General features: G+C 38.2%; 1 long non-coding RNA gene across 1 annotated transcript; it reads left to right on the top strand.

The window, feature by feature from the left end:
- The first annotated feature begins 28249 nt into the window (after positions 1-28249).
- LOC123866889 lies at positions 28250-47124 on the top strand. Its single transcript, XR_006796275.1, has 3 exons — positions 28250-28259; positions 36964-36967; positions 47022-47124. It is a non-coding gene; the product is annotated as an uncharacterized LOC123866889 (long non-coding RNA).
- Positions 47125-72089: the final 24965 nt, after the last annotated feature.

Genomic DNA, 72089 nt, shown 5'->3' with positions numbered 1-72089 from the left:
TGTGTGCTAAACGCAGTATTTTGATAGTTTTGGGAATCGTTCGTGCGGCGGACAATTATCGCCTTCGTTGCTAATTGCTAAGCGCCGTGAGTTATGGGCTATTACGTTTTTTGAGAATCTCCCTCTCTAAGGTCACCGATAATGCTTTCCGTATTCCGGCCTGAACTAAAGAGGACACTACAATATAAAACAATAAATATTAGTAAAAGAAATTAAAAGATTTTGCTATACAAAGCTCAAATGAAACTTTTTGTTAGGGTTCCGTACCCGAAGGGTGCCGATGGGATTCTATTACTAAGCCTGCTGTCCGTCCGTCCATCAGTCAGTCCGTTTGTCTGTCTGTCAGCGGGCTATATTTCGTGAACCGTAATGAGTAGAGAGTTGAAAAGTTTACTGAACATATAAGTATTTCTATACCACAACAAATATTAAAAACTCCAAAATAGCCACCATTAAAATTTAAAAAAAAGAAGTGTCATATCTTATACGATGGTACGGAATCCCTTATGTGCGAGTCCAACTCGCACTTGTTTGATTTTTTTTATGACTTATTAGTATAGAATAGGATCGCTTCATGTTCAGTTTCGCTTTTAGGTCTAGTAAGAAGTTTGGAGGGCTCGCACATCACTGGTAGAAAAGAAGCCTAATGGATCGTCAGGCAATTTGAATAAATCACAGTTTGAATCCACTTTACGGCTGGCATATGCCTCTCGCACCGTTTAACCTTTAGCACGCATAGATTTCCACTCTTTATTATAATTCCGCAATAAAACAGATACAACAGATAATAAAATGGCGACACACGTAAATTATTGGTCCATTTAATTTTACGCACGCACATTTTGGCGTTTTTACGATGGACAAAATACACATTTATACCTACGACACTAGGTGGTGCCCGCAACTTCGTCCGCTTGGATTTAGGTGCATAATGCATATGTATTTTAAAAACTTTCGGAATAAAAAATATCTTTTATCCCTTTCCAAGATGTAAGCTATCCTTTTTTAAGTTACTTTAGCGGTTGAACCATAAATAGGTAACAAACAGGCAGACAGGGAGACAATGCAATTTTTTCATAAAATACTAAGTTAATAGTAAATACGCGAGGAATTTTTGAAAATCGATGCAGCCGCCGGGGTGGAATTTCCAAAAATCTTAAAACAAGCATTTTTCATTTTAAAAACTGAAATCCCAAATACCAATTATTTTCCTCGATTCATGCAAACTTTAGTCCCTTACTTAACCTTTTTAGATTCCAAAAACCCTTGGTTAGAAAATACTTATGTCATGAGGCAACCTGCCGTCGCGTCGCGCGTCGGCTCGCTTGTTTCTAACCCTAGTCAGTCAGGACATTTTTTGTATGTATAGATAGATGGATATGATAAACAAGGTATAATGTATGCTTCTGATATTATAATTAAGTATATAGACAGGTGTTGGTCGACCTCGACCTGTTTTTTTTAAATCGGCCTATTTAAATTCACTATTTATTATCTTGACCAAAAAAGACATACCTATGATCTATAAGTCACTAATCTTTACCTATTAAAAAAATCTTGTAAAGTTATTATTATATTAAGCTGTTATTCGAAAACAAAACCTTTTTAGCGATCTATTCACGTTTATTTGTTATGACGTCGGGTACAATTTCAAAGGTCGGGGTTCGATCTTCGAAATTGATCCTAGATAGATATAATTCTAGAGAACAGATCTCTAATTTTTCAGATTATGTGCCTTTTAAGCAATTAATCATTATTCGCTTTAACGCATTGGCAGACATCACATACCTTTTCATGCAGGTTTCCCCACGATGTTTCCTTCACCGTTAAGATAAGTGATATTTTAATTGCTTAAAACGCACTTAACTTAGAAGTTCGTACCCAGGATTGAATCCATGATCTCCTAAATAGGCCGGCGTTTTAACCACTAGGCTATCATCGCTTCACACAGTAAAGTAAGCTCCAAACATTAAAAAAATAAGTGTTCGTTGCAGTGAGTAAGCCTGCATTTTACCGGTCGATAAATCAATGGACCTCATGTGGTTAGGCACTTTGTTTTCCTCGGGTAATGTGATTAGGATTACGGAAATGTCTTTTTTTTTAAAGAATATTGCCATGCTAATCATGACAAATACTCCCTTTTCCCGTCCAATTAACCGTATAGCTTGTGCCAGGAGTGGATAGGACAACAGTGCAACGGGTTGGGTTTGATCTGCCGACCTTTCGGAATTCAGTCCGCTCCTCAACTGTTGAGCTATCGAGGCTCTGATTTAGGGACGGCGCGGCGTAGGTTTATTTTAGGTAAATATTATGGCCAAGCAATTTTACGGTGATTGTGTTTACAAGGGTTTATTGGAAACTAATCGTAAATATCTACTGAGTTACTATGTTGTTTACTTTAAGGCATGCCACGCCTTTAACTTGTAGGCAGCTGTTGAAGTCTGTTGTTTTAAATGTAGTATAGAAGCAGGCGTTATTTCGCGGAAGTCTATGACATACAAGAAACCAAAAGCTCAATTTGCTATAATCCGCCAAACCAAAGAAATCTGTATGATGCAACGTGCAGCATGCGACATGCACCGCCCGCCCTCCCACTGATAAACATGCAGGAAAAGCCAGCCACCAAGCAAGCCACACGCACCACCACCACGCAGCACCACATAAATCTCAACACCACCACTCTAGCACGTTTCGCCACGACACCGGAGCATCCTCAGGAGATGTAGACCTTACAATGGCTAATTGCAAAGACAATTTGCAATTGCATTGTAATTTTGGAGTCATCATTCCAGCACCTAGGGACCCAACTTTTATCGGCTTAGTTTTTGAACTACGTGCCACTTCAGCTTCGAAAGCCGATGAGTTATCTCTGTTGTTATTACCTACTGTATTTTATTTTATTAGTGACTCAGATACCAAAAATTTAGTGCCAACATTGATCACACAACCCAGCAACCTAGAATATACAACAGATCACGATTTCGCCATAACCGATTAGCAAAAATGACACAAAAACTATACGAACTCGCGCGTCGCAGAGATGGGTATTAGGTACTGCTACTTTAAAATCATTTTCATTTTGTGAAATTATTATTTATCATGAGTGCTATTTTTCGATCAAGAAAACAATTAATAATATAGCTGTATTAAAATATGTAATTATGTATAAGTGGGAGGTCCCGGATTCAATTCCTAGCAGGGGCAATTTGGGAATTTATAATTTCTAAATTGTCTCGAGTCAGGTTTGGTGGGAGGCTTCGGCCATGGCTAGTTACAAACAACAACCACCCTACTAACAAATTCGTGTCGACAAGTGATTCAGCGTTCCGGTGCGATGCTGTGTAGACACCGATCAGGGTACGGTTTTAATGAAACTGCCCTACCCCTTCCTAATTAGTCTGCTTCCACCTTAGACTGCAGCATCACTTACCACCAGGTAAGATCGCAGTCAAGAGCTTACCTATCATCAGAATATAAAAAATAAAAATAAAAATTTCGTGTTTTTTCACAGGCTAGTTTAAGTACAAGTGTAAATTAAAAATTTTCAACACCCCGACAAGTGAATGTTACAGTAACTAGAAAAGAGCTGATAACTTTCAAACGGCTGAACCGATTTTCTTGGACTATTCCGCGCCTACGATCCAAAGTATCTGAGTTTTCCAAAACATCATTTTCAAATAAATAATTATGTATATCTAGGCAACGTCCATCGTGACAGCTTGACATTTGTCAATTGACACTTGAATATTATGAACCTAAGGGTTATCTAACCTTCTTTTCTAAAAGAAAACTAGAAAAGAGCTGATAATTTTTAAACGGCTGAACCTATTTTTTTGGATTATAGCTAAGAACACTCTCGATCAAGCCACCTTTCAAACAAAAAAAAGTAAATTAAAATCGGTTCATTCGTTTAGGCGCTACGATGCCACAGACAGATACACAGATACACAATACACAGATACACAGACACACAGATACACAGATACACACGTCAAACTTATAACACCCCTCTTTTTGGGTCGGGGGTTAAAAATAGCAAGTGTTACATATTATGAAAAGCATTTTCATGTGATTTTTCAAATGCAAAATATCACGTTGAGCCATTGCTACATGATTGGAGGACAAACTAATAAACCCACAAACTTTTCACAGCCTAGTTTAAAAAGGTAGTACCTAAGTGTCACATAAGAAAAACATTTTCATGTGATTTTTCACATGCTACCTGTGAAGCGGTCCACCCCTAGCGCGTCGTGACAGGCGGAAGAGATTGGCATCGTGTTATCGAGGCTGGTCACGCGTAGCTACTGCGAACACTTGATGGGTTCCAGATAGGTGTTGAGATAACACTCTATTGTATCTACATTATGGTATGTATTACTTGGACTCACCATTGACTACTGAGTAGTTACTACCAGTCCCAATCCAAAATCCCCTGGAAACCCTTTGATTTTCCGGAATAAAAAATAACCTATATCAATCTTCAGATTTTTAACTGTACCCATGGAAAATATCACGTCGATCCGTTGCTACGTGATTGAAGGACAAAACAATAAACCAACAAAATTTTCACAGCAGCCCCAATTTCTCAAAACATTATACCAAATTCATGAACCTATTTTTTTCCTTCAAGACCAAATTGTAGCACTCTTAGGTCAGATGACTCTTAGGTCAGATGTTCTAATGGTTGTATGGGTGTGTGAGTGTGTGGGTACGCCCCGCACACCTCACACAGCCCCCGTAAGCGGAGAGGAGAGGAGATATTGTGTTCAGTCGATCAATCATATTCATAATAGATGACGTGATAGATACTAGTTACGTTGAATTTAAGCACCAAATGCAATTTTTGATTTAATATTTCCAATGAATGGGTAAAGTTGTCTTTGCCATAAAATCTATGTTAAAAACCTTATTTTCAAATAAATATTTACTCCAGATGAAAAGTAGGTTAGGTCTTTTAACTTAAAACTTAGAAAGCTTATATTAGTCTGCATAAATTAAAATAATTTCGCAATAAATGGTATCAAGAGATCATCTGCGAAATTTTATTTTGGTAATTCCTTGAAAAATTAGCGATAAATTCATATATTATGTTTGATAAAATCATAACTAATCGATAAATTATACTAAACGTAGATAATCCGTATTTATTAAAAAATATTATTAAAACATAATAAATTTGATAAGTACGGTTTCACTACTTAATCATAAACGAATTTTTGACTGTCTTTAAATTACTGATAACTCTTGAGAAAAATGTATTTGTATTAAGTAAGTATACTATTAATAACTCTAAAATATTCATAAAATAATATTTATTTCTAGATATTTTCATCTCAACCAGCCAAGACCTGTACTGACTGTATCTGCAGATTTTTTTTGGTAACATCAGTAAATCAGCTCCTTGCACGTGGTTACATAATATGGTATGGATATTTCCATTAAATCTTATAAATACTGAGAGACTTCAAAATATGGAATTTCGTAAAACATAAGGGTTTGTTTTGACAAAAAATTGCATACACAAGAGTAAATTAAAAAGAGAGTACACAAGAGTAAAAATTTATAACACCCCCGACAAGTGAAGGTTAACTAGAAACGAGCTGATAACTTTTAAACGGCTGAACCGATTTACTTGGATCATAGCTAAGAACACTCTCGATCAAGCCACCTTTCAAACAAAAAAAAACTAAATTAAAATCGGTTCATTAGTTTAGGAGCTAGGATGCCTCAGACAGATACACAGATATACACGTCAAACTTATAACACCCCTCTTTTTGGGTCGGGGGTTTTCCGTTAATTTTTCTACTCAAGATTTTAAACGTTTACTAAGAAATGTAAAAATATTCACTGTTTAATCATATAAACAAACAAATAATAAAGTGACTCGATTAAACTGTAAAGTCAGTTCGAACGGCTGCTTCCGAATTCATGTTATCTCACAGACTAAAGGAAAATATATAGATGGTGCTCTCCAAAACAAATGAGCTTATAAAAGTGGCAAGTATAAAATTTGTGCCAAGTTAGTGTAGAGTTTTTCTAAAGTGAATTTTTAGCAGTATTTTTTTTTCTTTTAGCGTCCTTTTTCCCAAGGCCTGCCTAGAAAAATGTATTTTTACTGTTCTCAGTCACGTTAGTAAAAACTTTCTTCATTAGATCAAAAGTCCGATCAAAAAACTGACTGCACGGAATGGTTCAAACCCACCTGTTGCAGCTCCTGGCATATCAAGCTTATCACTTGGTTGAAAGAGAAAGCGGAATATTAGTCATGGCTATTCCGCCATGACTAATATTGACATGAAATTATTATTTGATATTTTTCTGGAATAGAAATCTCCAGCAGGGCTATTATGTATCTTTGAAAGTTTTCGTTAGACATTGAGTCCAGTTAGAAATCCATGAAATTTAGGTCACGTGTTTTTCTATTCCGTATCGAATGCGTGGCTAACTAATAACGAGTATCTAACACTTGGCAGTTGGCCAACATTAACATAGTAGCGTATTTTATCGACTTTATATGGCCAAATTAAATATCTCTGCCTGACAGGTAGCGTAGTAGAAATGTAAGACTTTTTGAATTGTACGACTTCGACTAGTTTTTAATTATTATCTATGGACATTTGACATTGACATTACATCAGTTTGAACTTTGACTTGAATTGAAACGGTTTTGTGTTTTGCATAGATTAGTGTTTTGTAGTACCTAACTTTGAATTATGACTATAGAATGATAGAATTACAGTATTCTTGAGTGCTTTTATTGTGTACCTACCTAATTATTCCTTCAGCACACAATTTGAACGAAATCATGAAGCATATTTTGTCTATTTAGATGTCTCCAAGAAGAAAAGTCTCTGTGCGCCAATTCGAACTCTTGGTCGAGTTTGCAGAGACCCATCGCGATATTGCGATGGGTCATTTCATTGGATCAAACATGGTTGGGACATCGTATTGAAGATAGATATCCCCATTGGGCGCTGATATGTACCCGTGGCATAAAAATGCAGAGCTGCTAGGATCTGCAATAAATATAAAATCCAATTTTTGTGTTAAATTAATCTCAATATTTTCTTCCTCAATATAAATATTAGAATTTTATTTTTATTTGTTATTTTATTTTGTACCAGAAAGTTGTAACAATTAAGAGACAAAGAAAGTAAAAGTGGACAGGGAAGCACTCTATAAGAGATCTCTACCAGTGACCCTTGGCAGTGCGAGAGGTTGTAAAGGGAGTAGAATAGGTACAAAGATAGAAAATAGGTACTTTAGTACCTACATGAGACTTACCTTAAGTTCAATGCGAACAGCTGTCCTTCGTCGAGCGGCTTGGAGGTGAGGCCCGAGTTCCTCTAACACCTGCTGGTAGCCAGCCTTGCTCAAACGAAAGTTCGCAATGAACTCTGTTTCTGGCAGCTCCATTGGGTTATACATATCGCGCAGCCTGCGCCTGTGGACCCGTAGCGCCTTTTGTTGGCGCTGCTCTTCAGCAAGCCCCATCAATACGGCACGAGCCATATTTTTTTTAAATTATTATCTACAACATTAACATAACCACAAAATATAGTACCTACTTGCTTACAAAATAACAATAATTTAACTCCGACGAACCAACCTTACTTTATACTAGCTGATGCCCGCAGCTTCGCCCGCGTGGATTGGTCAGATCCCCTGCAGCATCAGGATTGAGGAGTTGGACTCCAAATTTTTTATGAAACAATGTCGCAAAGTTCCTCTATCGATTAAAAAAGAAATGACGCAAATCGGTTCAGAAATCTCGGAGATTTCGGTGTACATAGGTAGAAAAACACAACTCCCTTTTTGAAAGTCGGTTAAAAAAGTAGCCTATGTTACTCCCTGGTCAATTCTCTACTTATCTGTGAAAATCCCGTCAAAATCGGTTCAGCCGTTCCCAAGATTAGCCTTTTCAAACAGACAGACAGACAGACAGACAGACAGACAGACAAAAATTTTAAAAACGTGTGATTCGGTTATAGTATCGTTCAAATAACCATATGACCTTAATATGCGGTAGTTATTTCGAAATTACAGACAGACACTCCAATTTTATTTATTAGTATAGATATAGATTACTTAGGTACCTTTTTACAACTAATAGGTAAGTACCTAGGTACTAGGTATCAATTTTTTATTATAATATATTTTTCTGAAAAACCGAGCGGAATTCAGCCGATTTGTAATTAATAAAAATCCTTCGAAATTAAAACATCTCTACATTCGTTGAGATTGCTAAAAAATTATTACCTCTATAAAACGGACGGATTATAGTGGCGAGTCGCAAAACACTGGTCCCGACTAGTTGTTAAAACGATCGTAGCCACCTAATAAAGTTTCTAACTACAAACTGTCATTTTTGCTTAGTGAATAGAGTTTTAAAAACTATCGATACGAAAACATACGTGAAAAAGCATTTCCGGTTTCTATTCCATCCCATTAATGGCTATGATCGAGAGTCATTGTCTATGACGTCATCTTGGTTAAAAACTGACGTTAGCGAATAGAAAATTTGAGTTTGACATTTAATTATTAGAAATTTTCACGAAATTAGTGTGCCACTGAGATACAGCATAACCCTGCTGGTCAATTCTCTACTTATCTGTGAAAATCCCGTCAAAATCGGTTCAGCCGTTCCCAAGATTAGCCTTTTCAAACAGACAGACAGACAGACAGACAGACAAAAATTTTAAAAACGTGTGATTCGGTTATAGTATCGTTCAAATAACCATATGACCTTAATATGCGGTAGTTATTTCGAAATTACAGACAGACACTCCAATTTTATTTATTAGTATAGATATAGATTACTTAGGTACCTTTTTACAACTAATAGGTAAGTACCTAGGTACTAGGTATCAATTTTTTATTATAATATATTTTTCTGAAAAACCGAGCGGAATTCAGCCGATTTGTAATTAATAAAAATCCTTCGAAATTAAAACATCTCTACATTCGTTGAGATTGCTAAAAAATTATTACCTCTATAAAACGGACGGATTATAGTGGCGAGTCGCAAAACACTGGTCCCGACTAGTTGTTAAAACGATCGTAGCCACCTAATAAAGTTTCTAACTACAAACTGTCATTTTTGCTTAGTGAATAGAGTTTTAAAAACTATCGATACGAAAACATACGTGAAAAAGCATTTCCGGTTTCTATTCCATCCCATTAATGGCTATGATCGAGAGTCATTGTCTATGACGTCATCTTGGTTAAAAACTGACGTTAGCGAATAGAAAATTTGAGTTTGACATTTAATTATTAGAAATTTTCACGAAATTAGTGTGCCACTGAGATACAGCATAACCCTGCAGGTCTTTAATAGTATAAATAACCATGCAAAGAACGATGTCGATCCGTTACTCTGTTACGACGTGATTGACAAACCAATAAACCAACAACAAACACACTTTCCCATTTATTATAATATGGATAATAATGGCAATGGCTTCGTATAAAAAGAAACTTGTAGACTATGAAACAGATTTAAATCAAAAAGTGAACCTTACAACATACAAAATATGCCAATATGAAAAACACGAGTAAACAACTTACCATTGAGCAGTTCTAAACTAAAAAAGCAAGCCAATACGGACATTGCGAGTGAACGTTCCCACTTCCCAGTTCGTGTTCTGTCTATCTTTTTCGTCGAGTCTCTGGGTAATGTATGAAAATGTATTCAAAATCAGCCAGTAAAAATTACACGCCGCATTCACCGACGCTTAAATGCATTAACTAAATATTATTATTTGAGCATGCTTTATTCAATAATAGAGACACGTTTTTTCTTTCTGTTTGTATTACTTTGATTCTTGATTCAATTTTTTAGGTCCGTCCGTCTATCTGTTTGTCCATTTCGATAGCGTGTATCGAAATGGACGTCTATTGCCGCTATAATAACAAAAATGATAACAAAACCAAGATGGTGAATTAAAAAAAAATTAAAAACCGTCTTTGACCGGGTTTTCCTTAGACACAAAATATTATGGTTATAATTTAATCTACAACGGAACGCTGCAGCCTGGACAGGTATGCTCCTACACCTAGGTAGGTATCACTAATAACTAGTTATTAAATTGAAACCTACCTACGCACAAATGGCATTTCATATACCTAGGTATATGTACACTAAGTACTTAGTAAACAGGGCATATTGCGCAGTAGATGTGCTATCAAGGTCGCACTTCCTTGCGATCCTGCGTCTTATCTACTAACTTTGTTGTTAAATACCAATAATGTAGGCTACTTATAGCTTTATCATCATTATCTAGTACAAAACAAGTAAGTAGATAATTTAAAAAAAACTATGAAACCTGCTGCGATTTGCTTTGTATCAGATCTGGTGCTTATAAGTCAAAATAATTGAAGAGTTTTTTTTTTTTCAAAACAAAACAAGCAATTTAAGCCAGTGCTAGCCGGGGTTACTTAGCATGATGTTAAAGATTCTAACGATACCCCATAAATCCAAATCTGTTTAGGCATAGGTATAGAAGCTATGATTGACTAAAGAAACTCACATTGCATATTATAGAAACTCACATACATATACATACATTCATTATGACCCCTTCATACCCCGATTACCATGTCAACCTGTCGCGGACTATAATTTGTCAGTTTTCCGTAAAAATGTGTAGTTCCAACCTTACACTCCACCGGCTCAAAGATTAATTGTGTGAAAGTGTGTGTGTATGTTTGTTACTCCTTCACGCAAAAACTACTGGACGAATTTGGCTGAAATTTGGAACGCAGATTAGCACATAGGCTAATTTTATTCCGGAAAATGAAAAAGTTCCCACGGGATTTCGAAAAACCTAAATCCACGCGGACGAAGTCGCGGGCGTCAGCTGGTCCAAACTTATATTAAAAATGTGAAAGTGTGTCTGTCTGTCTGTCTGTGTGTGTGCTACCTTTTCACGGCCCAACAGTTTAACCGATTCTGACGAAATTTGGTACAGGGTCAGTTCATATTCCAGGAACGGACATAGGCTACTTTTTATCCCGGAAAATCAAAGAGCTCCCACGGGATTCCTAAAGACCCACCCGCTTTACCGATTTGTATGAAATTTGTTACCGAGGTAGCTTACGCCCCTGTGATTAAATCAAACAGTTCCCACGGGATCTCTAAATACCCAAAAACCACGCGGACGAAGTCGCGGGCATCCTCTAGAAAGTAGGTAATAATTGTTATACACAAGACGTTAACGAAATAAAAAAGGGTTAAAAGCAAAGGCAACGTTATCTCAGTTGCCAAAATAGATACTTACCTATTTCGTTTGTAAATTGATACCACCTCCTCGTGGAATGCCAATAAAACATTCATTAGTTACCTAATGGCGTACAAATATTTGATTTCTCGTTCTGTAACCATAACACTATTGACAATAAATTACCCAGTGCCTACGTGTCGCCATTCGAGACGATACATAATAAAAATACCTGTTAAAACTGTTCTATAAAGTACTTAATTTAATTGATTTTTTGTGAGTTCGGCTATAAATCGAAGTTTTACGAGGTGTCCCACTAAAACCTCGAAAATAATTCTTTATTTAACTATCTAGACTCTTTATACCTAAGAGCTAAATAAATGCTAATGTTTTTTACCCATCCCAAAAAAATGTAGAGAGACTCCACCTGGTGGAGGTCATTATTTTTCAAACGGCAGTTTTTTTTCAAAAAAAATTGATCAAAAACTTTCGTAAGGGAAGCAACGAAAAGCTGTGCCATTTTATCTACTTGTATAATAGGAGCAATAGTCAGTAGCAAGTAACTCGCCTGATTGCTTGCTTCGATTTGACATCGATCCAAGTAATGTTTTCACTTGCTGTCCATGTCATAAGAGGTTGTCATAAACAAAGTAGAGTTTGAGATTCAAACAAATTTTTCAGTTAGGAAATGTATAAATTCAAATAAAAAAAACAAGACCAAGCGATTATATAGTACGCGTAGTATTCCATTAATTTAGTTTGATTTCAAATTATTTCTATGCTTTATGAACAAGAACGATTTCATACGCCATGTAACATGAACGTAAAAATATGTCTAGGTTAAGAAGAGTTTAAATTATTTGTATCCTCAGAAATTCACATAATATTTAATATATTAAAACTAGTGTAGAAATATTTAAACCCGTGTAACTTTAAAACTTATCATTTTTACAGAAACCTGGTTAACCCAGAGATAGCTATAAGTATAGTTTCAAAAACGTGTCTACAAAATTATATCGAGTTTTATTGGTTGAAATTCAAATGACAACCTAACTATGTTTACATGGAACGAATGACAGAAAGACCGCTGTTAAATGTCATTAAAACAGTATGAAAATGTATGGCATAAGCCGCACGCTTCTGTCAGTAATGCTCAGAAGCGGAACTTAAGAGGGGTCTCTCCGTCACTCGCTCCATACAATCGTAGTTCGTCTCTCATTGAATTACTAACCAATCATACTCAATGGATTTTGTACAAACGTTCCGGGAACTAATATCTATGCCTGTAGTTTTCCAGATTTCCGTTAAAATATTCGGTTTCAAAGTTACGCGGTCTTAAAAATGCACACACAAATCTTTGAGCCCCTGTAATTTTAAAACTACATATTTTTAGAAAAACCTAAAACACCACAGGCACAGCTGATATTAGGTTCTAGAATATGTCTGCAAAATTTCATGGACTTTGGTTGCTTAGTATTCAAATGAAATTGGGACTACGGTTGTATGGAGTAAGTGACGGAGAGAGCCTTGTTAATCGCGCTCGCTTGTGAGTCAGGCGGCAGAGCGCGTATCGTAGCGTAATGGCGTTCGCGATCCCGTGCAGTTTCGCATTCCGCGCACGTTCCGCTCGGAGAAATTACGCGCGTCGATCCCGCAGGAGCGCCCGGTGAGGTCAATCGATGTCCCCCGGGACACGCTGTTTGTGCCCACTCACCACTGCCGCCGAATACGGCATCGCAGCTTCTACGACTAGCTCTTCTGTTGGTTAAATACAGACTAGGCCTACACTCAAAAAAATTAATGCCCCGCGACTTAGTCCGCGGTGAAGTGTGTAGTAGTGAAGCCTCGATAGCTCAACGGTTACAGGAGTGGACTGAAATCCGAAAGGTCGGCGGTTCAAACCCCAGCCGTTGCACTATTGTCGTACCCACTCCTAGCACAAGCTTTACGCTTAATTGGAGGGGAAAGGAGAATGTTAGTCATGGTTAAAATAGCTAATATTCTTTATAAAAAAATAAATTTCGCTTGCAATATTTATAGTAGGTGCGCTCAAAACATTAAGTACTAAGTATTATTTATGAAACAATTAACCATCTTATACCAGTAAAAAAGTGCCCATCTTCAGGATGCAAGATTTCTGTCTACGAAATAGATGATAAGTACCTGCTATTTCGTATACGTGGATTTAAGTTCTTATAAGAATCCCGAGGGACCTCATTGATTTTGCGGGATAAAAAGTAGCCTATGTCTTTCGTTGGGATCTTTATGAAAAATAAAAACAGATATATACTTAGAGAAATAAAAATCAAAGAGTTTCCATTTTCAAAACCTAAATCCATGCGGATGAAGTTGAAGGCATCAGTAGGTAGATTTCTTTAGGTGATAGATTTATTTCGTAGTGTGATACTATGTGATCTAATTATTATTAAAACAAATGTATTTTTTTCTGATGGTAGTGATGATACACAAGCTACCAGATTGCTTCCTTGTGTGATAAATTGATTATCCTGTCAACTTTAATGGACAGCAAGAACTATAAATATAATAATTTACGGAATACTAACTTCTCATCTATGATTGTAAGACATATTTGTGAATAGAAATCTAGGTTATAGATCCATTAATAGATATTTTTGATAGGTTATCGCCTAAATTATGTGACACAATCCGAGGTAACAGTATATACATATAGGTATATTATGTAAATAAGGTGTCGTAAAATAAAATGGCCGTAAAGATCCAGACAGCCTTCAAATGCAAATAATCATAAGGAAGTGTCAATTTAATGGATGCACTTATATTATTTAATCATTGAAATAATAGAAGCCTACAGTTCTTTGATCCAAAAAATATCAGCCAGACTAAATTTATGGAAATAACTTAACTTGTAGGGGCGAGTAGGTATAAACAGATCTACAGCCACAACCCTTACAAGGTCAACGTGAATCCAACTTGTACTGGTTGGTTGGTAGGTACCTACAGAAAAATCAGAGATGGCTGCCCTATGGTAATCTGTACGTTTTATGACTGTTAAGCCTCTCAGCAGTTTACGAGAAGTCATCATCATCATCATCAACCCATAGGTGGCTCACTACTAAGAACGGATTTCCTCTTAGAATAAAAAAGGTTTGGCCGTAGTCTACCACGCTTGCCAAGTGCGGATAGGTCCACTTCACTCACCTTTGAGAACATTATGGAGAACTCTCAGGCATGCAGGTTTCCTCGCAATGTTTTCCGTTACAGTTAAAGCAAGTGATATTTTAATTCATTTTCACACGCTACCTGTGAAATAGTCCATCTCTAGTGATAAATGAATCCGACTGTTGGTTTGCTCTCCGCCTTATTAGAAGAATAGTCGGGGATTTCCGGATGCATGATAGCAGGAAAAGTAAGTGTTAGGTCATTAGACACGTAAGAACCTGGGATCGAATCCCCGACCTTCTCAATGAGAGGCGGCCGTTTTAACCACTACGCTATAGGTAATCACTAGGCACGATCTCGGCATCTCGCCCAGCAACCCCTAAGTAGAGCGATTCGATTTCTCGTCCGCGACTGTACAGTGTACAGCGTGATTGTCACGCACGTACGCTGCAACGCTCTACCCACAGGGTAGCAGGGTGGGGGGTAGGGGTGCTTTACGCACGGACTGACACCCATCCTAGTATATTGTTATTTTTTACTAACATTTTTTTGGATATTTCATACAAGTGCACTTTACATTAATTAGGTTTCATCATCATCTCAACCCATTGCCATGAGTTTAGGCCGTAGTCCACTACGCTTACCAAATTGCGGATTGAAAAAATTCACACACCATTCAGAACATTATAGAGAACTCTCAGACAAGTAGTTTTCCTTATGATAAGATACGATACGAGATATTATTGCTTAAAGTGCAAATAGCTCTGAAAAGTTAGAGGTGCATGCCCAGGATCGAATCCTGGAAACACCAAAACCGAAGTCTTAACCACTAAGCTATCACCACTTCTAATTAATTTATAGGATTATCATAGAAGCCAACTTGACATAGTTCTAAATTAACTTAACTAGAAAGCGAACTCGGAATTTGCATCACTACGCTAAAAGATACCTATCGCAACTTCATAAACATCCGTAATAATTTTCATTTTCATTTTTTTTACGAGTAGTACTTATAGATGTACTACTAGGAAAACAATGTGGGTATTGTAGTATTGTATCATTGTAATTCCTCAATTTTTATTATGATACCATACCGGAAGATATAAAATGCTATTGATTTTACTAATCAGGTCCGCGATAAAAACTGGTGAATCGAGTAGAGATGTAGCGAAACTTTGCATTCGACTCTACAAACGGTCACAAGTCGAATATTCCAGCCTTCTAAGTTGCAGTATTAATAAAATTCGACTCTGATGCCTTATACATTGCACTCAACAGCATTACACAGCTGACTAGCTAGATCAATATAGCTAGTAATTTTATCTAATGATGGATGTTTTGTATAGTATATTTTTGCAATATTGATTAGACTTCATTTTTTGTACATTGAACTCAATAAAGCAGCATTGCAAGTTGCAATGTTGCATTATCATCAACATCATTATCAACCTGTCATTGGCCCATTACTGAGCACAGGTCTTCTCTCAGAATGAGAATTGTTGGCCACTGTCCACTACGCTGGCCCAGTGTGGATTTGTAGGCTTTACACACCTTTGACAACATTATGAAAAACTTTCAGGCATGAAAGTTTTTTCACGATGTTTTTCTTCACCGTCAAAACAAAAAATGCGTGCACTTTAACCTCCCACTCAAAAAGAGGGGTGTTATAAGTTTGACGTGTGTATCTGTGTATCTGTATATGGCATCGTAGCTTCTAAACTAATGAACCGATTTTAATTTAGTTTTTTTTTTTGTTTGAAAGGTGGCTTGATCGACAGTGTTCTTAGCTATAATCCAAGAAAATCGGTTCAGCCGTTTGAAAGTTATCAGCTCTTTTCGAGTCACTGTAACCTTCACTTATCGGGGGTGTTATAAATTTTTAATTTACACTTGTTAAATCACATTCATTCGACTCCGCTGGCCCCCGTGGCCCGTCCCTAGCCGCGACTTCCCGGCGAGGCTGGCGCCCGGTTCGCTCTCGGCTCGCCGTAAACAAAAACCTCGTCATTTCGTCCCCTCCGAGGCACGTACAATCCTCATTCCTATAATTCTTTTTAAATGTGAAACGTTATTTTTTTGACAGCCAACCGCTTTTGGATCCGGCCGTGTCCCCCAAATAATTTCACGTCACTTTATGGCAAGAAAAATAAATTCAAGTATAACAAGTACCAGCGTCGCAACAATCTATGGATTCCCTACAATATTTTGTACCACATACTTGAATAACGACAGGATTTCTTTTATTTTCCAGCTTAGCCTATCCAATAACGCAATCTAAGGCTTGCATTGCACTTGACTTTTTCATTCACATTTTATAATTTCATCATTGTCTTATAGTATAATATAAGTAGATTATACATTATATCTAAGCAAGCTAAACTTAGGTATGTGTACCCTATTATATTATTTAATATTGTATTCACATCTGGTGCTTTGTGAGTGTTATCAACTTGTAAGCAAAGTTGTTAACTTTGCTGAAATGTCCGAAAAAAAGTATGTATTTACTGTCGTCCACCATAATATTTGATTATGGTGATTGTATTATAATATATTTTTATGGTATATTGAATACTTAGGTGGGTTAGTTAGTGGTTAACATATTGGCCTCATATTATTATATACAATATACATATAGAAGTAGTACTGAGGTTCGATCCCAAGCACACACTTTTAACTTTTTGGAGTTAAGTGCGTTTTAAGCAATTAATGCACTATTGTTTTATCAGTGAAGGAAAATTTCGTGAGGAAACCTGCATGGCTTGAATGTTCTCAAAAACTACCAAACCGTACTAAACAAGCGTGGTGGACTACCTAAATCCTTCTCATTCATTTTGAGAGGAGACCTGTCCTCAGTAGTGGGCTGGCAACGGGTTGAAATGCTGATTTAACTCTCTAGACATTTCTAAATGGTAAAAATCGTAACGAAAATCATAATAGTAAGAAATCTATCTTCGATAAAGTAATCTTGAATTATGAATGCGAATCGAGTGCTACCACTGTACTTCCACGAGCCTATTTCTTCAAAACCGATCAAATATGACCCTTATTTCTATACGAATTGAGTTTAAAATATTCTACACTATTTTAAACCTATGATGATTGCTGTATATCTATTTTTACGATACGTCTTTCGATATCAGAGTAGGGTTGATACTTGGCACTTATACTTTATATGTAGTTACTAACTTAATTTTAATGTTTGTACCTTATTATCTTTCTTCTAGCTTATTCGCCTGAGGACCATGAAGTTCTTTTTTTTGTGAGGCAAAAAAGTTGTCGAGGTTTTCTGTTATGAATGTCTCAATCCTACTCCTGATCTCTCTCCGGTCGTGTCGAATTGCCGTCCCATCGCATTATGAGAGTGAGAAAAGTAGAGACCTGTGTTTGCGACACATTTAGGCACTAAATTATCTCTTGCGTATTTAATTGATTAAAAAGAATGTGCGTTTTAACCAATAAATATTATCTTCTAGTGAGATGGGCTTGCGTTTGACGACAATCATGCCTAAGAAGCAAAGATTGCCTAGAAGATGGCTATTCACGCTTGCCTTGAAGGTCTCCGTTAAAGTGGTTAAAATTCAGTCAGGGAAGAAGAATAAAGAGCAGGCAACCCTATCTCGAGCCTTTTTTTATAGCGCCAATACATTTGATGCAGTGGAAAAAATCCGAATGTATCGCTCTGAGCTTCGCGATAACCTAAATAGTGATTTCAGATGTGAGCGCGCGCGCGACCGCGCATAAATACGACTCTTCCTATTTACGACTGTTTTTATTATTGTCATATCCTCCGTAGTGGGACAGTATTTTTTGGGATTTTGTCATTGATTTTGTCATGACCAAGCGTACACTTGTACCCGTGCGTTCACTTGCAGTTCTAACTTTTAGCTATAGGATATTTAATGCATCCTTATTTTGGTTGTCGGTTGTCTTCACAGGATATATTAATGTCTTTATTTTGGTTATCAGGTGTCTTCACATACCTTTTAGAACATTATGGAAAACTCTCAGACACACAGGTTTCCTCACGATGATTTTCTTCACTGATAAAGCAAGTGATATTTAATTGCTTAAAACGCACATAACTATACGAAAAGTTAGAGGACATGCCCGAAATCGAATCCCTAATCCAACAACAGGAGGGCGAGGTATTAACCACAGGCCATCACCGCTTTAGACAGGTATACCTACCTACCTACCGTTGAGTTATCGAAGCAATATTAATACTACTAATTTTATCGCTACCCCGAAAATCTGCCTCGTATAATAACTAATAAGTATATTTAGGGTTTCGCACCTAAAGGGTGCCAGCTGGACCTTATTACTGAGTCTCCGCTGTCATACCGTCCATCCGTCCGTCTGACTGTAACTCGTGAACCGTAATAGTACTACAACTAAGTCTCCGCTGTCCGTTCGTTCATCCGTCAGTCTGTTAGCGGGCTCTCGTGAACCATAATAGGTAGAGAGTGTAAATTTTCACAGAACTCCTACTTCTACCTATTGCCGGTAGGAACAACAAATAGCAAAAATTTCAAAATAGTCGCCATGAAAGTATTATTATAAATTTCTTGCACGATGGTAAGGAACCTTTCGTGTGAGAGTACTACTCACACCTGACTGATTTAGTTGACTCAAACTCCTTCGCACCCCGCGTCATGTATCATTATAATGCTGTTAATAAGACATAAAAGTTTGATGTCTCCAGATAAAGGTTGCGCAACCGAAGTCTCGCAGCGAACCGTTAAAATGCCTCGTGGTCAATAAAAACACGCTCAAGACCACTATACATGTGTTTGTATTATTGGGAGACCACTAGAATAAGTACCACAATAGATGCGCCACTGTGTAGGGTGTGGAAGCATTTCTACAACTGACAGCTTATTAACCCCCGACCCAAAAAGAGGGGTGTTATAAGTTTAACGTGTATATCTGTGTATCTGTCAGTAGCATCGTAGCTCCTAAACTAATGAACCGATTTTAATTGAGTTTTTTTTCGTTTGAAAGGTGCCTTCATCGAGACTGTTCTTAGCTATAATCCAAGAAAATCGGTTCCGCCGTTTGAAAGTTATCAGCTCTTTTCTAGTTACTGTAACCTTCACTTGTCGGGGGTGTTATAAATTTTTAATTTACACTTGTTAAATGTTTATTTTGTTTTAGAAAATAAAAATAAAACCGTGATAGACGTCGGCTTTCTATTTGGCGAGTTTGGAATATCATCATAACTAACCAAACATCTCTGGCTGACTCAGGTCCTCTCTTTCTGAGAGGACCTGAAAAAGGGTTAGCTATAGTCTACCACGCTGACAAGTGCGGATTATTATCAGACTGCACACAACTTTTGAGAATATGGATACTTCTTAAAAGCATGCAGGTTTCCTTACAATGTTTTTAGGGTTCCGTACCTCAAAAGGAAAAATGGAACCCTTATAGTATCACTTTGTTGTTTGTCTGTCTGTCTGTCTGTCAAGAAACCTATAGGGTACTTCCCGTTGACTTAGAATCATGAAATTTGGTAGGTAGGTAGGTCTTATAGCGCAAGTACCTACAGGAATAAATCTAAAAACCGCGAATTTATGGTTACATCATTTAAAAAAAAATGTGTTTCAATTTTCAAAGTAAGATAACTATACCAAGTGGGGTATCATATGAAAGGGCTTTACCTGTACATTCTAAAACAGATTTTTATTTATTTTTATGCATAATAGTTTTTGATTTATCGTGCAAAATGTCGAAAAAATTCCCGAGTACGGAACCCTTGGTGAGCGAGTCCGACTCGCACTTGGCCGGTTTTTCTTCGCCTCTCTAAAGCAAATTATATACCTACCTACTGCTTGAAACGCACATAGCTCCGGTAAATTAGAGGTGCGTGTCCGGATCAAACCTCGAACCACCGTTGTCTAACCAAGTCTAATTGAATAAAAATATTTTGAATTTGAAACAAAACACCGCGCTGTTTGTTTTTGATATCAATAAAATTAATAGGTAGGTAGGTACTTAATTAGAGACTGTATCGTCTGTTTTATATTTAGTTGCTCTATGACATACCCAAAATCGCCAGCGGCGGTTCTGGCGATGTGGGCCGAAATAATTTAATTATCTGGCGTAATTATTGATGAGCAATGCAGCCCGCAGCTGCAGGCGAATATTATGACGCTTAAACTCGTGCTACGAGGCTGAAGGTCTCCAAGAACGACAGCCTTGTGGTTAGAACGTTCGGCTCTTAATCGGAAGTCGGGGTTCGATCCCGGGCACGCACCTCTAACTTATCAGCTATGTGCGTTTTAAGCAATTAAATATCACTTGCTTTACCGGTGAAAGAAAACATCGTGAGGAAACCTGCATACCTGAGAGGTTCTCCATGTTCTAAAAGGTGTGTGAAGTCTGCCAATCCGCATTGGGCCATCGTGGCAGATTATGGCCTAAACCCTTCTCACTCTGAGAAGAGACCCGTGTTTAGTAGTGGGCCGGCAATGGGTTGATCATGAAGTACCTATCTGTTCATTTTAAAAAGGTTGATGTTATGAATGATAAAATACGTACCTACGTACTTATTTGAAATCCCACGGACACGTACGAAGCGATTTGCTTCCTCGTTTCTAATCCGAACCGCTAGGATTTGGAACGCCATTTCGGCATCAGTTTTCCCCTCCACTTTTGATATTATGGGTACCTTAGGCATCTTCTAGGCAAACGCGTTCCATCTTAGGCTGCATCATCACTTGCCAGCAGGCCTGATTACAGCCAAGTCTATATTAAATTAAAAAAAACTAACCCTCGATATAACCTCGTGCAGTGTATTACAACGTTGCATGTTTTTAAACTAGATTTTTCCTCTTATCGCGTCCTCATACCGCATGCACGATAACCGCTAATCAACTTTCAGATAGCTTCTCAATGTGACGAGATGTAGATAAATGACTAGTTTGTGTTTGACACAGACTAATGAAAAAATATAGACGAAAAACGAGTAGACTACGCATTAACAAGTCGTAATTGAAATAAAAAAGACACGACTGCCCTGCGAAGAAACTACTAGAAAGTAAAATTTTTCTTGTTTGCGCCGCTCGCAATTATTATGTAAGGACTATCTGGCGCCCGCAACTTCGTTCACGTGTACTTGGAAGACAAACCAACAAACCAACACACTTTCGCACTTATAATGTAGATAGTGATTCTATCAATATTCGATACATTTAAATCTGTTCAGGCCTTTACAAGTTATAGCAGAATAAATAAACTCACATAAAAAAATACATTTCAAGTTTAAAATATGTCCTCGAAAGCAGTCAAGTTTAAATTTATAGGTTGTAGTTATAATTTCAATTGCATTGCAAATAAGAGCCCATATTAAAACATATATTCTAAATGCCCCATTGACAAGCGATACTGTCAACATGACGTCAAAAGATTTAGCGCGATTAATCGCTAAAGACATGGGCAGACCGGCTTCATTTTTACAAACAAGTTTACCGCTAGGGCTCCATCCACCATTTTCCTTATCTGTGGTATTAGATTATAAGTAGCCCTAGAGAATGTCACCAAGCCTGTTGCTTAAACGAACCTGTCCGGTACCTACCTCAGGTAGGTACCTACGTTCGTAAACTAATGATTTGCAACGCTGCTCACTGATTACACACAAGGCTTTTGATTTTAATACAACATGATGTGGACTGGTACTAGTTTGTTTCAATTAACGTCACTTTTCGTACAAGTATCCACTCGCGGTTGTATCTCACTTTCACATCCGAAAAGCAAAGCGGAATATATCTTAGGGAGACAAATAAAAGCCTCCAAATAATATCCACCTCAAACCAAAGTTTTTAGGGTTCCGTACCTCAAAAGGAAAAACGGAACCCTCATAGCATCACTTTGTTGTCTGTCTGTCCGTCAGGCCATCTGTCGTGTCTGTCAAGAAAATTTGTCTCTATCTTTGGTATGGAATTACTTGACAGAGAGAGCGCTATACTAACTTCTTTCCGCGAATAGGGTACAGTACTTATAGTTAATTTTCTCAAGCAAATTAACATCAGGGTAGCACACCACTGTGATTTATGATTGTACGGATCGAAGTACTCTTATCTATCCATACAAGTCCATAGTAATATTATAAATGCGAAAGTGTGTCTGACTGTCTGTATGTCAGCTAGCTTTTCACGGTCCAAAAGTTGAACTGATTTTGATGAAAGGTACAGAGTTAGCTTACATCCTAGGGTCGGACATAGACTACTTTTTATCCCGGAAAATTAAAGAATTCCCACGGGATTCTTAAAGGCTCATCCGTTTATCCAATTTGTATGAAATTTGGTACAGAGGCAGTTTGCGTCCCGGAAATTGACATAGGTACTTTTTATCCCAGCAAAGCAAAGAGTTCCCACGGGATTTTAAAAACCTAAACCCACGCGGACGAAGTCGTGGGCATCATCTAGTCTAAGAATAAGACAGTACTTAACTGGTACTACCTTACCCTATAATATAGCGTAATAGTATTAGGCGCATCAATACAGATTCCTTGCCCGTAATATTTATAGTTACGACAGTGCGTAATGACCTTAACTGCCGGATTACTATTAACGCAATGGATACGTTTTGTTGGTGCCATTCGTTTTGATTGTGATACGAATATCATATATTTTGGGGATTACTTTTTTTTCTTACAACATTTTTGTATGATCTTTTTGGATTCCGTTGTAAAATGGCTTCCAAATAGGAGGAGTTCCTCAATTCGGGGCGGCTAAAAAAAATTGTATTTGTTGTAAGATAAAAGTATTGTAAAGTTAAGTGTAATAAATAATTGAAAAGTTGATAACTAAAGTTATAAAAACCTATTACCGTTACACAGAGGCTTTAATTTTTGAAAATAAAAATCCTGAACAGGAAAAGCGAGAGCTAATCCTTCAGTGATATGTAGTCAAATTGGTAGGTATTTTTAAATCATTATGAGGTTCCATAATATACTGTTTTTCGAAAAAAGTACTGTAAAGTAACTGTTTTTAGGAAACCAACAGAACTACGGAACCATAACTTACACTTACACTTAACCCTATTTTTTATTATTAAAAAGTAACTAGGTAAGACGTGTCGTCAAAACATACGAATTTCAGTTCAATAATTCGCAGTAGAAATATAATATTCAGTACGTCATATATTTTTATTATGATTTAATATATTATAAGAATATAATATGAGTAACTTAATTATAAAAAATAAAGATTATAGTGACATATTTATGTGAGTTTTATGTGTAGTAAAAATATAAAAATATGAATAACAATACTAGAGCTTTTAATATGATAATTTTATATCTTGTAAGTTTTTTAACATTATTATTACGATCAGAAAATTCTTTAATCTCAATGTATGATTATAAAACCTTATGTTAGATGTAGCTAATATGACTGGACATAGTTTCGATGAATATCTATTTTTTAGAATTAGTAGAAAGATCGCGGACTAGTCAATAGAAATATAAAACCAAATAGAAAAATAATATCGTCAAATCTTATCAAAAACATAATTTTGTAGAAGCGTTGGACCAGCCGCACGTTGGATCGCCAATTTGTAGAAGCGTTGGACCAGCCGCACGTTGGATCGCCAATTTGTAGAGGCGTTGGACCAGCCGCACGTTGGATCGCCAATTTGTAGAGGAGGTTAGGCAGGCGATGAAGAAAACACGAGGTCGAACTAGACGGAAACTATATATATTGCTTCACCACTTAGTTTAGGTACAATCTTATAGTTTGACACTTCGTAGGCTTCCAGAACGCCCTGTTCCAGCAGATGTGGATGCAGGAGTTCGTGCCACCTATGAAGGTTGGTAGGTTTCCGGAACGCCCCGTCCCAGCAGATGTGGATGCAGGGGTTCGTGCCACCTATGTCGTTGGTACTACTGAAACTAGCGTTTAACTCTGTCCCAACAGATGTGGATGCAGAGTTTGTAACTCGTTTGAGTACCGAGCGAAGGAATCCGGAACTGACTCGGAATTCATTAGGAATTGATTGGATTCGATTGGAATTATTTTACCGGTAAGTGAGCTCGCGCGCCCGCAAGGGCGCGGGAGAGGCACGTCCGAGGCAATGGCCTCCTGCATGCGGGATCTTCCGCCTGGCGTGACTACGCCAGGGTCCTTGGGTTGGCCCTGGGCCTACGGGCTTTCTTCCTCAGTGAGGAAGAGAGAGTTGGGAGCGGTCCTCACGCCGTCGTGGTCCGACCTAGCCGGGTGGAACCCGCTTGTGGGAAGCCCAGCTGGGTGGTCGACGTGTGCGGAGGACGCGCTCCAAGGCATCTATGTGGCGCGGTTCTCTACTTCCTCCTGTCTGGCGTCCTTGGTAGGCTGGGCCTCACCGGAAAAGGCGGCGAGTCGTCGCAGTCCCTCCAGGATGCGCAGGAGTGGGTCTTCCCCGCCATTTTTGATGGCGTGGAAAACGTCCTCTAGAGTCTCAAACGCCACGGCCTTGATGGCCGCGACGCTTGGTTCGGCGGTCCTCTTGGGCTGGGGCGGGATCCCCTCGGCAGGTCTAGGTTTCTGCACAGGCGGCGGCGAGGGTGCGCGGGTTGGCGATGTCGCCTTCCTGCGGCGACGACCTCTCCTCTTCCTGGCAGGAGCTTTCTCGGCGGTTTCTCGTGGCTTCGGGTCGTTTGCTGGCGTCCGTACCCTGGAGCCGGTGGTCTCGGTGCGCGGCGGCGGTCTTGAGACTGTGGCCGCGACGGTGCCCGCGCGTCTGTTCCGTGCCTCCTTCCGGAACACGGGACAGCCCACGTGGTTTGCGGGGTGGCTGCCTCCGCAGTTTGCGCAGGTCGCTGGGTCTTCCCGTGGTCTTGGGCAGTCCCGTGCGCTGTGCTCCTGTGAGCAGATCACACAGGCCTGGCGTCTGTGGCAGTTCGTTGAGGCATGGCGGAAGCCCTGGCATCTGTGGCACTGAGCGGGACCCTTCTTCCCTCTCCAGGCCTCGATGCGGACTCCCCCCATGCAGAGCAGCTCGGTCACGTCGTAGACTGCTGGTATCGTGTTGGGAGTGCGGCGGAGCATGGCGAAGAAGAGGCAGCCTGGTCGGCCTTTCCTCGCCTTGATCTGGCGCACGTACTCCGGCTCGAACCCCAGCTGGCGGAGTTCGTCTTCTATCTCTGCCGGCTCGGTGTTGAAAGGAAGGCCGCGGATTGCGACCTTCAGGCTCCTCTCGGCCGGCAGTGAGTAGGAGAACCAGGACACGCCCTCCGTCTTTTCCAGGGCGGTGAGGTACCGCTGGACGAGGCGGAATTCCTGGTCTTCCTGGGGCGTGAATCTAATGCCCTTTCCATAAGGGCGGGCTGCTGGGTTTCTGCCCAACTGGAGCTTAATCTGTTTGATGTGGTGCGTCCAGTTGGGCAGGTTTTCCACGATGAGTGGCGGGTAGCGAAGCTTTCGCTGTTTCGTCGGGGCTGGGCCGCTCGGTGGCGCACCGCCGGAAGGGGCGGCGGCGGCGGGCTTCGGCGGTGGCGTTGCTCTCGCGCGGTCGGCGTAGGAGCGTGGGGCCGGCGTCGGAGCTCGGGTGTCGTCCGACCCAGAAGCTTCGGCTGTGCGTCGGGGCATCTCGTGGCGGGAGGGAGGGGTTGTCTTCGCAACCCGTTTCGCCTCAGCGGGCGCGTCCTCCTCGGAGTCGGTGCGCTGCCTGCGGCTGGGGAGCGCACGGCGATCTGAGCCTTCCAGGGCCAGGATGGCGGCGTAGTAGGCGTCATCCTGCCGAAGTCTAGGCTGGACCGTTGTCTCGCTGTCCGCCACACTGTCGTCGTCGAGCAAGGGCATCGACAGCGGGCGCGGCACGGCGGTTAACGCGGCGGGCGCGGGTGCGGCGCGCGAGACGTGCGGGGCCGGTGGCGCGGCGTACGGCGCGAGAGCGCGCGTGACGGAGCCATACGGGGCTACAACGTCTGGCGCACTCGCGGGTGCGGCGCGTGATGCGGGTGCGGCGCGTGGTGCGGGCGCGGCTGGAGGCGCGGCGTACGGCGCGAGGTCGCGCGTGACGGAGCCGGTCGGGGCTGCGACGTCGAGCGCACTCGCGGGTGCGGCGCGCGATCGCGGGTCGCGAGCATGTCGTTGGTGGCGGCCCTGAAAAGGGCCTTTGGAGGTGGATGGACGGTTGTCCATCCTCGCGCGGCTCTAGCGGCGCGTGGGAGCAGTCGTCACGCCACCCAATCGATCACCGGCTGGTGAGATCGGGCATCTCCGGGGTTCGGGCTTCTCCTCCGCGCAGACAGAGCGCGCGGGCGAAAACTGTTGGAGCTTTTTCTCAAAAAAGTCTTCAGTTTTCTTGCGGAGCGTAGTGGGGTGCGTGCGCAGTGGACGACTGTAGCCAATCCATTATTTTACAAACATATGCTAGCCGATATATACAACTGACCCACGGTTCACGGTAACGCGAACTACCGGGTAACTAGCGCCATCTAGTCTTCGGGTCGAGTACTAAAATCGGTGTTATAATTTTTAATTAAATAGGAAACAAGTTTTTGGAATTTATTTTAGTGAAATTTGAAATTTGTTTTCGTGAAAGTTTAAATTTTTTGAAAAATAACGACTACCAAAAATTTTGAGACGAGTTTATAAAATATTAATAGGTAGATGTTAAAATACTTGAACTTTATAAGCTTACTTTCTAGATCCACTAGAACATATTTTAACTACTTATAAAATGCGGATAAGTAGGTACTAAATACTGCGGGAATTTTGACTTGAGACTTGAGCGTCAAAACTTCTAATCTAGGTAGCTACATATATTATTGTCCTGACTGACTGACTGATCTAACAACGCACAGCCTAAACTTAAAATATTGACAGTAGTTTCTCTATGGCGTAGGCATTCACTAAGAAAGGATTTTTTGAATTTCAAGCCCTAAGAGAGCCGTATAGCCCTGTACGGAATAAAAATTTACATGAAATTCCGTCATTTTTAAGTTATATCCATGAAAATTAGAACCTATTTGGGCTTTTAGCCAAAAATGAAGAAAACGTTTCGAATGAATCAGAATGTTTAGAAATTCCACCTCCAAGGGGGTTAAATAGGAGATCAAATGTTTATTTGAAAGTCCGTTATTTTTCAAATTTATATCTATGAAAATTGATATTGGGGCTAGCGGGTGAAAATGAATAGTGCGTAAGTGTTTCAGGATTTCAGAAAATTTCATCCCCTCACCGATTTTCAAAAATTCCACTCAAGTGAAGGCGCCTGGGTTAGATATAATTTAAACATAAATAGCCCTAATCCGTGAACGGGTTAACTATTATCAGATAAGTTAATAATTCAGCACGTAACCCTAAATCGCTAATTACAGTTGAAATACTGCATCTTGCAGGGGTGGGTCTCTGGGACCGAGCTTGCAGTTAACCCTTTCTTTCTTAATGATCGGGGGTGCATTAAGCCCAAAGGGTGCACTCTATCTAAAGCAGTGTTTCAGGGTTCCTTTAGTAAGGGATAACTTTGTCAGTAATGTGATTAGGTTGGATTTATTACTTAGGTAACTTTTTTTAAAGATGACGGTATTTTAAATACTTGCTAATATTTTCTAAATCAGTTTTGAATAGATTGCAGTCTAAATTAACTTAACTGGGAATCAAATCCAAAAATATACTAGATTTAGGATTAAAATAGGCTGGACGCATAATTGTTTTTTATTGTACCTACTTAATTAGAAGTAGGTAACCCATCACCGGTCCTCTGCTAAGCATGGATTACTTCTCAAAATGAGAAGCATAATATGACATAGTTCACCACGCTGTCCAAGTGCAAACTTCAACTCTAGGTAACTCTTAGGTATGCAGATTTCCTGACGATGTTTTCCTTCATCGTTAAAGGAAGTGATATTTAATTGCTTAACATATTCAAACGAGTAACACTATCATTAGATAATGGAAATGATATAACGATATAAAGTCAGGTTAAATCGTAGCTAGACTATTAAAGACATCGTAACATAATTTCTTTTCAATATAAACCAAGTTTCACTATAGTTTAACTGCCGTAAAACCAACACAATAATTCATGGCAAAATATGCCTTATTATAAAGTGTTTACGATTATGTTGTACCCACCACGCCACTGAGGTCTACAAGCGCATCGTAAACTTCGTATAGGATTCATTTAATAACATTAACAGGCATGTTATAGGTACATGTCTTATGTTCCCCTTTCCCCTCCAGCTAGCAAGGCTTGTGCCATTAAGTATACGCAGTAAGTTGATTCCGGAATACCTGCATCAATCATTATTACAATCGCAATTGTGGTGATTGGCTGAATTAATAGTGTTCTTGTTGCAACAATGCATTGTAGCCAATAGTGAGCGAGCGTCAACCAATCAGAGATAGCGATCGTCACACTGTAGCTATCATTAAACCGCAATCGAGCTGCCGTTCAGAGAAATGAGCTAATATAGGCACGCATGGCAGATAAACAGACATAGGGCAAGTTCACGTTGCAACAATAAATTTGACTTTATACTTTGACGAAAGATTTTATACGTCGTTACTCGTTATCTGTTATCACTATCCACCAAAGCCACCATGACCCAAACTTCATAGTCGCTGATCGTTCCTGCCTGTGTTGTGGACAATGCGCAGAGAAACTTTCAGCTTGTATAAAATAACTAAGGTCTTTCTCTAGAATCTCTCATTATTATTAACAACAATAACTCTAAACGTAGAGAATAAGAGCTAATTGACAAGAATAATAAAGCTTAGCGAAAAATACGACGACGCTGCGCCCGCGTCGCCATAAACTACTAAGTGTGGATAACAAGACACGTCATAAGCTATCCCACGGACAGACGCACAAATCAACACTTGATTATAATATTTATGTGTAGAACTAACTCACTGGCTGAGGGGAAACTTATTTGTGGGTAGTTAGTGTATTCAATTGAGCGTAAATAAACACTGAAAGTACCAATAGCCCAGTGGTTAAGATGTCGGCCTCCTAGTCTGGAAGTCCGGGGTTTAATCCCGCGTACGCACCTCTAACTTTTCGGAGTTATGAACGTTTTAAGTAAAGTATCAGTTGCTAAAGCACTGTTAAAACAGTGAAGGAAAGCATTGTGAGGAAACCTGTATGCGTTAGTGTTTTCCATAATGCCTGCATTAGTGTGGGAGGTTTCGGTTGTGGCTAGTTACCACCCTACCGGTAAACCTGTGCCACCAAGCGACTTAGCGTTCCTGTATAATGCCGTGTAGAAACCAAAAGGGGTATGGGTTTAATAAGAACTGCCATATCCCTTCCAGGTTAGCCAGTTTCCATCTTAGACTCCATCACCATTCATCACTGACCACCAGGTGAGATTGCAGTTAAGGGCTAACTAAACTTGTTTCTAAATAAAAATTTAAAAAAATGCTGAAGTAAGCCAGCGATGGGTTGATATTGATGATGAAACGCTCTTAGTTTTTCCGATGTATTTCCTAGCAAGATAAAAAAAAACATTTACCGATCTTGAATTGTTGATATAACGCGTAGAATCAAATTTACATTATTATGACCGATGAAATTCAATTCTTAGTAATTGTTAACATTGTATCTGCGTCCAATGTGAATATTTATCAATATCCACGGCTTAATCGTGAGCAATAAATATAATTTATCTCACAAAAGTGTCGTTTGGACGGTTCGGACCTGATCGCTCGTAAATCTCCTTACACGGGCAGATTGAGAAAATGTAACAATTTATATGCAAACTATTATGGTAGTTAATGCATTTAATATATTGTATAACTCTAATTGGGTTAAGGTTTCTTGGGTTTTATTGAAGCGCATATTTTTGTACAAATTACTGTTATCAATCTCAATTTTCTATAAGTTGTTTGCATTTTTCCCTTAAATACCTAAACTAGATACATGTCGTCTGTGCACCAAGTGGAGGTTTTTTATTCAGATACAAGTAAGTCCTTGAGTGCAATCTCCCCTGGTGGTAAGTGATGATGCAGTCTAAGATGGAATGGCAGTTTTTATTAAACCTATCTTTGGTTTCTACACGGTATCGTACCGGAACGCTGAAACGCTTGGCGGCACGGCTTTGCCGGTAGGGTGGTAACTAGCCCTAGCCGAAGCCTCCTACCAGACAAGATTAGAAATTTAGAAATTATAAAGATCCAAGCCCTTGCCGGGAATCGAACCCGGGACCTCCCACTAATAAGAACATAGCTCTTACCACTACGCCAGGGAGGTCCTCAAACGCTGGTCCTTCTGCGGGTCATTTTTGATATGACCACTTAGAGAAACTTCAAACGTAGCACTCGACTCCATCGCCCGCTGAGTGACTCTGAACTTTCTTATGAAACCGATAGTTAGCGGTTATCTTTGTATTAAGTACCTAATATAAAATTCATTGTCATTTACAATCTTGCGTTTTGTAAAATTAAAAAAAGAAATAATAATAGATACATGGGTAATAATACAAATCCAAAGATTCAGCAAAGCACTTATGACAGTGGGTAAATTTTTGTCTCTGCTATTAATTTTTTTATTTAGTTTAATTGGAAGGCAAGGAAGCAAAATGCCTAGAGTTCTTTATTTTTATGCAAATTAGTACAATATATCACATGGGAAACATAAATCTGGAATCATTTAATATTTATTGCTTAGTTTCGAGTCTCTAGACGACGCGACGGTACGGTACTTTCTTTTTTACATCAATTATGCAAATAATATTCACTAAGATAGTCTAAATGATCTTTTAATCGTAAATTAAATAAAACCATTCTAAAACCGTTTGACCCCTTAGTTAGTCTAAGAGAAGGTCAACGATTTGTACAAAGTGTTTTAACTTAGATCGAAATACATATTCCTCATATTCCTTTGTAGGTAGGTATGTAGGTACCTAATAATATGTGAAAACACACTTTCATCACTACTCATAATTAAAATTTGTTTATTGGTTTATCCTTCAATCACTCCACAATGAACGGATCAACGTGATTTTTACAAAGATAATAAGTACCTGGAGAGTTACAGAGCCTACTTTTAATTCAGAAAAATCTACGAGCTCCCACGGAATTTTTTAAAACGTGAATCCATGCGGACGAAGTCATGCTTATCAGGCAGTATCATCAAAATCACCCCGTTCTAAAATAAATATTACTTAGACCCTTCAAACTTTGAAATAATTATTTTACTACTGACCGTATTATTTATTAAATACTAGATGATGTATAAAATTTTATCTGCATGGATTTAAGTTTTTAAAATTTTCATTACAGCTCTGACTTTCCGGGATAAAAGTAGATATAAGTATCTCTATTTATCTATCTAAGCTCTCTGTAACCCGTCAAAACTGGTTTAACAGAAAAGATAACAGACACACAGACACACTTTCGCTTTTGTAATTTATTATTACTAATGGATCAATAGCTATATATATGGTTAAAATTAGATACGTGGATATCCAGTTTTTACAATAAGTTTAATGAATTTGTAGAAAAAAAAAATATTAATTGTGTATCAAAGACCCCAAATAAATCGATCACCTGCTCTCACACGTTAGCTCTAATAGTTATTTTATGATAACCTGTGTTTAAAACTAGTCTTCTCTAGATTTACTACATCTTAACACAAGAAATTTCTAAAAACATCAACAAAAAATGTAAATGTGAAAAAAATTGTGGACATCAATTAGAAAACTCATATTATTAAGATGTTTTTTATTTAATTTAATATTTTAGTGTGTAAGTAATTCATATTAAAAATATTCATTTTCTATGTAGTGATCATTAAAAGTTATCATTTTTAATTTGAATCGCGCGTGACTTAGCTAGATAGTAAAAAAGTGACCCACCATGTCACAGATCTATAAATTTTTCTTTTGAGATATGAAAAAAAACCGGCCAAGTGCGAGTCAGACTCGCGCACTGAGGGTTCCGTACTCGGGTGTTTTTTCCAACATTTTGCACGATAAATCAAAAACTATTATACATAAAAATAAATAAAAATCCATTTTAGAATGTACAGGTAAAGCCCTTTCATATGATACCCCACTTTGTATACCTAGTTATCTTACTTTGAAAATTGAAATACATTTTTTTTTTAAATGATGTAACCACAAATTCGCAGTTTTCCGATTTATTCCTAAACTTGTGCTATAAGACCTACCTACCTGCCAAATTTCATGATTCTAGGTCAACGGGAAGTACCCTATACGTTTTCTTGACATACACGACGGACAGACTGACAGACAGACAGATAGACAACAAAGTGATCCTATAAGGGTTCCGTTTTTCCTTTTGAGGTACGGAACCCTAAAACCGATGGATTTATTGTAAATTGGGTCTTAATTGAAGCAGTAAGTATCAGCATAGTGGCACAGAACTAGAGGCTAAGTTATATTACTTGGCTAGCGTGATGGGCTATGGCCAAAACTTCCTCATCCTGACCATCCTGACAGGATACTCATACTTAGTAGTGGGCCAGCGAATGGGTCGATGATAATGCTCGAAACGCACATAACTCCAAAAAAAGTTAGTTAAGTTAAAGAATATTATGCTCACCCTAATCTAAGTTTTTTCCAAGAAAAACACATTCAATCATGGAAGCAACGATGCATACGGGAGAAAAAATTACGTACAATCAATATAAAGCGAGATTTGCTCTAAAATTGGCTCTAAATCTAACCCCCCCTCGTAATTCCGGCGTCTTAGAGCGGGGAAGTTAAAAAATAACCATTTCAAGGGCGGTTGGTTCACCTTGAGGGTCCCATGATTGAACACAAGCTGTTTAAACTCTTGAAGCAAGTTAAAGTTAAAAGATTAGGCAATTACTGGGGAATTGGTTTAGTTTTGTTGAGTTTGTGAATTTAAAAAAATTAATTCGTGAACCTTTACATGCGGTGGTGGGTTTACTTTTTTCTTACTTCTCTCTGGGCTGGTTTCCGCACTTAAACGTTTCCGTCTGGTTGCCCCACCCCGCCTAAGTCTTCACTCCAACCATCATCCAAGCTTGCACCCGAGTAAACCGCCGAGAAAGAGGAACAAACATATACACACATACACACATACACCATAGTGTAATTACATCAATGGAGCATGTATCAGAAAAATATGTGGGGCAATAATTGAGACAATGCATATCAGTCGATAGTGCTGGGTAAGCAACATTAACTGACGTCCTTAGATGGATGGGTAGCCTACTTTATTTATTTAGAAGTTCAACTTTGGCATTTTCATCTCCGTTGTTTCACGGAGGATTATTAATAATTTTTGATAGGCCAATTCAAACAACGGAACGCACAACTCTGACAGTAAGAAAAATTTAATAATTCAACTAGCACAATCCATCATAACTCCTAAATAAATAAATCAGTTACGTTAATCTTCGAGCGCGGCATACAAGTTATTTAAAACCTGCGAGACACCAACATAAAAATCTATCGTACAATCAACCGCATTTCAAACTTCACTAAAACTATGAAAAAGGCACGCAATTTTAAACTTCTTCTCTTTTATGATACAGGTGGTTTTAGTTTGAGGTATTTTCTCATTGCTTCATTGTACGATTGTCTACAATAAATCACTCGGTCTCGAGATATGGGAGTTTGTGGCTCGAGAATGACTTTTATGGCGAAAATCTCTTGGTTTCTACATCGAATTCCCATGATGGGAAATTAGGAAATAAATAATTACATTCTAAAGCGGTATGTTTGTATTGGACTGTATATCTTATTCCAGAAATGTTTGACATCGAAAATTTTAACCTAACGTCTCGATAAAATGGTTTTATAAACGGATGGTTCCAGGTTCGATTTCTTCTAACTCAGTTTAGTAATTTATAATTTCTGGTGGTTTGGTGGGAAGTCTCATGTGGGTATTAATTTTAGCATCCTACCAGCAATACATGTCTGCATCCTTTGACAGATAGGTTCCAAGTACGATTCCTGGATTCTTGGCTGGAGTAGGTGGTCTAACTATCCAACACAAGGTAAATATTTAGGACAAACGGAGTAGTCTCCGTATGTCCTAACTTTTAAAGGACACTTAAACTGATTTAGTTAATGCAGTCACTTTTTGGTAAGCAAAGGCTCTCAGTAAGTATTACAAAATGTAATGAAATCAGTTTAACTATCCTTGTACAAGTGGGCCTGACTATTTCTACAAACTTAAGTTAGCAGAAATTAGTAAAAATAGTAAACTTATGTCGTTTCCTGAAGGTAAGTTATATTAATGCAATCCATAAGTAGAATCTATTAAAACTGTAACTACTACTATTAAACTTGAATTATTGATTTTATTGCATTTTTAGATACACTTTTACACTTGATTACCTAAACTCTATTTCGATGAAGCTTATTTTGAACTTGGTTGATAGAGCTAAGTTTTTTTAAGATAGCTGTGCGTGGAAAATTCTATTAGACATATCTAACCAATAAGATTTATGAACGTTGTTATAAGAACTTTGATAAGACATTAATACTTCTAAAAACATCAGCATAAAAAACGAATGGTAATGATCCAAGGCTATAAAATTTATAATTTTTAAACGGTGACATCGGAATAGATACCTATCGAAAGATTTTTCTGTTAATTTATGATTCCTTAATTGAAATTAGCCTACAAAATATTTAATTAGCCAATTTAAAATCTGTAATTTTTTTTTTGAATAAATCGTCGCCGTTGTGCCGTCTTCGTTGTCGTCAACCGAGAGACGCCCACAGCTGGACATAATATTAAGTCTCTACTCTCTTGTAGCTAGCCTCCTGTATGTAGTGGAGTGCTGTATGTGCCGTGGTCTTGCGCACTTTTTCATGAAAATGATGGATTTCGGTAAGTTTTTTAAAGAATAAATAAATTCTTATAAAATAATAAGTAGTAAAACTGAAATTTCACCCAATTACAATTCTATTTTAAAGTAAAAAAACCTAAATTCTAAAATCCATTTCCTTGCGAGTGCAACGAAAAAAAAACAAATGCAAAAACGTGCAACGTCTTGAATCCGAATACTTTAATTTTATTTCGCTGTGCAAATTAATTTGTGGATAAATTTTCCTTTATGGACATTTCTATTTCGTGGGGTGGTGTTTTTTTGCAGGGGCGGTTATAGTCGGATGGCTGGTGGGACGATTTGAAGACGCACTGGTAAACCTTGAAAGTTTATGTTTTGTGCGTCACCTGAGTATAGACAGAGCAAAACAATCTGTTAGGATTTTTTTTCTCTCTCGTCTGGCTTTACAAAGATTAGCCAATGTCAAGTTTGTAGTTATTTGTAACAAGTTAGATAAACTATACAAGTATGGACCCCGCCTGTGCCGGCGCTCGCCGACATACGGACACGGCACCCCCTTAGAGCGCTTTCCAGTCAGTTTTAACAAAAAAAAACACTCCAAAAAGGCAGAGCACGCCCGCCAGCTAACACCAACACAGAAAAAGTCCTGTTAGGATTTTACCATTTAGAATTATTGAATTGCTTGGTGGATTCAGGATTGCCTTACTTATTCACACATTTTGTCAACGATATCAAATAGGTATACCTACCTGTTAGCTTTTCGAGCCGGTTAAATATGAATTCTAGATTTAAGTATAGAACTTTCTTTCATAAAATAATATGTAATGTTACACATTTACATCGACACATTTTGTTGACATTTTGCTTTTTAAAAAAGAGCAACTGCTGAGTTTGTTTCGGACTCTTCTCAGTAGGCTCTGCTTTCCAAATCGGTGGTAGAGTCTTGACATAATATCATGAGTAGTCAGTCCTTCATGAAATAAATATTTCACAAAAATATGAGAAATTGTGATTCCACCATGGACAGGTTTTAATAATATTTAAAACCCCTATTAGGTATCTACTATCTACTAACTTCTTAATTATTTATTTTTATTGCGAGATAGGCTTGCGCTTGACAATCATGCTCAACAAAAAGCAATGAAGGTCTAGGTTGGTCTAAGGTAGGCGACGTTCCATGAAACCTCCCACCAGCTCTCGGAGCATTAGTTTTTATCGGATGTATTTAAGCCATGGGGTCCGTATGGGGTTAACTTGTAGGACTTTAATACTTCCTTCTTACACGCGTCCAACGTTTATTGGCGCGGGGGATCAGGATGAGCGTGGGATGAGCTGTTTTTTTACGCAATTATGGAAAAATGTTTTTCGGTTAGTGTTTGATGGATCATTTGATGAAAAAAAGGAGACTGTAATCATTTGTATTTTATATATTCTCTAATACTCTCAGGTTTATCATTATTTAGAAACTTCATCATAATCGTGAACGCATCGCAGGCCTATGAGCTAATGCCCGGGTTTCCCCTCAGAATGAGTAGGATTTTAGCTATAGTCTAACCACCCAGGCAAAGTGAGCACTGGCAGACTTCTCACACACCTTTGAGAGTATTATGAGGAAATCTCAAGCATGCAGGTTTCCTTACGATGTTTTCCTTCTCCGCTAAAGCAAGTGATAGGTACCTACTAAAATGTCTACAAGTGTAAATTAAAAATTTATAACACCCATGACAAGTGAAGGTTACATTAAGAGGAAAACCTATGCGAATGACATAGACGATTTCACCTTCAAACTAGCAATTTTGACATGTCATGACCCTCTATTGACAATTAATCAAGCAGACATTTCAATCTGCGAAATTTACGCGGACTTTTAGTATTTTGACGTAGGAGGGTAAAAGATCCAGTACATGAACGAATAAGGACTACCCTGACTTTGACCTAAAATTAAGATATATGAGAATCGTTCTATATATAATTTTTATATTTTTTTTTATCTGTGTCTATACACAGTAGGTATACACGCTTAAATTATTTAAATATCAAAAACGCAAAAAAATGCGTGGTATTAATTATTATAAATTATTTTATTTAACAAAAGGATAAATTGCCAGTAAATGAACTGGGAATTTCAGTGAATGAACGAACTCTATCTAGTGCATAAACTCTCGATTCCTATTAATAAATTCTTAAGTATATTTTCGCCTTGGAATTTTAAAAAAAATGTCAGATTTTCAGTTTTTGACTTATTGTATATTTTTTTCTACATTTTGCGCGATAAATCAAAAACTATTTTACATAATAATAATAAATAAAACCTGTTTTAGAAGACTGCAAGTTACAATAGAGCCGCTTGGAACAATTTTTTTTGCTGTTTCTTCTGGTAATATTCACAATGCAGAAATAATAATCATCATGGTGTTTAGATGGTTTGCGCCAAATTATAAAAATTTTTTTTAGTAAAAGTAGTTAACTATTCTTATTTGCTCATAAACGCAACGAGGAAATACAGCTTCCACATATAAAAATTTGAGTCCAGGCCTTGCTGTTAGCTGCTAATGGGTTCTCAAAGTAGCCCGAGTATGCTTGTTTTACTGGGCACAAAAGGAAAGAATGAAAGGAGCTTACCCAGTACATCTTAAAAGATCCGTTATAGATACATGCATCCTGCCATGCCTTACCTATGCCAGCCAAACATGGGTCCAGACAAAGAATATAAAAAGAAATAGTGACTTGCTAAAGGGCGATGGCAAGGTGCATAAATTAAGCAAAAAATATTCAAAGTGAGAATTGAAGACATAAGAAAAAAGACAAAGCCTACAGCCTTGAGACATGCCCTAAAACTGAAATGCAAATGGTCATATTGTATCGATTTTTACAGATGAAAGAAAGACAGGTAGGTAGACCGAAGACGCGTTGGTCTAATGCTATTGTGCAAATCGCGAGAGAAAATTAGCTTGATAGTACCAAAGACAGAGAGAAATGGGGATACCCAAGAGGGATCCATATCCAAGAAAGCAGAATACCAGAATAAATATAAAAAAAATTCAAAAGAAAAATAAAACCGACTTCAAAATCACAAACACTAAAAAGTAAAAAATAATTTAAGTTATTGTGGTTTTTGAAGTCGGTTTTATTTTTATTTTGAAAATTTTTTATTTCAAAATTTTTAGTGGCCCCACTGTACTATAATAATATGCCATGCCCAGCTAAAACCCTACTGTTTACTAAGCAATTACACTGATCGCGAGCAATTTGCTCTTATCCATTGAGGAGTTCTGTTCTCCATCTCAGAAGATATTCATCAGAACTTCATCAAATTTATATGGGACCACCTGCAAAGTATACCTAGCTTTTCAAAAAAAATAAAAATCCAGATCGGTCCAGGCGTCTTTGAGCAATCGGTGAACATACATTAAAAAAAAAATTGAATTTGCTCTTATCCATTGAGGAGTTCTGTTCTCCATCTTCAAAGATATTCATCAGATCTTTACCAAATTTATATGGGACCACTTGCAAAGTATAAAACAAAAAACACTATCAAACAAAAAAAAAATCCAAATCGGTCCAGGCGTCTTTGAGTAATCGGGGAACATACATAAAAAAAAAGATACCAACGAATTCAGAACCTCTTCCTTTTTTTAAAGTCGGTTAAAAATATACTAAGATTTACTAACATGGTGTTATACCATAGAGTAGCAAACAGAGGCAAAGCTTCTAAGAAGCGAGCAAAATTTATAACTATTTTGGTAGGGCTGGCACTGGAGGATACAATTTAATTAACAATAGTTATTTGTTCAACAAGATGGTAAAGTTTGTTTTTGTTGTGATTGCCTAGTTTAAATATCGATCTTTAAATATCGATCGATAGATCTAAATATCGATTTTGAACGAAATCAGTCAATTTAGAAAGAATTATAAATGGTGCCAACTTTTTTAAATTTTGGTTACAGGTTCCTATTTTGTGATCCCAGGGAGCTCTAAATATCGATTTTGAACAAAATCGGTCAATTAACAAAGAATTTCAAAATGGCGTCGACTTTTTTAAATTTTGGTAACAGTTTCTTATTTCGTGATCCCAGGGAGCTCTAAATATCGATTTTGAACGAAATCGGTCAATTAACAAAGAATTTCAAAATGGCGTCGACTTTTTTAAATTTTGGTAACAGTTTCTTATTTTGTGATCGCAGGGAGCTCTAAATATCGATTTTGAACGAAATCGGTCAATTAACAAAGAATTTCAAAATGGCGTCGACTTTTTTAAATTTTGATAACAGTTTCTTATTTTGTGATCCCAGGGAGCTCTAAATATCGATTTTGAACGAAATCGGTCAATTAACAAAGAATTTCAAAATGGCGTCGACTTTTTTAAATTTTGGTAACAGTTTCTTATTTTGTGATCGCAGGGAGCTCTAAATATCGATTTTGAACGAAATCGGTCAATTAACAAAGAATTTCAAAATGGCGTCGACTTTTTTAAATTTTGGTAACAGTTTCTTATTTCGTGATCCCAGGGAGCTCTAAATATCGATTTTGAACGAAATCGGTCAATTAACAAAGAATTTCAAAATGGCGTCGACTTTTTTAAATTTTGGTAACAGTTTCTTATTTCGTGATCCCAGGGAGCTCTAAATATCGATTTTGAATGAAATCGGTCAATTAACAAAGAATTTCAAAATGGCATCGACTTTTTTAAATTTTGGTAACAGTTTCTTATTTCGTGATCCCAGGGAGCTCTAAATATCGATTTTGAACGAAATCGGTCAATTTACAAAGAATTTCAAAATGGCGTCGACTTTTTTAAATTTTGGTAACAGTTTCTTATTTCGTGATCCCAGGGAGCTCTAAATATCGATTTTGAACGAAATCGGTCAATTAACAAAGAATTTCAAAATGGCGTCGACTTTTTTAAATTTGGTAACAATATCCTGTTTTGTGATCCTAGGGATCCTCAGATATTGATTTTGAACAAAATCTATGACAGTTCAAGAAAATAGATTTTAAACACTATTTAAATTATTATCATTAACATTAAATTAAATGAAAACACGACGCGCGACGTGTACTGCAGCCCCTGAGCTTGAGCACAGGCCGAGCCGATATAAACCGATTTCTCTCCGTACGCGACGTAGCGCCTGTGCTCACGCACACACGCGCCTCAAGCTTGTAGTAGTGTACCTATCGTAGCGCGCTTGTATGAAGCTTTGACTCTGTTCGCTACTCATGTGGTTATACAACGCAATACCACACTAACAAACACTCGTACAAACATACAGACAAGTATATACTCACACACACTCACACACACACATGGACGCACGCACACGCACTTTTGAACGGTTTGAACGGAACACGGTTTTGAAATTGAAATTGAAAAAAGTGTAAGAATTTGTAAGAAAATATTTAAAAAAGGTATATCAGCCGGTTTTTTATTCCAGCTCTTAATACATGTAAAAACGTCCAATCTGTTCATTTACTTGAGCCTTTACCCTAGTACCTAATTATATCGACCGCCCCATATCAAAACAAAGTAAATGTCATTTTTCCGAAAATCGTTTTATGTCATAAGCCTAACTTTCATAGTATGTCCCGTTGTATTGTAAGGACACCCACATTAAAGTAAAATTAAAAGCTAGTAAGTCGCTTTGACCATTTTAAAACATAGTAAGTCTATGTCTACGATTAAAAATAGTTACAGTGTGATATGAGACATATTAGGTGAAAAATTACGTGAAATAATGAAAAGGAAATAAAGTTTTATAAAATTTTTACAAGAAAACCATACAATAACGAAATAAACAGTGCAAAAGTGAATAAGCAAAGTGTTACAAAACTGTCACATTAGTGCCTAAAACAAAATAACACAGATACAAGAACTAAGTAGAAGTAATTTAATACAAATAAAAATAGAAATAAAAGTGGTTATCGCAGATAATTTCAATAAAAATTACAATAACCTTAAAATCTTACAACGGATTTTTTCGGCGTCATGTCGGTAAAGCAGTAATCATAGTCAGAGAACTTAGCCGCGGCCAGCTATTTGTTACCTACGTGCTGTCGAGTTTTTAAGATAAATATTGCATGTTTTTTAGTACTACCTATTTGAAATGGAAGAAATAACTGAAATACTAAAAAATATACAGCTTGAGATGCAAACTCAAAAACAAGAACTACACATTTTTGAAAAAAGTATAACGGAATCCATAAACAACAACATAAACCAAAAATTTTCGGAAATCGAATTAAAATATACTGAATTAAACAATAAAGTCGAAGAACAAGAAAAACGTATAGATCTAATAGAAAAATATATAAGAAGAAAAAATTTGGTAATTTTTGGAATCGAGGAGAAGGAACAGGATTATCATGATTTAACGAAGGAAGTTTTGACACTAATCAATGAAAAAATGTCAGTTGAGTTAAATACTTCAGAAATAGAATCTCTTCACAGAAAAGGCAAGAAGAAGGGCGACAAGATAAGGCCAATAATATTGTCTCTTACCACTGTAAGTAAAAAGATACAAATAATTAAATGCAAGAACGCTTTAAATAATACTCCTTATTATGTAAAAGATGATTATCCACAAAAAATATTAAAAGAAAGGATAACTCTCAATGAAAAAGTAAAGAAATTAAGAAACGAAGGAAAAAACGCTATACTTAAATACAACAAAATAATAATATTAAATGAAGGAATACAACAGTCAAAAAACAAAAGAAATCTGCAGGAATCTCCAGAAAACAGTTTTAATAATCAAAACCAACGCAAATTAAAAATGCCCCTCCCAAAACGTCATTTTAAGAAAAATAAAAATTCAAAAGTAATTACAATTCATTAGCTCCCAGTACAGGTGGTCGCTGCGGGAGTCTCAGACCAAAACCCTCACATCAAAATCATATCCTATACTTACTATACTCCTTACTTGAATGTAAGAGTAGGTACCTATGTAAGATTTAAATGTGTACTGATGGAGGAGGCCTATACCCACGAAAGGGTAACCCAATAAAGGAAAACTGAGGATGTTAAGTTAAGCATAGTATTGTATTATCATACTTATATAAAACATAGTTAAAATTATAAAATGTTAGCTATAATAAAAGCTACAGCAAAATGTTATGGTAAAATAATAAAATATCGAATATTATATAGAATATATATATATACCTAAAGCATTCTTAGTTACTATATTTTCTTTGTAAAGGCGAACGTAGATTATGATTCTAAAAAAAAAGAAAAAAGGTACATTTAGGCCTACTAATCACAAAACTACTTATTACAAAAGTGGTATTAAAATATGATCGTAACTTGACAACAATGTACCTAATAAGTTAAGAATTATAACTAAAAACAGCATAGCTGAATAAAGAATAAATTAGCTTTTTCACTATTTTTTGTTTTAACTGTATAATTTATTGTATTTAAAAAGAAAGTAGTAATTTATTGTTTATTTTATGTATCAATAGTTTCATATACTATGCCAAACAGCTGATGATAAAATACCTAATAAGTTGAGAATTATAATTAAAAACAGCATAGCTGAATAAAGAATAAATTAGCTTTTTCACTATTTTTGGTTTTAACTGTATAATTTATTGTATTTAAAAAGAAAGTAGTAATTTATTGTTTATTTTATGTATAAATAGTTTCATATACTATGCCAAACAGCTGATGATAAAATACTATCACGATTTGAACTTGATTAACAAAACACTTAACTATGTAGGTATTATTTTTTGCCAGTATGTATGGTAACAGAATTCAATGAACTGAACTAATAAAGCATATCTACCTATTGTAATGAAATAAAAGAATCTTATTATATTATTAATCTTAAAATTGTATTATATTATTAATCTTATTGGGAAATAAAGGCTTATTATTATTATTATTATAAGTCTATGAACTGGCTAGGTTTTTTATAGATTAATGCGCCTTACTAAGTTTTTCAAAGGAATTAGATAAAATAAAATAAATATCACCCATTATCTAAATACCATGTCAAAACAGTAAATACTTAATGATGCATTAAAACTTAAAAGTAAGATAGGAAAAGTCAATGACCTCTACATGTCAACTGTTAAATATGGCTTGCAAGGGAAATACTTTGCATACTTACATAATGTTTTTAAGGTTCCATATCTCAAAAGGAAACACGGGACCCTTATAGGATCACTTTGTTGTCTGTCTTTCTGTCCGTCTGTCCGTCTGTCGTGTCTGTCAAGAAAACCGATAGGGTATTTCCCGTTAACCTAGAATTATGGGCAGGTAGATAGGTCTCAACTCTCATAGCCCAAGTAAAGGAATAAATCCGAGAACAAATTTCGTGATTCTAGATCAACGGGAAGTACTGTATAGGTTTTCTTGACGGACGGACGGACAAATGGACAGACAACGAAGTGATCCTTTAAGAGCTCCGTTTTTCATTTTGAGGTACGGAACCCTAAAAAAGAAAGTGATGCACATCTAATGAATAAATGTGTAGGCCAGTCTTCACACTAAAATATTTAAACCCCTTTAATTTAAAAACTGTCATAGCCTAGTGGTTAGAACGTCCGCCTCCTAATCGAAGGTCGGGGGTTCGATCCTGGAATCACGCACTACTAACTTTTCAGTTATGTGCGTTTTAAGCAATTTAATATTGTATATCAAATCTTTGAAAAGAGCAACCGCCGAGTTTCTTGTTGAAGACTACGGCCTAAACTTCTCTTGAATTTAAACCACTTACTAGGTTTTGATCTGAGAAAGAAATTTGACATTAATTGACAAAATTGAGAGACCTAAGCTTGTATAAGAACACAGAAGTGTCATAATTCGTGTTCACTTTGCCTAACGTCTCTCGGAGAGCAGAGAGAGATTTAAACTGTTTCTTATAATCACTGGCCATATTTCAAATGCGAAAGTGTGTTTGTTGGTTTAATATTCAATCACGCTGCAACGGAGCAACCAGTCGACGTGGTTTTTTGCATGGATACATTTAAAGACCTTGAGAGTGACATCTCTCTCCGCATCGTATTCTTTATTGCTGAGGGTTGTGACCTCTTTCCATTATTCCTACATCTAATGGTAGGTTTTCTTGGGATAATAATGCGGTGGGTTCAAAGAGCCTACGGAACTCGACTAGAAAAACGAGATTTTGACTCTTAGTTTTAACGGTTATGAATTAGTTATTATTATCAGTGATAAAATTGATTAGGGCTGCCAGGTAAAATGACATTTATCTCGGAAAATCAAAGAGTTTCCACGAGATTTTTTCCAAGTTTGCGCTACTAAGTACATATATTATGAAGAGGAAAGGTTTGTTTGTTTGTTATCGATAAACTCTGAAACTACTGAACTACTTGCACTAAAGACATAATCATCAACATCAACCGACAGACGTCCACAGTGAACATAGGTCTTTAATAGGGTCTTCCACATGCTACGGGTTTGCGCCGCCTGAATCTTTGCGCTTGCGCTTGACGACAATCATGCTTTAAAGAAAGCAATGATGAGGTCCAAGTTGGAGCACGCTTACCTGGAAGATGCCTATTCACTCTTGGCTTGCAGGTATCTATGGTATATATGGCAGGAAACACGGCCGCCGAAATGGCGTTCCAACCTTTAGGCTCTCCCCATTGCCCGCAGCATGAATCTGAGCTTCCTTATGATGGTTATATTATGTACATATAATATCTCATAAGAAATCTCTAACACACAATCCAGCTAAGTAAGTCCAATTTCGAAAAAAGCTAGCTAGCCGACAAATCTAACTCAGGCAGCCTTCGGGAACCTTCGAGATGTCTCTGTCCAAAATTCCTCAATGCTTGAAGAACAGTCTTTGAATAGTGCATATTGTCAGTGATGAAATATGGATCCGAAATATAGGTCTTTTTTTTGTACACAGGAAATGCCTGACGCATACCCCTCCGTCATGTGGGGCTTGCACCAAACTTGCACTACTACGAAATCCATTTCGGAACACGGCACCCGGAACGAGGCGCGCTATCTCCTAACATAGGTATAATACCTATTTAGAACACTTACTATCTGTCATCATAATCTATGACAACCTCCGAGTATTTACCTGGTAAAACCGTAACTTTAGAATAAAATTTAGTATATAAGCAGGCTTCATTTAGAAATGAAAAAATCCCTATTTTATTTTTCAACGATTATAAACACAACTTTCATTCAAAAATAATAAGCTTATATTCATTTTAAATAATATTTTGCGACGAAATGACGCGCACAGTCCTTCCGCCATGACAGTCCAGTGGACACTGAATTCCATAGAGCGCCTGCAAGAAAATAAATAGCACAGGAAGTTTTTTGGTTAGTTTTAGATTATTTAAGAAACGAAAAACATTTAGTATAAAACTAACAGTTAAAATTGATTGCTAAACCTAAACATATCATTTTCTGGAGGTTGGCTTCAAAGTATCAAGATGTTAAAGAAAACTTTTACAGAACAAGTTGCGAACAGCAATGTTTTCAACTTGGTTTTTTTTTATTATTGGGATAATGTATACTAAATTAAAAAAGGCCCTTATAATCTTCACAAACTGAAGTTTTTAATTGCATGTATTTAATAGCTGTTAATGCTTTAGAAAAATAAACAATTTACTTCAAAGTACAGCATTTTTGCGATTTGTCAAATAGCAATTACCTTAACTAGAAAGAGCTGATAACTTTCAAACGGCTGAACCGATTTTCTTGGATTATAACTAAGAACACTCTCGATCAAGCCACCTTTTAAACAAAAAAAAACTAAATTAAAATCGGTTCATTAGTTTAGGAGCTACGGTGCCACAGACAGATACACAGATACACACGTCAAACTTAAAACATCCATCTTTTTGGGTCGGGGGTTAAAAACGCACGTAACTCCGAATAGTTAGAGATAGTTGCCCGGAAAGTTAGAGGTGGGATTTCCCGACTAGGCTATCACCACTTCTAGCTAGTGAAGAGGTAGGTAGTAGGTATATTTCACATCAACACCGGTAGGTAGGTATTCATAAACGTAGGTGTAGTAGGTACGACACAGCTTATCTCTGAGCTTATATTAATGCCCTTGTTTACTATGGCGACACTAAGTTAAGGAATATCACGATGCCTTTGCATCATACCTTTATATTCACCATTTTTTATACCTTGAGATCATGAAATTGATTTAAATTGAACTTGAAATTTAGAGAAACATAAATTTCCCAAAAATGTAATGGAAACAAAACGGCGGTTTGTAAGAGAGGGAACAACTACCCCACGGGTCCCGACTCACGTAAAATGTAATGGGAAATTACTCTAAAATAAAAACCCCGCACCCCACGGTTACGGCAATTTGGATAAGACTCCCCCGGCACGTACAGAAACGCTACTTGGGAATAGTCTCAATGTGCATGCATACCCGCGTCCTATTACTACAAGCTCATAAAACTTGAACGGTTTTAATCGAAGATTACCCCGAGACTATCCTAGGTCTATCTATTCAGAAATATAACTAACTGTACGAATAACAGACAATAGAGAAAGCCATGTTTGGAGTTTGTCTACGTAATTAAGTCGGAAATAAGGAGATGCGTAGTAAAACTAGAGTAGCCAACAGACTAGAGCTGTCGGTTGCGAAACTGAAGTGCCAATGAGAAGGGCACATAAATCGAAAATCCATGGGAACCCCAATAGATAGACTATGGGGTCCCGAGATGCTAGAATGGAAATCTCGCACTCGAAAGCGCAGGGTTAAAAGAGGAAGAAGGGCTTAGGCCATAGTTTTGCCAGGCGCTGGCGAAGTGTGGATTGGCAGACTTCACAAATCTTTGAGAACGTAATGAAGAACTCTCAGGCATCAGATTTCCTCACGATATTTTCTTTAGAGACGATGGCTGTTGCAGCCGGAAAGTCCTTGAGTATTCCTTATTACTTCACCGCATATAAGCCAGCGTAGTGTGGGACGCCCTCCAGCACGATGCAGCTGGCGGGAAGTAGCTGCATGAGGAAGGCTGAGGACCAGGTGTAGTGGCGCTCTTTAGTGAAGGACTATGTCCAACAGTGGACGTCGACAGGCTGATGATGATTATGATGATAACGATTTTCCTCACCCTTAAATCACGTGACATTTGATTGTTTAAAACGTACATGCCCTCTTAACTCTAGCCACTAGCCTTAGACCACAAGGCTATGACCGCTTTTATGATTATGATTGACTCGTTGATTATATTGGGCTCCTTAGCTGCACTCAGTCCAATATCAAAATATTATAGTTTCCTAATAAATCTTAGTTCCAAATCCGCCATACTCTCCCGTCAACAATCAGACGCGTTTTGTGGGCTTCCCATAGCTCGGCTAATCCAGCACCAAAAAACACAATAAGCCATTCGGCACCGACGCGGCATTATAGCCAAGTCGTTCCAGCCCCACGGTGATCTGTGCGGAGCTTTGATAAAGTGGATCACAAAACGCGCGCCAAAATAACGAAACATAAATAAAAACAGAAACATATAAGTGGCGTATCGGAACACGCGTGAGGTTGGGTTCCGTACACATATAAATAAAGAAAACTTTTAACTTAAAACAATTCCTTGACAGCTGGATCAGGACCTAGACTTCACCTAGATTTTTTGATTCCACGTATTCGAATTAGCGGGAATCATCTTGAGCTGTTTTTAACAAAATAGCTCAAAAATTACAGATGGATAGACAGACAAACAGGATTCGAATAGATTGATGGGATGAAATTAGAATAATTTGAATTTGAATAGGTACGTTCAAGCCTACCTGTCAATAAAAACTTCCACTTTTGACTGTCGTTTATTTACGGAACCCCAAAACCGAGCTCATAAGTGGTCCTCGCGGTAAGTCTTAGCCCCATTGCGATTTGCGAAAGTGGTTTCGACTTCCATAAACCGTGCGAAACGCCTTCCCAGTTGTTATTGTAAAACGTGAATTATGAAAATAATAAAAAGTAAAGCGGCGGGGGTCTAACTCGGGCCACGTGGCCGCACGTGCGGTTACCAAAATATTGAAAACTTTAACCGCGCGATTGTACGGTTTAGAAATGGTTTAGAGTCGAGGCAGCGGCGGCTTTTGATACGGCACGCGGCTATCTTCATTTTTGACGGGAATGGGAGTTACTCAATTACTTCATTAGAACGTACTACTCTAATGCAATACCCACCCACTCCTTGCTTAATTAGAGTAGAATATCTTTCATTTAGTAGGGAAGTATCTAAGGAAGTAGCGAGTATTTACATACTAACGTAATATGACAGAGTCGAGGCCAATCCACGATCTAAAGCCCTTTATTTTATTTTTTCCTTCGTGGGGAAATTCTCATGGATACCAACGTGCTTGAGAAGGCCACGCATCGCCTAGTGACTGGGCTATGGGACCAAACACAGGTCCTGGTCAGCTTTTCTGTCACCAGATTAGGCAATTAACACTAAGGTATTGACCTGCCAGGTAAATAGCTACTGCCTAGACTAACGCTTACACTAGCTTCAGACCCTGTGCACGCCACTGCGATGACTCCAGAGCTTCCACAGCGATTGGAACAAAAATGTAACTCTCGATAAGAGAGGCATACTTGCGCCGCTTACGAGTTTCAGCCATTTCAGCTGCAGCTTTTAAATGACTAAGTAATTAAAGTTTTCCCGAACCGATCAGTACGTCACGCCGGGCACGGGGCACGGGGACAGGCCCATCGGATCCCAATAAGGATTATCTTTGACGCTCGCATCGCATTCATCCAATATTTATTTGCCGCCGACGCTATTGTATTAACTACAAAAATTTAATACTGTTAGCACGGCCGAGTCTGGCGGGAGGATTATTGAGGGTAGTTTTTTTTAAATAGGGTTAGGAGGCATTTTTTCCTCCCGCTCGAACGGAGGGTCGTGATAAATGACACATGCACATTTCGAAATACCCAATTTCGGATTTAAGTCACCCCAAAGTGGCCTGGTGGTGGACAATAGACGCGAGGCGATCTCGCGCGTAATTTACACCGGCTTTGTGCGAGCTCAAAAAGGCTCAAAAAGGGTAAGTTTGCGCACCTCCGTCCTCCATAACGATATCGGGAAGCGGTTATGGGGCTTAATGCATTTTTTTATATCGGATCAACAATATCTTGTTATAAATTGCGCGTAAAATTAAGGTCGTTTGACGTTTTATTGCTGGTTTCAAACATTGACAATGTACCTATATTTACCGCTGAAATGGAAAAGGGAACCATACAAAACAATTATTTTTCTGCCGATTAGAAGCGCTCCACCACAGGCCCCACGGAGCCTAGGTAGGTACCGGGAATTAAAATTGACACTGTCAAAATATGGTCTCTTCGCCCTAACCGGTCCCCAAATAGTAGGCATACGTCTTAACTTTTAATTAATTACTGTGACAATTATATTTGAAACAAAAAGCATAAATAGCTGGGTCAAAAAGTAAAGTTTAAATTTATGACATAATTAAGTTTTATCTACAAGGCGATATGGCAATAAACTAACGGTTAGACAAATAGCGGCACATTTATAGCCATTATATTATTTGATCTTTAACAATTATTAGGACAAAAAAGATGCGCGTACGCATTCCACGAGTGTATTCCTCACATTACTCAAGTTAACCATCAATTAAAGAAAAAAATATGTTAGTGGTATGTATCTAGATTCTAGATAGACTTTCTTATGGTCAGGTTGAAAAACATAACTAATTCTGAGAAACAAGGGATATAACAAGTTCAAGTTCAACGCACAAAGAAAGAAAATAAAAATTACTATTTTGTAGAAAATTGATGCGTTACCTACTACAATGTTAGTCTAATTCAGTCTTTTAATAAGTCTTTTAATATTATTTTTGTTTTTTAGACAGACCATGATATTATGGCCATTTTTGTTGCCAAAGCCTCTGTTAAAAGGCAAAAACTACAACCTGGAAATAGAACAGACGATTTTAAGTACATTGAAAAATCACTTCCCGTAAAATATCACCAGTATAATCTCTGTGCAGAAGAACAATAATTTTACCGAATTATAAAAACCGGTCTTGTGCGAGTCGAACTCCACAGGAAATAACACTTTAATATTTTTGTAATGTGACCACAAAACCACGGTTTTCCGATTTTCCCCTTTAGTAGATACCTACTTGTGCTATAAGTCATCGCTACCTGCCCATAATTCTACGTCTACGGACAGTACTTACCTACCCTAAGGTTTTAATTTCCTTGACGGGTCTTGACAGATGGACAGACAGACAACGAAGTGATTCTATAAGGGTTCCTTAAAATGATTTAAAAGTTGCAATGTCCATCTCTACTAACCAGTAACTACTCACTAACTACGGTAGAAATAAACAAGTACAAAATCAGCACTTCGTGTCAAAAAGTAAAATTTCCATCTTGCAAATAACTAAATCAAAGCGGCTTGACATTTTGATGGAATAATCTAGAAAATATGCAAACAACAATCTACAGATAAAAGTACGATAGAGGTCTGAATAAATTACCGGCCGGCCCAAGGAAAGCCTGTTATCACAACTTGTCTTAATGGCTGTTTAACTTATATTGAGTTTTGATTTGTTTACACGATTAGGTTAGGCTTGAACCTAAACAGCGGGAAATCTACGCGTGTTAAACGCTGCATCTATTCTCTACGTCCTTACTTATTTACAAATGCGAAAGTGTGTCTGTCTGTCTGCTACCTTTTCACGGTCTAACAGTTTAACCGATTCTGACAAAATTTGGTACAGAGCTTGCGTCCCTTTAATTGACATAGGCAACTTTTTATCCCGGAAAATCGAACAGTTCCCAAGAACAGTTAATAGTAAGTTATATTAAACAAAGTCGCTTCCCGCCATCTGTCCGTCTGTACGTTTAGATCTATGGCTTAGATCTTTTAATTAAACTATACAACGGATTTTAATATGGTTTTCATCAATAGATAGAGTGATTCAAGAAGAAAATTTATACGTATATTTTAATACTATTTTGTATTAATTTGTTGAAATATGATGATAAATTGTTCAAGATATCAGAAGAAATCAATGCTGTATTATTCTTTTGATGAAATATAAATATGAAGGAATTGTTCCTCTTTCATTGTTATCTTGCACCGGGTTGGGTGGGTATTTCATAAGGTGATGTCTGCGACTTCATCCGTAAAGCTTCCGTATAGTTGAGTTTCCGATATAAAAAGTAGCGTATGTCACTTGTTGTCTTTAACTATGTCCATAAAAAATTACGTCGATCAGATGCTCCGTTGCGACATAATTAAAGGAGAACCCAGCATACAGGACAGCATAAAACATATGTATTTTTTATTGCAATGACTTAGTTTAAATTTTGTACAAAGAAAAAAAGAAATTCTCACGGATAAAGAAAACACTCATGTAACAATTAAAATGCTTGCGGTTTAGTTGTAAGGTTACCTGCAGCCAGGAATACGAAAGAATATTTTTAACATTATGTCATTCACAAAACGTACTCGCAATAGCAAGCAACAGTCATAAATTACGAGACATTGTATTAAACTCGATAATCGGATAGCATTCGGTTACTAAGTATCTACGATCTACTATCTCGGCATCATAAATCGATCAACGTCACCGATTCTGTTCGCATTGCAAACAGAACAGGAATTCGTTCCGTTCTTTCCTTCCTGACCACGGTCGGAAGTTTTAAAAGAGCATTCCTTATAAAAGTCTCCTACCCTCCCTGTAATAGGCTATTTATTGGGGTGCATCTACACGTACACCAACCGGCATTATTTTACATGCGACATGAAAATATCGCTCCGTTATAAGTAGGTACCTACTTATATTTGTACACAAATAATATAACAAATAAACTAGTGCTTACAAAACGAATAATATTATTTTAACAAAGAAAATAGGTAATAATAAAGTCTACACGTGTTAATAAGAGTCTGTACGTTTTGCTGGTATCTATGGCATTCTTTGGTTCCGTTTGACTTTACATATTGACATTATTATGTAATCATGGTTGCCTTAAAGTTATTCCTCGAAATCTGCTCTAACGATCTTTTCCCCAGATACTTTTTCCATATTTGAAAAGAAAATGGCATCCTACAGATTATAGCCAGTGTCACTCGGATGATGTAAAGATTCTAGCCTAACCCCATACATTTAATACTCTTCTGGCATTTAAAAGTTTGGTAGATTAAAGAAACTCAGTGACACACATGAAGCCTTACAACACTACACTCCTTTTTTTGGGCAGTCGTATAAAAATGGATGGATATGTGTGAAGAGACCCTCACCAAGCGCAGAAACATCGGAATACTGACGTGTCGTGTCAATAACACGGCAAAAACACCCTCGGCGACGCTAAAGAAAATGGTCTTCAGGCATTCCTCGTGAACCCTTTGGCCGTTAATAAATGTCAGCACAAGCGTTGACATTTGTGGGGTCGCTGCTTGCTGGAACGTGGACACTGGTGTAATAAAACCTTATAAACAGTTTGATAGGAAAAGGAACGGCCTAATGGCCTGAGTAAAACTACCGAGTTAAAATACTTATGCTCTATTTTGTAGAGGATTTTTCTTTATATATTTTAACGATACTCTTGGATCTAGGGTGAAGTAGAGTTACTTTAATCAATGTTTGTAAAATAAGAACCTTATAAGTGTGAGGACAGACGAACGTAACTTTTTTGGGTTGCAGTCGGTTTCATTAAAAGCTCACCAATTTCGGTCGGAGTTGGGGAAGAGGTAAGGAAGGAACGTCAGTTTGCTACGGGAGATGTGAGTCGGGTTTTTTTTACAATCCAGCAGTATTTCAGCTGAATCAAAACTGTGCAACTAAAAATACGCTACTGACAACTCACACAATTATGCTCGTATGACCTCATGCTAAAAATTATTATTATTTTACTTAGAAATATTATTCATACAATTTAAGTTATATTATGCAAACATAATTTTCGGATATACTTAGCTCTGGTCAAGCTTTATCGAAACATGAACAACTTCTAGTATTTGGCATGTATTTATGTATCAGCGAAATATTAAACTGACGTACTAATCTCGTCCCAATTACGCACTCGATTACCCTAACTTGTTTGTGTGTTGAACCGCTGGTAAGCAAGTCTATATTACTTCAAATAACATGTTTATTAACTACTTGGTAATAAGGATAGCTTTTTCTTGCGGCTTTGCTTGCGTGAAGTTCGAGGGGATTTCCTCCCTTTAAAATTGACCTTTTTTCTCCTTCACCTTTCTGCTATCGTACCCAGGCATAGTCAGGTCTGCATCCGTAAGAAATTCCTGACACGTATAAAGCGATTTGCTTCCTCGTTTCTAATTCGAACCGCTACGATATTGAACGCCCTTTCGGCATCAGTTTTCCCCTCGATCTTTAATAAAGGTACTTTCAAATCAAGAGTGAATAGGCGTCTTCTAGGCAGGCGTGCTCCACCGTAGGCTATGTTACGGGCAACGTGATTAATTGGGCATTATTAATAAGGACCGGCCATTATTAATAATGCCCAAGAGCGATGGGCAAAGTGATTAATTTATCACTTTGACCGGCCATTATTAATAATTCCCGACGGCCCGTGGTCCATGTAATAAATCAGATAGCTTGAATTTATCACTTGGACCGGGCTGTATGAATAATTCCCTACTTGTAGCCGGGCAATGTGATAAATTGGACCGCGGCCGTTGGCAGGGGCGCGTACGTGCGGGGGGAGGGCCTTAGGTTAGGTTAGCTAAGGTTAGGTTAGGTTAGCTCCTCTTCCATTGGCAGAGGAAGCTCGAGTCACCCACTGCTGGTCATAAGATTATCGAAGCTATCCATCCCATCCTCGAGGATTGGACGAAGAGGAAGCATGGAGCACTCACGTTCCACCTTGTACAGGTTCTTACGGGGCACGGGTGCTTTGGAAGATACCTGTGCAGGGTGGCGCGAAGAGAGCCCACAGAGGAAAGCCACCAGTGCGGTAGTGTCTCAGACACGGCACAACATACGCTGGCAGAGTGCCAGGCGTGGACGAAGCCTCGTCAGTCACTGGTGGATATTATGGGGCAGGAGCTCACATTTCCCGCAGTGATTAAATCCATGGTGGACAGTGACAGAGCCTGGCAAGCGATGGTCTCCTTCAGCGAGGAAGTAATGACGCAGAAGGAGGCAGCGGAGCGGCTGAGAGAGGAAGCCGAAAGCTCTCATCCCATGCGCTGCAAGAGAATCGGGCGCAGGCGAGCTGCACACGACCGTCGCTTGCCCCCTTGAGTAGGGCCTCCGGGTAATAGACACGGGGAGTCTGTTACCCGCGGGAGAGTAGGTCCTCGAGTTGGAAGGCAAGCCCTTGTTTCCAGCTAGCCTTAAACGGTGTTGGGGCCCCTTTTAGTCCCAGAGCTGTGCCTGCCTTGGCGGGCACCGTTAGCCGGGTCGCAGTTCAAAACGCTCGTGTCCCTGTGCCCAGCAACAACGATTGAGACGGTAAGCCGTGGGGTTTTAGTCGTTAAGAGTCCGACATAACCACCTCGCCTCGCCGAGCACGGTGGTATCCATGAGGATTTTCCCACGTATAAAAAAAAAAAGCTTAGGTTAGGTTAGGTTCTTTCATTTAATTAACAAAAACACTACAGTTCACCTATTTTATTACTTTGCCCAAGACAGGGTGGGCATTATTCATAATGGCCGGGAAAAGTGATTAATTATGCTGTTTTAATCACATTGCCCAATTGAGTCGGGCATTATTAATACAGACCGGCCCTTATTAATAGTGCCCGGACTTATCAAATTGCCCGTAACAGCTATATTATCATTTGCCGGTAGGTCTGATTGTTGCCAAATAATAGTCTACCTCTACACTTAAAATAAAATTAAAAAAATCTTTGAATTTCTAATTCAATATTTGGTTTTGGGTCAACGTTCTTCACCAAATACGAAATTTCAGGTTTGTAACTCATTTCATCTGCGAACTAGAGAGCTGTGACACGTGGACAGACAGACAGACAGCAGAGTGACATTAATAGAGTTCCGTTTTTACCTTTTAAGTAAGTAAGGAACCCTAAAAACGTTACGATCCTCAGCAATACGTAATATGATGTCAAGAGAAAGAAGGTTAAGTAAAAAAGCTACGCTTACAAAAATCAAGTGCCTAGTCAGAAAACGTAGACGTCCAAACTGTTCCAAGTTTATAAGTACTTAGTATAGATGTATTGTAGTTGTAATAACGTGTTTATTACTACTTCGTAATGTAACGCGATATACCGCACGCACTACCAGTAGATTATTATGATTTTTTAAATATTTTGGTAATTAGATTTCATGGCCCGTGTAAATGACGACTAATCATGCAATTATAAAAGGCCATACATAATATTAATTATTCAGAAATATGATATATGACTTGAAATATATAATATCATAAGGGTCTAGGCAAGGTTTAGGTAAGTTAAAATACCTAGAAAAATGTACGGAGAATCAGTTTATGAACTGTTACGCCAAAATTAAAATATTTTTGTAAAATAATTGTAGGTATTTTTAACTGTTTTTCAAAAAGGAGGACGTTCTCGATTGAGTAGGTTTTTTTCTTATGAAAAAATAAATAAATTAGTATCTATTATATTAGAAAAATATAAATAGGCAGGTAAGTATTTGCCTTATACGCTAAAAAGTCCTTCCTGACTGTCATCAACGCCCCGCCCAAACCCTTGGACCGATAAAGGTGAAATTATGTACGTACAAAGGCTCCCTTTATAATGTAGACAAGGAAAAATAATAGTACATAAGGTCTCAAAATTCCCACTAGAAAGTATAGGTGCGGCGGCGCTAGTATTTAACTTCTTTTTATCATCAACTGTAACCCAAGCTAATGAAATGGTTAACATTATTAAATCTTCAACTAAGCCGCATCAACCATCAATTAGCTATCCTCAATAGAAAACCAACAGCGTGACAGGCACAAATACTCAATCGACGGACAGACAGTCATTATCGCTATTGTTACATAACAGTTATCGAGTAAGATCTCAACGGCTCCTCACTGAGGGTCCAAATTGGGCGAAACTAACCCAACTAATTCCGTAAGACAACCGTGTCCACTAATATACTGGAAAAAACCGGTCAAGCGCAAGTCGAACTCGCACGCGAAGGGTTCCGTACCATCGTACAAGATACAACACTATATAGGTACTTTTTTAATATCCATGTCGGCCATTTTGAATTTTTTATTATTTGTTGTTATGGCGGCAATAGAAATACACTTTTTGAAAATTTTAACACTCAACCTATGGATTAGGAGCTGGCTCCTAGTCCATAGGTTGAGTGCGAGACCTTCGTTATTGTATAAAAGCTGAAAGTTTCGATCAGCGATTATGAAGTTTGGATTGGTGCCTTTGGGAGATAACTGGTAATAAGGGTTTAAAGAAAAATGAATATCCGTCTGAGTTTGTTGTGGGCTTTTCTCAGACCTGGGCAAGTTTGGAACTCTCGTAACTATTAATTATCACTACTATCATTGTTTGACAATCAGAAAGTGTAAATTGTACCTACTCAATTTGAATAAATGACTTTGACTTTGAATGCCAAGAGCAATAATAATAATTAATACCTATCAAACGGGTGCCCTCCCGCGATTCGGCCTATAACCGATGGTGGGGCCATGGGAGGTAAAAGGTTATTCCTGGTTCTTGAGATACAGCCCGCTGACAGAGAGAAAGGCCGGCAACGCATTGGCGGTTCGGGTATAAGCATGCAATATGTTATAATATAACAACTACATAGTACATGGTTTGTTAAAATTAGTCACATTCGGTTACGGAACCCTAAAAACTTAGCTTAATAAAATCCTACAGGTAGGGTGGTAAACTTTCCGCTTCAATTCATCCTCCATTCCAATTCCCACTCTATTTCCGAAAAAATTAAATCCTTTTTTGTTTGCATTGATGTGGGTAGTTATGGTGTTTTTTGCAGTCATAATTGATATCTTGGCGTATCAGGAGTCGGACGTTAACGCAAGGTGCGGCGGCGCAAGGTGCGCGCGGACCGTTGCGCCTGCGCCGGTGTAATAATAGCCGCGACACCGGCGTGTAACTACTGATTAGTGGAACGACATCTTGCTGATCGAGATAGCGATAACGATGTACTGTCTTTACACTTTCACTTTAAAACTATTTTAATCTTTACAAAGCCTAATTTGCTATACCTAATCCGCTAAAGCAGACAAATTTATATAGTACCACGCAGCACCACACAGATCCCAAAACCACTCGACGTACGTTTCGCCCCGACGCCGGAGCATTCTCAAGAGAGTACAGTGCCTAATTGCAAATTATTTTAATCCAATCGCGTTTCGACTTAGACCTTATCATTCATCATCATCAAGATCAAACTATCACCGGCCGACTCTGAACACAGATCTCCTCTGACAATGAGAAGGGCTTAGGCCGTAGTCTGCCATGCTGACCTAGTGCGGATTGGCAGACTTCACACACCTTTGAGAATAGTATGGAGAACTCTCAAGAATGCCGGTTTCCACTTTCCTCACGAAGTTTTCTTTCACCCCAAGGCAAGTTTATAAAACGCACGTAAGTATACGAGTAACTCCGAAAAGTTAAAGATGCGTGCGCGGTATCGAACCCTTGACCTGCTGAACAGGTGGCGGACGTCTTAACTACTAGGCTATCACGACCTCATCATTGTTTAAACTAATTCATTTACAATGAAACTTGATTGTCCTTTTCTACACAAGGAACAACAAGCCTGATTCGTTATTGATCCATCGCAGCTCTGATCTCAGAGTGAAATAAAGTCCGGTGAGTGTGTTTTGCATCATAATTGCGTGGTGTATAGGTAGCCTATCGCTTGCTTTCCTGCTTCTTTGGTAGTGCGGGAGATTTGTACAAAATACGGGTTGATTGTCTGTTTTGGATGATTTCAACAAATGAAGCTTGTTGTTCTTTTATCCATCATGAAATTCCGCACAGTAACGCCTGTTTCTGTACAACATTTAAAGAAAACTAATTATCTAGAAAACATTATAATAAATCCAACACGCGATCAATCGACCGTTTACGAATGTGATAAGTAGCAAATTCCCAACAAATTAGCCATGTCATTACTGTAAATAACCACAACGAACGCGTGCGCGTACGCATACTTTATGTACGCGTTTCAATTATTGCGCAACTTGCATATCGGCGCAATTAATGTTGTGCGCTGTTTAAAGCCCTTAGCACACTGAACACGTCACGCGTCAGGCCGTCACGGCAGGACGTTACAAGAGATTTGATCCCAATATCTACCAAAGCGAAGATGGGTGGAGATGTGTGTTTGTGGATTGTGTCAGGTTTGGATAAATCAAAGCTGACGTGATAATTTTTCACGTCATCTATTTATACTTACTCTGATTATACTGATCTGATTGATCTGTTAAGCACATCTTCGCCCACCACGCTCACCAGGCTGGCAATATCTGGATTCATCTTACACTGATGTCGGTTGCGTATGTCGGTATTGCATATATTACGCATCTGTGTTAAACGCACTATTAGGTGGTGCCAGCATCAATTATACAATAAAGCAAGGTTCACACGTGCAACTGACTTCATAGAGTTCCTTGTAATAAGGTAAGGTGCAACACGTCATGTACACGCAACATACAAATGCAGAAATCGAATACTACACTATATTTACACTACAGAATGATAAATGAGTAAACATCTTTCTTTTTTTGTTTGCAACAGACCAAATAGCTACTTTTTAGGGTTCTGTACCTCAGAAGGAAAAACGGAACTCTTATAGGATCACTTTGTTGTCTGTCTGTCTGTCTGTCTGCTGCCCGTCGTGTCTGTCAAGAAATCTATAGGGTACTTCCCGTTGACCTAGAATCATGAAATTTGGTAGGTAGGTAGGTCTTATAGCACAAGTACAGGAATAAATCTGAAAAACGCGAATTTGTGGTTACATCATTAAAAAAAATCAATATAATTAATACAAAATATATAAAATTAATACAAAATTTAAAAAAAAATGTGTGTCAATTTTTAAAATAAGATAGCTATCCCAAGTGGGGTATCATATGAAAGGGACCTGTACATCCTAAAATTGATTTTTATTTATTTTTATGCATAATAGTTTTTGATTTATCGCGCAAAATGTTGGAAAAATACCCGAGTACGGAACCCTCAGTGCGCGAGGCCGGTTTTTACATACTTAAACTTATCTTATCCCGGAAATTTGAATAGTTTTAAGTATTTTTGTCCATGCGATGTCACGGGTATCATCTAGTTGAAATTTGATGCGCCAGGTATAATAACTTTAGCATGACGTCTGAAGGACGTCTTTATTGCGTTTATTAACACGTAGCCGTCACTTTGTCGGTTTGTCAATTTGTCTGTTGAGGCCTTTATAGTGAAGACGTTGTTTTTTTTCACATTCTACTACATTACGCACTACCATTACCATTCTCGAGAGATTCGTGTCCCTTTCGATCAAGGACCTATTTTCTCCTTGTTACCTCCTTAATGATGTCATAAAGCAATTTTAGAGAAATGAAAATGTGAAATTAATTGATATCGTAATTATGATTTCGTGACTTCAATTAGGCTTTCATTTCGCCGCGAGTTCTGCTCATCGATTAACGTTTTTGTAAATCAAAAATTTTGGGAGAGCCAAAGTTTTTTAAATTTATTCGTCCACTTATCCATCTTTACCTTAGTGAACTTAAGAAATCCGCCACCTACTAAGGAGATCGGGAATTCGATCCTGGACACGCACTTTTAACATTTCGGATTTATGTGCGTATTAACAATTAAATATCACTTGCTTAAACGGTGGAGGAAAAAATAGTGGGGAAACTTGTCTGAGAGCTCCCATAATGTTCTCAAAGGTATCTAAAGTCTGCAAATCCACACTTGGCCAGCATGGTGGACTATGACCTAAACTATATCTCTTGAATACGGGAAATATAATAACAAATAACATCTACGCACAAAAATGAAAGCTTATTAATAAACGCCCAAGAAAAACGAATTGAACTTACCATTTGGTATTAATAACTTGTTATGTTTTTGCCTTTAGCGATGTCAAACATTTATTTTAACCCTTTCACCAGTTAAGTTACACTCTACAATAGTATTTTTTTCACTCGTCGCAAATACAAGTTTAGCTATTTATACAGAAGGTGCAGAAACAGTCATTATAATAATTATGGGCAAAATATGCTCTTTCAATGAACTAAGCCTAAGGCCCGAGTTGTATACAAGTCTCCTATTCATCAATAGTTCAAGGTCTAAAGACAAAAGCACATAACCAGAATGTACTTCCTGTCCTTGTCTAAAACGACACTTGCACCAGCCTGATTTACAAAAGGAGTGGAAGAACTCCATATTACAACCAATATCACTGATATAGCTTAAACTATTTTTTTTTAATTTTTGCAATATGATTGACTGATTTCCACAAGTTAAATTACTAACAATGTTTACCAAAACGTGATCTTCACGCCATATATCGACTTCAAAACTTTTTCTTCATTACTCTTCACTATTAGAATATTTTATTTTAAAGACTAGCTAGCTTGGATGCAACCAGACCTGCTTCCTGGCAAGTGATGATGCAGCCTAAGGTGAAGTGCGCTTACCTAGAAGATGTCCATTCACTCTTGACTTGAAACTACCTATTTTAAAAGTGGACAAGTAAACTGATGCCGGAAGCGCGTTTCAATTTTAAATGAGAAGGTAAATTGCTCGGTACGTGTCCGCGGAACTTCAACTACGTAAGCGCGCAAACCTTGACAATCCCTTGCCTACTGAACTGTATGATAGCTAAACCGTGGTAGGAATACAAGGTGCACGCATTCGTTCGTGTCAACCGAAACTTATTGACGTTGCTCAGTCGTACGCTTGTAATTATGGTGTCGTGCGTAAAATATTCACTTTGGACAGCAATAACCGCCGTGGCCGAGTTATCGCACAAATAAACAGTCGGTGAAACTGAATAAATGTTTTAGATAAGTAATGTTTTAATTTCTACACTGTGTAAGACGCAAGAGCCTATTAAATTCATTCGAACTGTCTAGGTAGGTAGGTCTGTAGGTTCTTCAGCGGCCGTATAGAGCATGACTTTGAAGTACAACTTACTTATGCGGTTAACACACAAAACTATTTTGTCTAAGTACCTATACGCTGTGCCTCATAATCAAGAGGTTGGGGGTTCAATCCCGGGGATGCACATCTAACTTTTTGGAGTAATGTGCGTTTAAAGCAACATTGCGTGGAAACCTGTCTACGGGAAAATTTTGCATAATGTTCTTCAACGATATTTGAAGTCCACCAATCTGCACATGGCCAATGTGGTGGACTAATGCCTAAACCTTTCGCATTGTGAGTAAAGACCTGTCGTGGGTGGCGATGGGTTGAGATGGTAATTGATTGATACTAAAACGAGTGAGCTTTATAATTTCACTAGAACTAGAATTCAAACTGGCTATGTCAATCCTAAATGCGGTAAGTACTTAAATGGGCTACTTATAACTGTTTATAGATATTATTCCGCATATATATTTACCCAATACAAATACCAACAGGTCTGACTCGCTCTGTCCCGGAGCCTCTTGATTGAGCAAATACAATACTTAATAATCGTAATGAGCGTCATTACGCACGCGGAGAATAATTACTACTTATTAGACCTGGACCATTTCACATGTATATAAATAAATAAATAAAAATATCATATTACTTATAATTAATTATACCAGAGGGGTGATTAGCTAACCTAGTATTCAACATTGAATGATAGCCACCGAGCTCATTTGACATTGATTGGTTCTACATTGCTGCTTCACTGAGTGATATCAAAATATTTTTCCGTAGAAAATTTTCAATGGATCAAAAATCAATGATAGATGAGCTACCATTCAGAGTTGAATACTGAGATAGCAAATCACACCGCAAGGAACGTTTGGACCCCTTGTAGCTTTAGTTGTAATTCTACTTACTTAATTAATGAAATTCCTGGTCTTGCAAATTCAACAACTTACAATCAAAAGTATCTATACAATGGTACTCCATTGTACATTTTGAATCAATACTTGATTTGAATCAAAAGCAAAGATCATTAGCATTTATGTTTACCCGACTGCGGCAAAGCCAAAAGGAAGAGTTAAGTTTTATAACATTACAAAGTTTACGCAAAACTGTTACCTATCTACATAAGTCGTTGAAATTACGACAATTACCGAAAAAATTTAATGAGTATTCATACAAAGTGAGTGGACAAATTTACGATTGCGTGTCGTCCAACAAGCGCGCAGGTGGAACGGGTCAGATTAACACGTTCGGCAATTAATGGCCTCGTAAACAGAAAACACTCCGCCAGTTTCACGATACTCCACTAAAACTTTTGATTTTGGTATTTTCTACTGATTTCCACATAAATTCCAACTAATACAGCATTAGGTAAGCATCCTCTCAATCCATCTCCTGACACCTATTACCAATACACCTCCGCGCCGGGTTGGTCAGTACGCACCTTTATAATAGGTTGCGTCTTTTTACCATTCTGATTTCAAAGAAAATCTAGACCACGTATCCCTTTTTCGTCCTAGCACGTTGATGCAGCTCAGTGCACAATACAATCAGCGTTAGGGCGATTACGCACTCATCCGATCCGAGTCCGTTAAAATACGGATATAAAAATCTCGAACCGAACTCGGATATTGCTTATGTACTAATCTGATCTCTGATCCAAATCTAAGCTAATCAGTGCACATCTTTGACATATCCGAGGCACATCCGAGATAATATTCTCACGGATGACGGAGAGAACTCGGATGACGGAAGTCGCAGCTAGTACATAAGCTACCATACAAATAGTTTTATGACTACTTCAGAACGTATTTTCACGGATTCAGATCGGATGCAGTACGTAATCGTCCTTAGATTTGGTAACAAACTTCATCAAGTCAAGCGTCTCGAAAAATATGTCAGTGCTCTATACCTTTCTACATTTATCTCATCTATTAAACTAGCCAAGTCAAAGATAAGGCATATCTCCGCCTATTCCATTACGTACAAACGGTTCGCGATCGCTTCGAGATACGTCACCTATTTACTATAACCCTCTCTTTACGAGGCTATAAACACTGGGGACTGCGTTACGGGGCCCGTGGCGCACTAAATTCCGTGATAACACTCTCCGCGTGAGGCGCCGGCCATCTGATAGCGGGGCAAGTGTGACTCGGGGCAAGTGTCGGGACTTGGTGACACTGCAACTGCCTATAAACAGGTCGTGTTAGACATTGAGCCAAACTTTAAGTTCATTTTATGTGAATTTATAGAGTTCCGTATCTCAGGAGAAAAAAGGAACCCTTATAGGATCACTTCGTCACGTCTTTTTGTCGTGTCTGTCATGGCCCGTCAAGGAAATCAAAACCTATGAGGTACTTCCCGTTGACCTAGAATCATGAAATTCGGCAGGCAGCAATGTCTTATAGCGCATGTAAAGGAAATATTCTGAAAACCATGAACTATTTATGGTTAAGTAGGTACATCACAAAAAAATTTGTTTGTTTAAAAGTTTTATTTATACGTACGGAACCCTACGTGTGCGAGCCTAATACGCACTTCAACGGTTCTTAGGTTCTTGCTCTTTTTAGTTCATTCTTTTAGTCCTAGTTAATTTCCATTGTCAAACGATTCCCAGCCAATTGCAAACGTCTTACAACCCCTTGAGTCCGGTGAACGGGACGCGTCAATCACAACCGGCCGCATACCCGGACATAGTTGGGACGCTCCGGGACCATCGGATTGTATTTGCGTAAGCTGACCAGGCGGCTTATCCGGGGATTATTGATGAGACGCAACTAACAACGGTCAGGTATTAGTTGGGCACGTCTAAGGATGTAGACTATAACTACGTTATACTTGTATAGGTAGTATAGCGCATAAAAGAGTAGGCTCTGGTAGGTAGGTGTGTATGGTATAGTAGTTCCATACTCGTACCATTGTACAGGGTCTAACACAATATCCTTTTCTATTTTTTTAATTTGCATGGCGGTTGTTTTGAAATTTACCATCTTAAAGTTTTAATACTTTACACATTGTGTGACAACTCTACTGTTACATTTTTCTCGAGATAGCTACGAGTACTTCCTGTTGACAGACAAACGAGGTAACTCTCGGTTTGCTTTTGAATAGACGATATGGCAAATATTAATTTTATGGGCGACGTGAAATCAAAGAAAAATAGGCTGACTAGCGTCAAATGTACACATTCGACGCCCGCCAGTGACGTCGTATCCTCGACGTTTTGTTACAAGTTCCTTATCAGTCGCAAACTATATAACATACCAACCCAAATGATAACATTCTCATCTCCTTTGTATTTGAATTTTGAAACAAACTTCCGATGCGAAGCGGAAAATTTAAATGCAGAAAATGTATGTATTCAAATAAAAACCCCTTCACCAATATGAAAAGCAAACACGATTCTCAAATCAGCTTCTTGGACGATAAATAAAACAAATTCCATACCCTGATTGCGCCTCCCCTCCCGCGCCACGAGCAAACATACCGGGCAAACATTGCTCGGCGTACATTTTGTGGACGCTATGTGCTCACTACTATATTATAATTGTATGTAGAACATTTCTCTGCCTCCTATCCGAAGCCTTAATAACTCAACGGTTAAACAGCGGACCAAATTCCGAAAAGGTCGGTGGTCAAAACCCGACCAGTTGCACTATTGTCGTATCTAGATAGATATAGTCCTTTCCGTTTCCGTCATGACAGTTTGTTACAATGTTTTAAAAAAAATACCTTTGATCTGCCTAATTAGATGACTAAAGGTCGATGTTTAGCGGGAGCTTAGACCACGAGTAGACTTTAATAAAAGACTGACAGCAAGGAACCAAAAGCTTAATTTGTTATCCATCCATACTAATATTATAAATGCGAAAGTGTGTCTGTCTGTCTTTCTGCTACCTTTTCACGGCCCAACAGTTAAACCGATTCTGACGAAATTTGGTACAGGGTTAGCTTGTATCCCGGGGACGGACATAGGCTACTTTTTATCCCGGAAAAAATAAGGATTTCCCACGGGATTCCTTAAAACCCATCCGCTTAACCGATTTGTATGAAATTTGGTACTGAGGTAGCTTGCGTCCCTGTAAATGACATAGGCATTTTATCCAGGAAAATCAAATAGTTCCCACGGGATCTTTAAAAAACTATACCCACGCGGACGAAGTCGCGGGCATCCTCTAGTATCCTCTAGTAATTCATAATACAAAGTACATATTCTGAGGATGATCCGGTGTCGGGGCGAAACGTGCGTCGAGTGGTTTTGGGATTTGTGTGATGCTGCGTGGGGGTGGTGCCGAATTGCTTGCTTGGTGGCTGGCTTTTCCTGCATGTTTAGCAGTGGGAGGGCGGGTGATGCATATCGTATGCTGCACTATACAGATTTGTCTGGTTCAATTATTGTTATAGCAAATTAAGCTTTTTGGTCCTTGTATATCATGGATTTCCGCAAAGTAAGCCTGCTTCTATACAACAAGACTGACAGCGAACAAAACACAAATGAAATATTTCCTGTAACACTCAAATTACAGGAGCCTGAATCGCACGGAAAAACGTCTCCTTGTCATAGTTCCCAAACAACGCCCTAACCCTACACATTCCGGGCGAGATGACACGGGGCCCTCGATGCCGGCGTTCTTAACATGTTCGGCATTTTTGCGAGACGGATAGCAGCTGACCAAAATGACATATGGCCGATGCGTGTAATAGCTTCAGAGATGCTGGAGACGTTTGTGAAGCCACTTTATCAAAGCTGAAAATTGTTTGTGACGATTTCCCTGGCGCAGTGGTAAGTGCTGTAGCCTTAATAGTAGTAGATCTCGGGTTCGGTTCCCGGTAGGGGTTTGGAATTCTATAATTCCTAAATTTCTGGTCTGGTCTCGTGGGAGGCTTCGGCCGTGGCTGGTTACCACCCTACCGGCAAAGCTGTGCCGCCAAGTGATTTAGCGTTTCGGTATAATATTATGAGGAGGAATTGTCCAGGTGAGTCGCTGTCTTCAGCCAAAAGGCATTGACCGCTAGATATGTCTCTTGTAAACATAGAAACTTTCAGCTGCAAAAGATTACGTTGCCCAAATCTAGCGCCTTCCTATTCACATAAACAGTCTGCCAGTGCTGCATTTTTCGGTGCGGGGTTGCCATTCCTCCCAACCAGACTCGGAGGTATTCAATTATTTATCACTTACCACCAGGTGAGATTGCAATCAAACGCTTACTTGTATCTGAATTAAAAAAATCCACTATCTCTTAACCTATAAGTAGGCAGGCCTCATATAGTGCGCGGAATTCCCAGTTTTCCGGGGACGGTCAATGATTTATGCGGACTAAACTTTCAGGACTAGTCTCTTTATGAGCCCCTATTTATGGTCGTGTTTAAAGTTGGACGGTGTTCCGTGTGATATATTTTGTTCCGAGAGCTCTCGCGTATTGTTTTCAATGAAGTTTCGGTGTTTTGTCACTGCTTAACTTTAGTTACACATTGTCAATGGAGTGTGAGTAGGTATTAAACTAAGATAAAGTTTATTTAAAGAGACGTTTCTTTATTAAACCGATACAATGACTAATCACTGTTGTAAAACTTAATTTATTTGGTATTTATTCTCTTACCAATCGCAAACTCAACCATAAAAATGCGGTTGCCTGTTTGCGGTTAAAAGGTTTTGCCTCTACTGCTACATTTCACCCTTGGCCGTGGAGGCGTACGCCTTTCTATGGGTTAAAAAAACAATGCCTCATTAGTCGTCGCTGCAAACCACAATGAGGGAATGGTAAATTAGTTAGTTATATTATAGACACCATAGGTCATTAGATAATCAACACGCAAACAGATATCAATAATAATAGTAAAAAATGCAAAAATGTGTTTGTCTGTTATCTTTTCACGACCCATCCACTTATGTACCTATTTGAACTTCGCGTTTAATAAGTAGATATACAGATAGCTAGAAGGGGTATGGCAGTTTTTATTAAATCCATACCCCTTTAGTTTCTACACGGCCGCGGCATCTTACCTAGCCACGGCCGAAGCCTCCCACCAGACCACACCAGAAAAATTATAAAATTCCAAACCTCTGCCGAGAATCGAACCCGGGACCTCCCGGGTTCATACCATAATTTTCGTCAAGCGCAAACTAACAATTAAAAAAAGTTTCTATATGGTAATTTCCCTATTTATTAACTTTTTAACCAAGTCAAGCATAGACAGTAGACACCTATACAAAAGAGAATAAAGGAGAAACAAAATAGATTTTTTTCAACCCTTTAATACAAATGGGCCTGCTTGGCGGTCGTCCGTCTTATTTTCCATACGAGTGGTATCCCGTGTAACCGCCTAGCGGATGTCACAGTGTCCGCCCTTCGCTGGGGCCATTGAAAGGGATCATATTAACTCGCTTCAGCGTGTGTTTAGTAAATTTTGCGTCATAATAAGCGTGTATTTTATACTAGGCGATGCCCGTGACTTCGACTCGCGATTGAAGTTTTTTTTAAATGCCGTGGAAACTGTTTGCTTTTCCAGGATAAAAAGTTGCCTATGTCAATTTTTGAGATGCAAGTTACCACTGTACCTAATTTCATATAAATCAGTGTAACGGATGAGCTTTTAAGAATCCCGTGGGAACTCTTTGATTTTAGGGAAAAAAGTAGCCAATGTCCTTCTCCGGGGTATAAGCTAGCTCTGTATCAAAATCGGTTAAACTGTTAAGCCGTGAATAGCTAACAGACAGACACACTTTCGCATTTATAAAATTATAAGTAAATAAGTAATAAGTAAAAATAAGTAAATATATTATAAGTGAATAAGTACATGAGTATGTCGGATATCACACTAAACAGTGTATTCAAAGGGAAATGTCTAGGGCGCGCGTCCAGACGAAGCCTCGCGCTCGCCACTCCACCCCAGTGACTGTAACACTCAGTTTGGCCTACGCAGCATACTCAATCCGAAAAAAGTGGATTCAGAGTTTTCATAAAAAGTCAACTTATTGGAAAATCCTATTACAATGTAAAGATCTATCAAAATGATAACAAAGCTTGGGAATGAGTTTCTTTAACAGTTTTGATAGACCTAATAAGTATAAGCGATATTGTAAAATGGTGATACTAAAAAGAATACCGGCTGAGTTTATTGTGGCCTACTTCTCAGACCAGTTTGGAACTCTTTGTTTACGTTATTAACTATCGCCATTATCATCTTTCAAATTCAACAATTGGCAATCAAAAACCTATCTATTTTGAGTAAATCATTTGCTTCGCTTTATTCACACATCACGCATCTCACTCTTATGTATCTATGTCTAGCCCGTAAATGTTGATTACAGTAGCAGCTCTTTCGGTTGACTTGAAGCGACCTTGGAGAGCACTCTTAACAGTCAAGCGATGTTCGAAAACCCGCTGTTCCCATGGCCCGGCGCTGGGTAGCTGCGGCCTGCTGCCGGACACCACCGTTTTATTTCTCTCATCTGATTTATCTGTGATTTGGGCGGGCGGCGGGAAACAATTACCGATAGAAAGCGTTCCATCATTCCGTACCTATTCCTTTATCGGTGGGCGGGACGCCGAGGGAAAACACATTGATTTGTGTTTGACAGTCTCTTTTCCCAAAAAAATCTGTTCAGAAAGTTCATTGGTTTTTAGTTGAATGACTATTATTTAATCTACTACTACTAATTTCGCAGCGGGCCCAACAAGAAGCACAGATCTCCTTTCAGAATGAGAAGGTCTTGGGTCCATTGTTTACCAGTGCGGTCAATTGTGGATTCGCAGAATTCACGCACCTTTGAGAACATTATAGAAAACTCTTAAGCGTTAAAGAAAATAATATTGAATTAATTTATAGCGCACATACTTAACTTCAAAAAGTTAGAGGTATTATCGTGCCCAGGATCGAATCCCGTATCCCCAAATAGGAAACCGACGTTTTAACCACTAGGCTTCCACCACTTTAACGACTCTAAGTACCTACAAAAAAGAATTTTCATCGAGGTTTTATTTTCATAAGCAATCTTCTACTGTTTATTTTTCATGGTCCTTGAATGTCGGCTGAGATTAGGGTAGAACATCTAGGTGCATATCCGAATTTGTTAAGAGAAAACTTAGTCATGTACATATGGTGACATAGTAACAGAATCACACCAGTTTCTATCATATAAATTGTCGTCATCATTATTATCATTAATAGATAGACGTCCATAGGTTTCTTGTAGGGACTTCCACACGCCACGGTTATGCACCACCTAAATCCACTCCCTGCGACTCGTTTGATGTCGTCTGTGCAAGTAGTGGTAGGTCTTCCAACCCTGCGCTTTCCAGCTGTACAAGATCAACCCTTGCGACCCCAACATCTGTCGGTTGACAAATCACCAATCACAGAACAGAGCACCTTCATACGCATTGCGTAGGCCGCGTGCTGCGTGACTCAACAGTCAGTACAATGGCCATTGTCGGCACGTATGAGGCGAGTAGGTATTGTCTTACACTTTCTACTAGCTAACCTTTGCTGACGATTGTGAAAAACTGCTGTCACGCACGGTTGACATCCGTGGGTGGTACATTGACGTACCTACCTACTTAACTAGGTACATTCAGCTATGTAAACTCACTTTTTAATCGACTTCAAAAAAAGAGGACGTTCTCCAAAAACCGGCGCCAAAAAATGTTAAAATAGAACTAAGTACAATTAACTCTTGTAAGTATACATAATTTCGGTAATAAATAAAATATTTTTTTATTTTTTAGTGTGTGTGGTAATTGAAGTCAGTTTCGCATATTTTTTTTGAAATTTTTTTATTTACTCATACTGTAATAATTTAACACCGATTCGGAAACCAAATTCTACTGAGATGAGCGGACAAGAAACTCACCTCTACTGTTACTCTTTTCAAAACACAAACCCTATACTAAGCTTATAAATACGAAAATGCGTCTGTCTGCCAGTCTATTCTTTTTTTCTTAGCTTTTCCATCAACAGCACACACACAGCACATCTACAGCATTAGATCAACTGATTTTGATTAAACTTGGTACAGAAATAGCTTCTATCCCGGGGATGGAAACAGGCTAATCTTGGTCCCAAAAAATCAAAAGTTTCCACGGAATTTTCAAAATCCCTAAATCCACGCGGACGAGCTCGCCAGTATCATCCATTTGGTACGATGATTAACTTAAATTGCATCCCTAAGCCAGATATAAGCTAGTTTCAGTTCCGGAAAATCAAAGAGTTCCCTCGGGATATTTAAAAATCTGAAATTTACGCGGACGAAACTGCGGGCGTCATCTACTGTTATAGTATTAATATAAAATATAAACAGCTGTAGACTACTGAATGTAAAACCAATTGCTTACTATGCAACTTTGTTATCAAGGAATTTATCAATTGTACATAAACTATAATAGCCAAGTTGTCTTTGTCAATAGTGTTGGAAATATCAATGTATTTCCGTTATAATTTCTAGCTATTGGCCTCAGTAAACTCGGCGGTCGACGGTCTGTCATGACTATGCATAAGCTCACCTCGACCGAGTTTACCTACGCAAGTGCGTATAATAATACCTACCTGTCCCGAATACTGCCTGCCATCCAAAAACATTCAAATAGTCCAAATTGAATACATTGATAGGTATTTCGAATAAACTAAATTATAGCAATTTAAGGAGATAGTCCAACTAAATAATTATAAAACTAACTGATCGATTAACACACAGCTCAAACTAACTACAGGACGGATCAGGCATTCGGCATGCAGATAGCTATTATAACGTAGATATCAACTAAGAAAGGATTATTTGACGTTTCAACCCTTAAGGGAGTAAAAAAGTGGTTTTAAATTTGTGTGAGGAAGAGTAGTAATAAATAATTTGCATAAGCCAGTAATATTATAAATGCGCAAGGAAAGCTTTTTTTTATAATATACATAATAGCGAGCAAACGAGTAGGCGGGTCACCTGATGTTAAGTGATTACCGCCGTCCATGAACATTAGCAGCACCAGAGGTACCGCCGATGCCTTGCTGGCCTTTCAGGATTTTTTTAGACTTTTTTATTAGTTATTAGTTTGATGAGTACAGAGATAAAGCTTGAATGCCGGAAACGGGCATAGCTGCAAAAAATCTCTCTTCTGTATTAAAAATTTAAAACCTTACCTCTTACTTACCCCAATCTCATCAAAATAGCTAAAAAGCAGTTGGCACGCAGTTATATCAAGTTTATTTTATTTTAAAAGTTGTAGATATTAGTTATACAATCTGGTCGTTATTCCTTTATTTATAAGACAGGCCTTCTGTCAAGTAAGTAGATAAGCTTGTTTGAAGTCGTGATGACCTTCAAACCGCTTCCTTGTTTACTTATACAAGCGCAAGCTCACTTCTTTTCTCACAATCTTATAATTTTATTAAATACTTCTACACTTGTTTATAGTTGTATAATATTTAACCTGCTTAAGTTCAAATTCAAATACAAAATCATTTATTCAAAGTAGGTAGGTACTATTGTACACCTTTTGATGGTCAGAATTGTTAGATTTGTAAGATGAATTAATTACGAGGGTTCCAAACGCGTCCGGGTCTGATAAGAGACCAGCAGAGCTGGGTTTGTTACCCAGACGGGTTTTTTATAATCATCTCTTCACAAAAAATCACACTTATCAGAAATATTTTTTGGCTATGAATATATAACAGAAGTCATTATCTCACTTAAATAATAAATACAAATAATAAAATAAATAAATAACCTTGTCTTGTTAATATTCTAATGATTAAAACACAAAAGCTAGCTAATACCACTAATAATATCCTACATGAATGTGTAATTATTTCGAGTTAAAAATTTTAACCCTGCAAATGCGGAGTGTCGAAAAATGACAATATCAGATATCGGCTGTCAATTGGTACCGTCAGACCGAATCAAGGCAAAATCGAACAAAAACACGCAAATCCGAAAACCGTGTAATCATTACCAATTCCGATGAATTCCGAAATGCAACGCGGTAATGGACGCTATTTG

This window comes from Maniola jurtina, chromosome 7 (genome assembly GCF_905333055.1).
Source record: "Maniola jurtina chromosome 7, ilManJurt1.1, whole genome shotgun sequence".
Classification (NCBI taxonomy): Eukaryota; Metazoa; Arthropoda; class Insecta; order Lepidoptera; family Nymphalidae; genus Maniola; species Maniola jurtina.
Note: the sequence above shows the minus strand (reverse complement) of the source record. Positions and strands in the feature narration are given on the sequence as shown.